The following is a 72,089-nucleotide window of genomic DNA, read 5'->3' on the forward strand; positions in this document are numbered from 1 at the left end:
AGGTCCTAAAGAATCAAACTTCTCACACTTTAATAGAGATCAAATCTTGTCATTCAACATTACCAATGTTTATTGTTATTATTGGTAATATCATTCCTCATGTGTTTACGTCTTCGTGACCATGTGTATGCCTTATCTTGTTACAATGGAAATCAAAACATAAGTTAGATGGTTGTCATCACTTTTGGTGGCTTAGAATATGTTTTGACTAAGATGGCATTGATATTTTTACTAAGTGATCTATTAACAAGTCCTTTTGTAACCCATAGGTTCGATGTTAATATTAAATGTTGTCTAATGCATAGTGATACTTTTTAATGCCATTTGGCATCTTAATCCTTATTGAAGTTGGTCTTCATGTGTGTTTTACAAAGTTACATGTAATTGTTACGTTAACATTTTTAACATTCATTTATTATCGAGAGCCAAGTGCTTTGGATGTTTGTTGCCTTTGCGAAAAGGTGGGAGATCAATGGCATAGTCTAGGACAAGAACTCGCTCTTTTTCCATTCAAGAGTTGAGGTTCTCCATTGATGCCCTCCTATCAAAAAACTTTCCTACAATTTTTAGACCCTTTGACATTGCGATTTGAATAACTTGCAGATCTTCCCCAACTATGAATGAAATATCATCTCCTTTCCAATTAATTGTGGTTCTTCATTTCCATTGATAACTCCCTTGCACATTGGATAAGCTATCACCATGAAGTGTAATAAGATCCTATTTACTATCAATAAACCATTAAGAAGGAACCCCATCAAGGTCGAACCTTACTTAAGGAAACATAAAAGGAACAATAAGGTAGGATGTGTTTGAGGATTGGGTAATCACGGGGTCTCTACACACTCAAAAGTATCCACGAGAATTTTCTCCCTTAGGCCATTCAATATCTTGTCCAACACTTTGACATAGATTCTAAAATTCCCTAGAGGATTTACAGATATATGTGATTGGTTAGTGTTAAGGCACATTATTGAGAAGTGTAGCAAGAAAAGCTCAATTTGACTTAGCCTTCGCCAAATTGAGAAAATTTGAAATTTCCACATCAGCAAATAACTTGGAGGCGGTTAACTGAGGTGACGTGTCTCTTATCATTCGGTAAGCATGGTAAATTCAAGTTAGTGGGCTTGGAGTTTAGTTTCCATGTGTTGATTGCCAATTTATAACAATCCAATTCAGGTATTTCCAGTTGTACTCAATTAAACTAGTTCTAATAGTTAATAGAACTAGTTGGAGATCAACTACGTTGTGGGACAATAGTCTAACTTGGAGATCATCCAATTGGCTGATCAACCAACCAAAAATAACTCATACATGCAAGGAATTCGAATTGCTCAGTTGTGGTGGAGATTCCAAGGCAGTGTAACATCAATTTTAAACTAGTGTTGAGTGTATAGGTGTTGCATGAAATCAATGATCAATCCTTGGGAATTGCACAATCAATTTGGAGGAAATTCCTAAAGAATAGGGGCCAATTTCCTCAGGATTTGCGCAAGGAAATAGGGGCATTGGTGAGAAAATATTTGGCTAAGTGTTGGACAAAGCTTGTTCATTGAGCAGGAGAACAATTATTCTTTTGTAGGTTGATATTAGAGTTGGAGCTAGCAATTGTAATAGTTTCTCAATTCATTGATTAATGAAAACAGGCTTGAGGGGCTTTTCCCAATTGGGTTCCCCTAGAAATCATTGTGTAATTTTGGTTTTGCTTATTGCATGTCTATGCATGTTGCTTTAAATTGTGAATTTCATTTTGCAGATCATTAGAGTAGAATTGTATCTCTTGATTTTAGATTAAATTTCTTCTGCACTTGAAATTTATATCAAATTTCTACATGGTATTAGAGTAGGATTCACATTAGAACAAGAATTTTGAATTTGTTCCTTAGGAGGTTCGAATTTGCAGCTTCAGTGTAGCAAGATTTCCTCAGAGTTGGGAAAATGGCCTTCAATGGAATGAGATTAGAATATGTCCTGGAAGGAAACTCAAATTTCATTTCCTGGAAGGATCGCATGGAGGAAGTGCTTGATGATAATGGATTGTTGGATTATGTCAAGACAGACATTCCAAAACCAGGATTAGTTGATGCCCATAACCTAGCCCAATGGAAGAAATATTTAGCCAAGGTGAGGAGAATAATCCTAGAGGAAGTGATAGACCACATCATCTCAAATATCCATGGCAAAGAGACTCCATTTTCTATGTTGAAGCACTGACTAAGCTATTCGAAAGTAACAGTGACCATAGAAAATCAACCCTGAAAGACAAATTTTGAAACATTAAGATGCATAATGATGATACTATTCTGTATTATCTCTTGAGATTTACACAAGTTTGGGATAACTTGGAGGGTTTGGTGTGAATGTTGCAGAAGATAACTTGGTGAGCCTAGCTCTTCTAGGCCTTACAAAATCTTGGCATAGCTACCAGGACTCAATGAATAAGAAGGATAAATCACTTAATTGGGAACACTTATGGCCTGATTTGGTACAAGAAGAAATCGGGTGAAATACCAGAGATAGAGTTTCATCCAAGGGAGAGGATGAAGAAAATTTCAATTGTTTGGGAAGGGAAGGAAGGGCAAATGGAAGAAATCTCAAACCAAACTAGATTCTAGTAAAGGGGGCAAGAAGAAAGACTCGTCCAAAATAAAATGCTTCAATTTTCATGAATTGGGGCATTATGCTACAAAGTGTCCACACAAAAATTCTAGCAAGAAGAAATCGGGAGGAGAAGTAGGTGAAACATTAGCTTCACAGTTCGAGTTAGAATTCACCCTAATCATATGCATGGCTAGCACTGTGATAAGGAGTGTGTGGTACTTGGACTCATGTTCCTTGTTCGACATGAAAATATGTAGAGAGTTTTACAGTGACCTAGAGGAGAAATATCTCTAGATGCATATTGATCTTGCGGACAACGAAAGGTACAGTGCTAACGGGATTAGTACAGTAACCTTTATGAGGGAGTCAGGATACCCTCTTTGCCTCAAAGATGTCATGTTTGTACTAGGCCTAAAGAAGAACCTCATCTCTATAGCAGTTTTGGAAGATCGTGGTTATGATGTAATATTCAGATTAGGGAAATCCTTTCTGAGACACATAGCCAGTGGGAAGGTAAAGAAGATCAGGGTTCGTGTGAAGAACCTGTACAAACTTGATGTGGAAGATTGCACTAAATTAAGTAGTAAGGTAGGTAAAGTGAAAATTTGAGATGTTGGTGAACTTTGGCACAGGAGACTTGGTCATTTGCACCATGGTGCCCTTAAAATTATGCATCAAATTTTAAATAACCTGGCCTCCCTAAAGGATCACTTAAGCAGCAGGATGTCTACAAGGGTTCTACCTTGGGGAAGTATGTAAAATCCACATGCCATGATCGAGAGAACAAATAAAATGTAGTCTTTGAGAGAGTCCACTCTGATGTTTTTGGACCCTTCTCAATAGTATCCACTACCATACATAAACACTATGTTATTTTTATTGACGATTTCTCAAGAAAGTGTTGGATATTCTTCATGCGAAATAAGGATGAGACATTCTCAAAAATTGCAAAATTCAAGGCACTAGTTGAGAAAGAGACCGATAAGAAGGTGGAGGTTCTCAGGAGCGACAATGGAGGTGAGTATGTTTCAAATGAATTCAAGGAATTTTGTGCCAAAGAAGGAATTTGAAGAGAAATGACAACTCCCCACAACCCACAACAGAATGGGGTAGTTGAGAGAAAGAAATAGAGAATTATGGGTGTTATGAGAGCTATGCTACATGACTAAGGCCTTCCACTCCATTTGTGGGCAGAGGCATGTAACAAAGTAGTCTACTTGCAGAATCATAGTCATCATCAGATTCTTGGTATGATTATACTGGATGAGGCCTTCTCGGGGATAAATTCGGATGTGTCTCATTTCAAAAAATTTGGAGCATTTTTTGACTGTTGTGTCTCCAAAGATTTTAGGAAGAAACTTGAGCCGATAGCAGAGTTGGAAGTTTTTTTCGGTTACATCGAAACTCCACACAATTACCGGGTGTACTTAATTTCCCTCAAAATGACAGTTGTGAGAATGGATGTAAATTTTGATGAGGATAAAGCAATGAGATGCTCTCTTGAGAGGGAGCTTCAATTCCCACCAGAAGAGGAGATTTTAGCTCCGATGGAGGAGCCTCAGGAAGTTGTGGAGCAACCACAAATGGAGGAGAGAGGAGGTAGAGTGGAGACATACACTCAAGCAGAACCATCTAAAGAAGGTAGAAAAAGAACTAGGGAAGTTGAAAGACCGGTGTAGGATGCGAGGGATAATGTGGGAGCACATTCAAATTTGTGCAGGAAAAGAAGGTCACGTGAGAGGTACATTGGCTACATGGCTCTAATGACTAATATTGTAGAGACTGAGCCATCCTATTTTGAGGAAGCAGTTGAGCAACCAGTTTGGGTTGATGCAATGGTGGAAGAATAAAAATCCATCATAAATAAATTTGTTTAGGAAGTTGTCCTAAGATCGACAAAAAAATCAATTGTGGGTTTGAAATGGATCTTCAAAGTTAAGCATGCAACAGACACAAGCATAAAGAATTATAAGGTCATATTTGTGGCCAAAGGTTTCTCTCAAGTTGAGGGAATTGACTATGAGGAAACCTTTTCTACCATAGTAAGGTATTCATCCATTAGATCAATTCTTGCACTGACTGCATAGATGAATGTAAAAACGTCATTTCTTATAGGTGTTGTTGAGGAGGAAATTTACATAGCGAAGCTACAAGGATTTGAGATATATGATCAAGAGTCACATGTGTGCATACTCAAGATATCATTGTATGGTCTCAAACAGGCGCCTCAGGCATGGTACACTCAAATCAACAATTATCTCATTGGATTGGGCTTCACCAAAAGTGAAGTACATGTGAACCTCTATCACATTGTGGTAGATGGTAAGTTACTTATTCTTGTTTTGTATGTTGATGATTTAATATTGACAGGTGATGAGAAGTTAAGTTGCTCTTGAAAAGAGGACCTTGTAAGGGAATTTGAGATGAAAGACATGGGCCTCATACATTACTTCCTCGGGTTGGAAGTATGGCAGGGTGATGGTGATTTGTTTGTGTCTCAAGGAAAGTATGCTACCGAGATACTTCAAATATCTCAAATGGAGAGTTGTAAGCCCAAGGAGACACCTCTAGCGACCAACTGGAGGAAGGTGAATGTCGTTTCATGTGAAGAGGTTGATGCTACCAATTTCCAGCAACTAGTGGGTTCACTAATGTATCTTGTGAACACACAGCTATATATGTGCTATGCAGTCAACTAACTTAACCAAGCTATGGTTAGGGTGATCAAATTGTATTGGAAGGAAACAAAGCATGATTACGGTACCTTAGAGGCACTACCCAGTATGGATTATGGTACATATGGATAGAAGGAGTGAAGTTGCATGGCTTCACAGATGCATATTAGGCAGGGAGTCTAACCGACTAGGAGAGTACATTAGGTGAAATTTTCATTGTTAGGTCTGTAACAATTTCCTGGTGCAACGAGAACTAGAGGTTTGTGGCGCTTAGCTCAATACAAGTTGAATACATGGCTACAATTCAAGCAACATGTGAGGTGATCTGGATGACAAATATACTTTTGGGGCTCTTTGGTTAGGAGATGGATACAATAGTGATATATTGTGATAATCATAGTTGTGTTAAACTCTCTGTGAATCCTGTATTTCACGACCGATCCAAGCATATAGATATATGGTATCATAATTTATGGCACTGTGTGCAGAGGAGGATAATGTTGCTACAATACATTTTGATTAAGGAACAAGATGTTGACATCTTGACAAAGACTTTGTTAAGAGGGAAGTTCGAATTCCACAAGTGCAGGATAGGGGTGGTTGATAATCCCTTTCTTACTAAGAGGGAGTGTTGAGAAGTGTAGCAATAAAGGCTCAATTTGACTTAGCCTTGGTCAAATTGAGAAAATTCGAAATTTCCACATCAACAGACAACTTGGAGGAAGTTAACTAAGGTGACATGGCTCTTGTCACTCAGTTAGCTCAGTAAATTCGAGTTAGTGGGCTTGGAGTTCAATTTTCATGTGTTGATTATTAATTTATAGTAATTTGGTTCATTTATTTCCATTTGTACTCAGTAAAAATAGTTCTAAATGTTAATAAAACTAGTTGGAGATCAATTATGCAATGGAACAATAGTCTAACTTAGAGATCATCCAGTTAATTGATCAATCAACCAAAAATAGATCATTCATGCAAGGAAAACGAATTTCTCAGTTGTGGTGGAGATTCCAAGGCAGTGTAAAATCAATTGTAAACTAGTGTTGAGTGTACATGTGTTGCATGCAATCAATGATCAATCCTTATGAATTGTGCAATCAATTTGGAGGAAATTCCTAAAGAATAGGGGTCAATTTCCTTAGGATTTGCGCAAGGAAATAGGGGCATTGGTGAGAAAATATTTGGCTAAGTGTTGGCTAGAGCTTGTTTATTGAGCGAGAGAACAATGATTCTTTTGGAGGTTGAACTCAAAGTTGAAGCTAGCAACTGTAATAATCTCTCAATTCATTGATTAATGCAAACAGACTTGAGGGGTTTTTCCCAGTTGGGTTCCCCTAGAAATCATTGTGTATTTGTGGTTTTTCTTATTGCATGTTGTTCTACATTGTGAATTTCATTCTGCAAATCAGTAGAGTAGAATTATATCTCTTGATTTTAGATTAAATTTCTTAAACAATTTCAATTTCTATAAAATTTCTACACACCTCACCATATGGTATTTATTATAAAAACTAATCAAGACACTCAGGCTTTCATCCTCATAGTACAACACAGGAATAAATTCTACATGAAAGTTCAAAAATATTATCTTTTAATAATGTAACTTTACAACAATCAACAAATTTCAAGGAGTAATTTATCTTCCCATCACACTCCAAATTTCCAAAACCTCACCACCTATCTCTAAAAACCCTCTTAAACCAATGCATATTCCGTTCTATTATTACAAAATCCCCATAATTATTACTCCCTATCATCCTAATTCATGAAATCATAACGTTATTATCCTGCCGCATGGCAGTTATAAGGATTCGTTAACGCGTTGAACTTTAAATAGATATCCTTTGACCAAAAATCAAATGCATATTTGTAATGTGAACTTTATATATATATATATATATATATATATATAATTACATTAAATTTAAATTTTATGAATTATGATATGTAAATTTTATAATATATATATATATATATATATATATTATTGCATTAAATTTAAATTTTCTGAATTATGATTGGTCAAGAGAGCTTAGGTCTTATTTGGTAATCATGTTCCGTTGCCGGATCATGTTGTTGCCGTTGTTGGAACCCGAATCTTCAATGCACCTCAGTGATTGCACACGACAAGCCTGTTTGGTTTTTCGCATGTGGCTATACTGTTTAGATGTCCTGTTTATTTGTCTGCTCCAAGCCATTACTCTGCACCAACCCCTCACATTATCATGCATTATGGTACGTTGTACATGAATAAATGGCATCCAGTACCTCCAAAATTGGCACTTTGACTAAATAAACAATTGCCGCCCGATCAACCGCAGCGAAATATAAACATTTCACTCACTTGTGCTTTTAAAATGAATTTTATTTTTTTGGGCGTAGAATTTGTAATTGTAATTTTCTATTCTTTGAATAATATTTTTAATGTAAAGTAGATTTAATTAGTTCAAAAATGCAAGAAATTTTTATAAATTTAATAATTTAAAATTATTTTATTTTTTAATTAAAATATATTTCTTATAAAATCTTAATATTGCGTTCTATATATTATGTTTTTAAATTTAAAAATGAGATTTTTTTATTATAAAGATGCAAAAGTTTTAAATTATAATTTTTCAAAATTCTGAAAAAAAAAAATTTAAGAAAAAAAAATATTGATAAAAAATTTTCAAAGCAATTTTAACTAATCTCCTATGAAATAGGACAAATTATAGTTTAAAACCATAGTTTTGGGTCGTTGGTGCAATATAGTCTAAATATTTCATGTATTTTCAATGACATTTTTCTGCCTGTAATAAAACAATTTAAAACATAGAATATTTGAGACATTATTCTGCGTTTAATAATACAATTTAAAACATAGAATATTTGAGATTTTATTAAAAATCAGATCATTGAATTATAATGAAATAATTAAAAAATTATTCATTATTACACAATTCAAATATTTTTAATTTTTTTTTAGAAGGTTGAATTTATTTATATAATAAAAAATACATTTTAAATGAGTAAAAATCACAATCTCACTTAAAATCATTAAATTTTTAAAATAAAACTTAAAATCATTAAATTTAATTAAATTAAAACAAAAAATACCAAAAAAATAATTTCAAACTTAATAAAATTCCTCCTATAAAATTCAATAAAAAAAAAAAGTATATTCCACTAACAATACTTTCACTACTCATCGAAGGTCGGCACATGGGAGTAAACTGGTTGAAGTTCACCAGTTTACCACCACTAACCTAGCTTGATTTTGATGGTGTGGCTCAAGTGGAGAGCTCTTTGCCAACAATTTCGTATCTTGCTTTTTTTCTTTAAATTTTTTACTAACATATTTTTGGGGTATCTTAGTTTTTTCCTGTCATGTTTTTACTAACATATTTTTGGCTCTAACTAGCTATATTATCGTTGCCTCTCCATTTGCACTATCTCGCCCATTGGCAAATTTAATTCCTGGCATTAAACAACTTCAACAATTTAGATACATATAAAGCATAGAATATTCGAATTAATTATATTATATTTTATTTTGTTTGTTAAATAAGGTTTCTATTCTATATTTTATTTTTATTTTTATTTTGAATGAACAAAAATATCTTTTTAATTTTTAATGAATAAGAAAATATTTCCACATTCTTGTTTATAAAAATTTTATAAATAAAAATATTTATTGTACTAATTAAATTGTTTTTTCCAAAAACAATTATATTCTTGATTCAAAAATTAAAATATTGCTAAAAACATTATTCTAACCATTATACTATGTATTATTAATTCATACATATAGAGAGTAAGAGAAAATTTTCAATATAAAGAATCTAAAACTTGTTTGCTTAATTGGTGTGTCTAAGTAATGACATATATGAATTTTATGAATTAAGAATGTTTATTTTCTTTGTTGGAATGACCCATAAGGCTTTGAATTTTATGGTTTGCATAGAAAAGGTAATCACCAATTGAGCTACCATATTTTGTAGTGCTTGTTCAAATATAGGAGTTGGTTCATATCTTTCAAAATTTAATATTTAAACTATGTGACACAAAACACTAGTTGTGTGGCCTTGTTAAATAACCTTTTTAATTCTATTTTGAATAATAAAAGCCCTGCAATAATTTGGCATCTTTTATATTTACTTTTTCAATAATAACTCTAAGGGTTCTTCATTAGTGTAAACAATTTTTTCATATTAATTTTAGAAAGCCCTTGAGTCTTAGGAGGACCTATTTGTTTAAGAAGTTATATTCAAATTTAGAAGCATTAATGATTATTCTTTAAAGTGATAGGAAAAATTCTATTTAGGAGCCCATTCAACACCATATTACAAGGTATTTGGATTTAATACTCACAAGACATTTGTATTTAATAGTTTGTATTTGAATTATATAGTCTAATTTAAATAACTTTAAATTCAATGGTATGAAATCAATTAAATCCCTATAATATTTCCGTGTCATATTAAGTGTAGTACACACTATACACCTCCTCACAAATAGCCTAGTTTGGAATCCAAAAGTTAACTAGTGTGAAACTAGAAGCCTTCTTCATTAAAAACAAAATTTAATGCATGTTGGAATACTTTACTTTCTATTATGAACAAAACTATTGAGTGACTTCTTGAAACATAGGAGTGAACTTGATGCATTATAACCCCAACAATATATAATAATATAAAGTAAGTGTGTATATATATATATGGATAAAATCCATCTTGTTCTATGAATTAAACTCAACCTCCATTAGCCCAGGCAACCTAGGCATTAACCCATCTTCATTCATTGCTTTCCAAGAAGGAAACCACTAGAGACACATCTTCTACCCTTACCAATCACTCAAACAAATTGGATTTGGTTATAGCTTCCATAATGACCTTTCTTCTTTATGAAAAGAGCATATATATGGCAACATGGCCTAGGTCCACACAATTTGCAGTAATATGAGTGCCCCTGAACTCTTGCACTATAATTCTCATCATCATCTCTATGGTCGCTTTGCTCGATGTGTATGTATGAGCCTCGATGTCAGAAATCCCCCTAGGAATCTACTTAGGTTGATGATGCGAGCACTGTCACCCCCGCCCCCCAGAAAAACCTCTTGGCAGACTCTTTGCTAAACAAAAATTCTCCTCTATATTTCACTTGGAAAATATTTTCCCACTTTTCATCCAAGTTCTATGTGAGGGTGGAATAGTTTGAGTCTGCCACTCCTACACTGTTTATCACAATATGGAGGGGCCAAATATGTGCTTATCCAAGTTAGATAACTAGGTAACCTAGGAGGACTAGGTGACATCGGCTCTATAGATAATTTCCTGAACACCATCACCTAAAGAATCCAAGTTATAGATTATGGAATCCACCTCCTCTGAGGTGGCTTGGTTGGAGGATTAATGTATAACCACTTTGGCTTCTTTCTCTTCCAAATGGAGGTAATATCCATACCAATCCCCCAGAGGAACTTGTTGCAATGGCCACTCTTCCTTCCAATTCCATTGTCATCCTTAGCTTCTACTCCTCTAGCATCATCTTGGGGGATACATATAAAATAATCGCACATTCACTTTAACAAAAAAATCACCAATAGGAAATATAACATATATAAAACCAAGTGATAATGTCCTAATATAGATAAGGGTGCAATACATCATTCATTACTATTGTGAATGTGCTCGGTGCATTGCATAGACAAAATGGCATGTCTAACCACACGTACAAACCTTGTCTAGTTTCGAAGGTGGTATTTAAGGTGTCTTCTTCTTTGACTTGCACCTAATGATACCTTAATTTTAAATCTAGCTTGTTGAAACATTTTTCTTTCTGCAACTAATCTAATAGATAATCAATCCTAGGAAGGAGGTACCTATTCTTAGTGTAATATTTGTTAACACTTAATAATATGCACATTCTCCAAGTCCCATCCTTCATTAGAAAAATTATGATGTTCAACCCACAAGGTGAGGTACTTGGTCAAATCACACCATATTTCAACAACTTCTCCTTCACTTCACTTACTTTCTAAATAGACTACCTATGGAGAATCAAGTTACAGTTAGATCTCATGCTTCATTTTCCTCTTGGGTGGTATCCCTTTAGGCTATTAGAACACTCCATTATATGCCTATAGGAAATACTCTAGTTGATATCTCTATTCATTAGTGCAACTCTCCAAGGATGCCTTTTCCCTTATTAACTCCTTACTAGACAATAAAACATATTTCTTGCAAGAAATATTCATTTTTTCATTTTGCTAACAGTTACCAGTAAAATCTTTGACTTTCCCTTATGCATGTTGGTGATGAAGGGTTTTTTGTACTTAATGAGGTTGTATTATCTAGCTCTCTATGTTAATATTGCATCCCTCATGTACATAAGAAATCTCAAACAAAAATCTACATACATTAAGTGGAACTACATGCAATTCTACTTCATCAATAAAACCAACATTGATATCAAATTCAAATTTACATTGTTTAGTTACATTTATCTATACCTGCTTGTTGACCCATCCCTATGAATACGGGTTTTGATGACCATGAACCTTTGATCCATGTTTGTTGACCATATCTATTGCTATGTTATTTGGTTGTGAACTTAAGTTGAATATAACGTCAATCTTTTCCTTCTTGACATGTATCTTTATGTGGAAGATTTTGGTCATATCCTTCTCTTCCCTTTGACAAAGGATACTAAGGTTCACCCACTTCTACACTAATGTGTGTATAATATTATCATCCATGTCAAAGTTATTTTCCATCCAGTTACTCAAATATGTGGCTATGATATTTTTCTTCTTTGTATCCTTCTTATGGTTCTTCAAGTTGAGCTCTAGATGTAATTTCTAACACTTCTCCTCTATGTTACCATTAATGTTGCAATCATTGTAGGGGTTGCTAGGATTTTTTCACTAGCGTGTTGTGGTTTTTGTCTTATTTTCCTTACCCCATTTCTAGTTCTTCTTCCCCTCCTTGGAAACTTCTCGATGATCATTCTATTTTGAAAGGCTTGACCACCCTTTCTTTTTTTCTTATGTTTTCCAAAAATTGTTCTTGCACACACACCTTTTCCACCATTCTAGGTTTGAATAACATCACTTTCTTTTGTAGATGGTTGTGTAAACTTGTTAGATACTTTATGACTACATATGGGTTCTGAAGAGAAATACCCATCATTTTTTCCATCTTCTTTAATTATGTGGTAATACTTATATACACTCTACTCCTATCTTTGATTGAAGTAATGTTACTATATCAATTGGTCCTCTACACACCTGATAGGGTATAATTGAGACTTTAAGAGAGTTTTAAAATATTCCCACCTAGTTACTAAAGGATACCCCTCTAGTGTAAGAATTTCCATGTGGCTTTCTTTTCAATTCAAGGCATGACCCTCTAATTTGAAATGAGTAAATGATTTTTTTGTTCCTCAGTTATGTGGTGTACACTAAAGTAAACCTCCCGTTGTTGTAATCAATGAGTTAATTTCAAAGCATCAATCTCATCTTGATATAGCTTGATGTCAACCTTTGCTTCCATCTTGAAAATGGAATGTGAATGGTTCATGATGCTTAAAATCGACTTCTCTTTTTTGAATTCTTCCTTGGAATCCTCCTCTAGTTCTTCTTGATCCCATGATTTTCACTTTGATCAAACCTTTGAGTTGGAATCTCCACCTTGACCGATTCCAAGCTTGTTTTCCAGAGTCACCATAAGGATGTTCATACACATATGATCTATATGTGACCTATGCTTCTAGCCTTGAGAATATCTCCTACTTGAGGGTTATTATAATATATTAATCGGCCATGGTTGGGGTTTTATGACTTCCTTCTCAAACTATTTCTTGGATCCCCTATGAATTTCGAGAAAAATCTGAAAGAATCCTACTTTAATACCAATATGATCTATAAACTACCATGGATATTATACTAGATAGTTCGTCACAATAGATCTATTTAAAGAAACCAAAATATATATTATGAAGGGTTATTTCCTTTTAGATTCCATATTTGTTTTTTTTTTTTGTTCATGCACACAATAGATAAAATGCGAAAATTAGAGAACAGTCAAACTCAATAAAAAACAAATCACAATGAACACTGTGAACTACTCTCAGAAACCCCAACTAGAAGGTGAGGTTGCTCTACTCTATTTTTTCTGGAAGGGAAATGAAGCAATTACAAAGGGGAAGTCACTCTCTACGTAGTTACTCGAGACATATGGTACACGGGTCACTACATAACACAAACCACCTTTGTTTTTGTTCTCTGTCTACCCACTCCCAGCTAATCCTCTCTAATATGGAACATAAATTCAAGCAAATAGAATGGAATCCATTTTCCTCTTGGTTTCCCAATTATAACATAGCGCAATAGCCAACTAGGGGTTAAGTTTGACTCCCTTAATTCTCAAATAAAGTTACAAACTTGTCCTTTCTAGAGTTATATTCCTAACCTTCACATGGCTAACCTACTTTCCATGAGTGCCACGGGTTGGCATGAAATCCTCTCATATTATGGTAGCAATCATGATAGATCAACTTTTGGGAGGCATAACTTTTGCATACAGACTCCAATTAACTTGATTATTGCATTGTTGAAAATGTTTTCAAGTGTAGAACAACACCACAAGGTATGACACTTAAGCAAAAAATATATAAAAATAAATAAATAAATTATTGCTAAAATGCACCATTTAAAGCCTTAAAATGGCCCTAGAAGGTTTTAGACACCAATTTTCCAAACTTGGTCTTCCTACTAAAACTATCTCAGTAAGTTGATTTCTTTAATTTTTCCACTCTAAAAGCATTGAGATGGATGAAAGATAATATAATGATCCAATCTACAACATGAGTAAAAACAAGCAATGAGTAGTTACATATTAATAGTAAATGATAATGGATTATTTCTCTCACCATAAAAAATGGGACGATAGGAGTAGATGAAGACTCACAAAATTGTTCTTCATTAGACTGAGGAACATAATCATAAAACACTTTGGGTATCATTTTTTAGTAGAGGTAAATATAAAATACTTGATATTGAGTTAGAGATGGATCATCCATGATATTGAAATGATTCTAGCTCACCATAAGGTGAATCATTAGGTTATGTGAAACTAGGCTTAAGTAGATTCCTCCCTAATTTTTTACCCCTACTAAGTTAACAAATACACTCCATAAGTATAGTCAAACAACCAAAATTAGTTTTACCTCTTATTTTCAAGCTAGGGCTCATATTAGTTCTAATCTATTCCCTAAAACATGAAGATATGAAAATGTGTATTTTATGTGCCCATAAGTATGTTCCTCGCATGACTATCATCCCTACTAAGTTAATATCCACATGCTTAACTATAGTCAACCACGTAAAAGATTCCTTTTTTTAAAGATGGTAAAACCTATCGTAAGTTAATGGTCAACTTGCAATGAGGACATTGATCACTAGCTTTTATCACTCATCACCATTATTCAAGGAAACCCAAGGTAGCTAAAAAGACCCATTAGTGATCCATAGGGCGTTAGGCTCTCATTTTTTGTCAACTACCATTGCGTCTTGTGTTGTTAACTTGTTTTCTTATGCTTAAGGAATATGAGCTGTTAGCCAATTAGAAGTAGTTTTAGGTCTTTCTCTATGATGAATAATAGTTACAACCTAGTTAATATTTGTAAGAAAACCAATATCCCCCTAGTGGTCATCACTAAGGATACCTTAAATGAGGTTATGTGGTTTCTAATCATATCTATCCTTAGTCCCATACATAAGACTACATACCGCATCTTGTCATGGAGGGCCCAAAATGAATGTAACCTCTTATTTGCAATTTTGCTTTTCCTTTATTTTAATTTTCCCTTCTGTCTTATTTACATGTTTTTTTTTCGAAAATTCCCTAAACCTATTACACTTGTCTATTTTAGAATAGGGCTTTAGAATTTTAATTTAATTATCAATAATTATTAGGTGGATTTTGGTCATTTAACCTTCACAAAATTTTCTAGAATATTCATAGTAGTATATGAATAAGAGGTTGAGATTTATCTCCAAAGTAGTTATGCTCTTTTTGTCCTTTTAATTAAATTGATTAATTAAAAATATTTATATGAACATATGAAGTGAGTTAGTTTTTTTGGGCATGTGGTATTGACAAGCCATGGTATTAGGCTAGGGTGTTGTAACAAAGCTTATTTACATATTAAGAATATCTTGTTAAAGTGGGTGTAAATTATCCATGGTTAAGAATCTTGTTCCAAGTTTTTCTATATATATATATATATATATATATATATAGCTTATATATTAATTTATAATTATTAATAATAATAATTTAAAATAAAATTATAATTTACTTAATTTTTATGATATTTTTTAATCTTAGCAACCTGAGATATATTATGATGTCATATTTTAATACTTATTATAGTTGCCTATCTGTATTTACTAGTCATTTAATATACATGGCCATGCTTATCGTAACTCATTTATCAACTAAACATTTAATTTATATGGCTATGCTGGTCATAACTCATTTGTCAACTACCAATAACAAAATCATCGCTTACCATTATTTGTAAATGCATACTATCACATTATCATGAATCCAAAAAACACCAAACGCACTAAATAACATAGTAATGGTTTATAAAGAGCTAGACCCTGGCCTAAATAATTTTCAAATGTTAACCTATCTCCTCACCTTTTTTATTTAAAAACAAAAAACAAACGCCCATAAAAATAAATTAAATCTTCAAAATTTGAAAAGAATTTAACAAATCAATCCACTAAATACTCATTCTCACAAATGGCCACTCAACTACCACAGAGTAGCCGCATGATGTCGAGAGACGCCTTATCCTTATTCTTATCCCCGAGCTAATTGCATATTAATTTTTTTTTGATTTGTCCCAAAACACATAACGATCTGTAGTTTATGTGGTCAAATGAACACTTCCAAATATGGGGCGTACGCGATGTATTTATTTCAAATTCTCTTCACGTGGATGGGGCCGGGCCCCTTACGTTAAAACGAAAAGGACACATGGCGCTCTCCGGACCATTCGGCCGGACACAGATTCGATTCATCCACGGGACTATTTCAAACACTTCCAACTTGACATATGAAGCCTTTCGATTCCTTCCGGCTCTCAGCCTTCCAACTCGCCATATGCAAATATGGTCAAACTGGTCTGCGGCAAATGTGCAGGTCTGCTGGCTGTCAGCGTGTTATTTCATTTACACGCTGTTATTGCTCAACCAGGTGAGTACTTCTATCTTTGTAAACAATCCACTCCAAAGCTCTTACGGCCGCGAATTGTTGAGTCTCTGAAATTCTGTTTATTTATTAGTGCTCATAGATCGTTTCATGTTTATGTATTACTTTTTTTCAAGATATCCCTTGATGCACCAGGATTTCTCACATCGATTGTGGAGGCCAAACAAATCATACCGCAGAAAACAACGTAACTTGGGTCACTGATGTTAATTACATAGACGTCGGTGAGACAGCATACATAGGGGATGTCTCCCAGCAAGCTTACGGTACTTTCATCCAATACCTACGCTACTTCCCGCAGCCTCTCAACAAATCTTGTTATCACTTGCCTGTGGCTCCCAATGTGCCTTACCTCTTAAGGTTATGGTTTGCCGTTGGAAATTACACAGGATTTCAAAAATCCTCAACCTTCGCTTTCTCTTTCTCTATTGAGACCTTCGGTATGTTGGCTGTGCATAACATACCAATCAGAAACCTGACAAATATAGATCCATTCTACTATGAGGAAGTCTGTGTTAGTTCTGGAACAGTGTTATATATTTGCTTGATCAGAACCTCGGAGAATAACGATCCCTTCATCTCTGCTATCGAAATGAGGACACTCCGCCGTGGCATGTATCGACAGGCTATGCCAGGAACAATGTTGCGTATGCAATCAAGATATGGGTTTAATGCTGCAAATTCATTGATCAGGTAATTGTTTAGAGTTCATATGTTTCACTCCATAAAATCTGAAACTCCTACACGAAGTAGAGTTTTTAAAGAGCAGCTAGCACAACCAAGTGAGGCTTTCTATATGAAACATAACTTTTGATGGACTACTGTTGTGTAGCTGTGATAACGTTTTTGACGGTACTCTGAATATCTTTGGATGGTGAATTAAGCAGGTATCCCCAAGACGAGTTCGACCGCCTGTGGTTCAGTCTTCGAACCGGAGAAGCTAGTAATGTATCGTCGCAACAATTCATTTCAACAAACAACACCCAAGACTTTCCTCCATCTGTAGTGATGCAAACGGCGTATGTACCCAGCATTCCATCAATAGATCTCCTTTTAAGTGGAGCAGAAGGGACCAAATCATTACTGCTCTTATATTTTGCAGAAGTAGAGCCACTGAATATAACTGAAACGAGATCTTTTTCCGTTTATATAAATAATCAATCAAGATCTGAAGCCGTTACTCTGGTGCGAAACTATTCGGCCATAGAGCTAGCATTCTCGAGCACCCCCGGCGATTTGGATGTGAAAATTGTGCGGACCACGAATTCGACCCTTGATCCTATAATCAACTCTGTGGAGTATTACTGGATGATTGATACGGGACCCCCAACCTATTTAGAAGATGGTAGGTAACCTTTACCTATAAGCCTAACTAACTGATGTCTGAAATTGCTGAACCAAGTAGTGTTTGAAAGTGATGAATATTAGGCCCACCAAGTAGTGTATGAAATTGATAATATTAGGCGTAACCAAGTAGTGTTTGCCCTGCAGTTAACGCTCTTGACGTGATCAAATCAAACTTCGACAGAAAAAGCTGGATTTCTGATCCTTGTTTTGTAATCGCGTGGGACGGAATAGGCTGTAATAAAAGCTCTTCCGTTATAAGAATTTCAGAAATGTAAGCTCAATGCTCATTTTTACGTTTTTCTATTTTTAGCTCAAACTGCAGGAACTTACAAATTAATCTCGTTTCCAGCAATTTGTCGAGAATGAATCTTACTGGATCCATACCTCAGAGTATTGGACGATTGACTGCATTAGTTAACGTGTAAGTAGAATTCTACAATGTAATGCTCACCAATCTTTGTATTTACGATGTAGTCCCCAAATAAATACACAAATGCTCATATACTTGAACAATTATTAAGAATTGTTGGTTAAAAGTACCCGTTCATAAGAATCCCACTTAGGATCGAAACATGATCGAAACATGGCTTGTCTTATACACTAAACCGATTTATCCGTTCATGTTGAAATTAGCAGGTCACTTGACAATAATCAACTGACGGGACCCTTGCCAAACTTTTCTAGTTTAACTATGCTGGAGCGACTGTAAGTGATTTCTTATGAACATTAACACTCACCTGAACCAATTGTTGGATATTTTTCAGTTGGAAAATACCAAAACCAACTAAATAACCAACACAGAGACAATGCTCTGTTTCCACTGTTCCAGGATCATTTGCAGAGAACCTCTTTCAAAAAAAATAACTCAGAACAGAGTATTACACAGCCATAAAATCATTTCAATTCATTAAAACAAAAACACTGATACACATTCATCCTCTTTCACTCAGAGGGATCTACCAAAAACTTGCATTCAGCAAAAACAAAAACTCTGTCTTTTCTCTCCACCTGAGAGTTCACTGTGCTGGGTTTACTGCTGTAAAACCCATTTTTACATTACTGCTGTAAAACTATTTTTACACATACTGCTGTAAAAATATTTTACACATATGCAGTAAATTACATTCACAATTTCAAGAATGCTTGAGCACTCTTTTCTTTTGCATTTCCATGCAAATCCAATACATAAAAAGATCTATGCACTGCTGTGCAATATCTTCCCCTGCTTCACATGCTGGTCTTCATTCTGAGCTCTCCCTGCTCTTTCGCTGCTGCACCTTTCATCTTTGCGGATAGCACTGCTGTGCATTCATCTCCTCTTTGCTTTACTACGCACTGCTGTGCACTATGCTGCCTCCATCATTTTTACAATGGCCAACACTTAAAACAATCCACACTCACCTCTGGTTTTTAATGGGCAACACATATATAAAAAATCGCACTTACATCGTGCGCAGCAACCATGCCCATAAAACTTCCTTTTGCTTGCAGGCACACACCACACATGAAGACTGCAGCACGCCCCTATCTAAAAACTCCACACCGTATACTTTTATGACAACGTATATATATAAAAATATATAAAACATATAAAAAACATAAATACGTATGTGCCCATACCCAAATTAAAGGGCCTCCAACAAAACACTACGACCAACCATTAATAACATTAACTCTTCCATTTTCGGCGGTCAACCAATAGTCTTCCACTCCACGGAACATTAATTCGCTACAGGCCCGTATGCAGCTTACGCGATCGATGGCGGAGGACGAAGAACCCCATCGGACGGCTGGAGTGGATATCGGAGGGCAGTTTGCAGCAGGACTTTAACCCCCGAGAAAATGACGTTGCGTTACGTCAGGTCAGAAACACGTGGCGGCTCCAAAGTTTCTCGGAGCTCCTTGCCGGTTTATTCCTTCGTCGGAAAGCTGGCCCGAGAGAATCCGGTGCCGAATTCCGGTCAATCCACCGCGCTGCTGAGGTTTTGGGTGCGCAGTCCTGATGCCGCCGTTGTCCATGCTGCGTCCACGAGCTTGGCTGCAGTTGGAATTAACATTCCAACACTCCCCTTTAATTTCAACTGCTGGGCATTCAAACATACCCTAGCACTTCCTCAGATCGAGGGATTCACCAACACTGCTGTTACAAAGATATCATCCTCACATAGAGGGGTTCACCAATCTTCCTCGCATAGAGGGATTCACCAACTGCTTCTGATGCAGTTCCACAAACAAGCAAAGTTGTCTTCCTCTTAATAGAGGGATTAACCTGAAACTGTGCTTAAGAGCACCTTCCTCATGACAGAGGGATTCACCATGTGACTATGCTGAAAAGCATCATCCTCTTGATAGAGGGATTTACCACACTATGCTGAAAAGCATCTTCCTCTTGACTGAGGGATTCACCATGTCACTGTGCTGAAAAACACCTTCCTCATTAACAGAGGGATTACAAACAGACACTGCTTTACATGCAGTTTCAAAATCAAACAATCATTGCACTGCTGTGTGTGCAAACTCATTACAATGTTCTTTTATGCTGCTGCACATTCTCTGCTGCACTGTTGTGCCATCTTCTTTACTGTGTCTACCCCACACTGTTGTGTCTACACTTGCACTGCTTGTGCACTTTTCAAAGACAAAATACTCTGTCTTTTCTGGAACAATTACACTGTCCCCACTTACAAATTTACACACATTGCTGTTGCATATATTGCATTTCAATTCAATGAACAACAAATTCATTACATTTACCTTTATTGCTGTAAGGAAAATTTCTTTTGCATGTGCTGCTGTTCAAAACTTCTTGCTGCTGCATTTTTCACATTTGCATTGATGTGTGCTTCTCCTTCTTCACGATGGGAAAACTTTTCTTCAAGCTGCTGCTGTCCATACACATTCTTATACATCCAATGTGCATTAAAAATCTGTTGTCCTTGTTTTTCTTTAAGCATTTCTTTGCATGCTGCATTGCATAAAAAAATACATTTTTTTTACTGCTGTGTGAAAGAATTTCCTTGCATTCTCAGCCACTGGGCATTTACGTTCTGCTGCGTTTTGCCTTCTTCTCATTTTCTTCTCACTGCTTTGCATTTTCATTCCCAATACAAAACATTTTTATCTGCTGTGTATTATACTCACTCTGCTGTGAGTATGTTCTCTCACGTTACATAGAAGGAAACTACCTTTCATTGCCAAGCAAAAATTCAAAACTGCTGTTCATTCTAATCCATGTGCTCCACAAAAAAATTTCCAAACTGCTGTCTTATGCTCTATCTTCCCACTGCTGTGAGTGTCTCCATACTTTGCATTTTTCTCTTATCTTGCTGCTGCTCTTTACATTTCAGCGCTGCCATCTTTTATTCTTTATGCATTTCTGTGCATATTGCATAAAAACAAAGCAAAAACATTGCTGATTTCATCACTGCTGCATATTACCTTTTAGAGGGATTATCAAAGATTTCATTTGCAACTGCTGCGCTGCAATACATCCTCCATCAACAAATGACTGTTAATACAGTTCAGCAAACAAAAATTACAAGCTCCCCTTTAATGTATGCTTGTCTTCTTTTGGCAAGTTTTCTCAAAACAAACTTAGATCAGCTGCGTTGCTTAAGGGGCTTTCACACTGTATTTCTTTTCTTCTCCATACTTGTGTAACATTCTTCTTTTGCATGGGTCTGGCTTGCATAGCAGCCCATCTTAAGTTACAGTCACGTGCCATATGCCCAATGTTATGACACTTGAAGCATTCTACATTTTTCATGAATGACATTTCATGATTTCTTCTAAAATTGTTTCTTGGAGGTTGTCGAAGACCACAACATTTATCTCCATGAAATACTCTACAGTCTTTTGCCATATGACCAAAGTTTGAGCAAGCATAACAATAACCATAAAATGAACTTTGGTACCTGGGAGATGGAGGTTTCCTTGATGTACTTCTGAAGCCTTGCTGCCTTGAGATCCTTTGATGATCACCATTGCCTCTTGTCTCTTTGCCATCAGCTACATTTCTTCTTGGAGCTGGTTTTCTACTTGGAGCAGGATCTCTTCTATTGCTGCCTTCATTTTTCTCCTTGCCTTTGCTGGAACTAGGAGCATCACCATCTCTTTCTGGCTTCTTCACATCTCCTCTGCTTAAAGCATCCTCATCCTTGTTTGAGGATTCAGCTACATACCCAAGTCCTGATTTATCAAATGGAGATCTATGATAGCTGAGCATGTCATCCAAAGCTTGAGAGCTCTTCATGATCTTGTTCATCCCTTCAACCTTCTTCCTGAGGAGGACAATCTCTTCTTCTAACTTTTCACATACATTATTTTTCTTTGCTAGTTGTCCCTCAGTTTCTTCCTTGCTATGAGTAGCTTCAGCTGCTACTACTTTGAAGAAGATAATGTCAGACTTCATCTTGGAGATTTCTTCATCTTTTGCTTGACTGCTCTTCATTTTCTTTTCAGCTCCTTGTGCCTGCTTCCTGGCTTCTTGTAGTTCAGACTTAAGGGAGGAGACCTCTACCTTGTACTGTCCAATCTCTTCTACAAGCTTGTTCACTCTCTTTTGCCTTTGTTCAAGTTGGCTTGTCAAAACATCTGCCTGCTTCTTTGCTTCATTCAGCTGATTTGTCATGAATATGACTTCTTCATGATGTTTCCTCTTGCGTTGATCAAGCTCCTTCTTGAGCTTGGCTAGCTCTTCATCCCTTTCTCTTACTTGAAGCTTGATGAGGTCAAGCTTTTCATTCTCTGCTTCTATGATGGGTTCTTCTTGACTCATTGTCATGGTCAGTGCTCCCTTTGCATGAAGGTCATGCAGTCTATCCCATATCTCCTTTGCTGATGAATATTTTCCTAGATTCTTCTTCACTGAATCAGGGAGACCATCCAAGATTAGTTTTGCTGCTTGTGCATCATACTCCATGGATTCTTTATCCATCTTGCTGTCATCAATCACTGACTCCCAGACTTCAATCCCCTCAGACATTAGGAAAGCCCTCATCATTATTTCCCATACATCAAAGTTTCCATCAAACTTTGGGGTTTGAAATAGAATGTATTCTAATGGATTGGCTTCTAGTTTAGTAGAGGAGGGAGACACATTTTTAACAGGCTTGGAGGCTTTCTTCTTTGACCTTGCCATTCTTATCTAGGCTTTAAATCCTTGACTGTGTTTTCTTTAAAACAACTGACTGTCTTCAATAATAACCAAAAAAAACTTGAGAAATACCTTAATCCTTTTCACTGAGGCTTCACACTGCTGGAGAGGTTTGACTGTTGCAACAACACCTTCCTTCAGCTTCCTTGACACTTTTAAAGAGCCTGAACCAGCTCTGTCACCATCAAGGAGCCTGGACTAGCTCTGATACCACTGTTGGATATTTTTCAGTTGGAAAATACCAAAACCAACTAAATAACCAACACAGAGACAATGCTCTGTTTCCACTGTTCCAGGATCATTTGCAGAGAACCTCTTTCAAAAAAAATAACTCAGAACAGAGTATTACACAGCCATAAAATCATTTCAATTCATTAAAACAAAAACACTGATACACATTCATCCTCTTTCACTCAGAGGGATCTACCAAAAACTTGCATTCAGCAAAAACAAAAACTCTGTCTTTTCTCTCCACCTGAGAGTTCACTGTGCTGGGTTTACTGCTGTAAAACCCATTTTTACATTACTGCTGTAAAACTATTTTTACACATACTGCTGTAAAAATATTTTACACATATGCAGTAAATTACATTCACAATTTCAAGAATGCTTGAGCACTCTTTTCTTTTGCATTTCCATGCAAATCCAATACATAAAAAGATCTATGCACTGCTGTGCAATATCTTCCCCTGCTTCACATGCTGGTCTTCATTCTGAGCTCTCCCTGCTCTTTCGCTGCTGCACCTTTCATCTTTGCGGATAGCACTGCTGTGCATTCATCTCCTCTTTGCTTTACTACGCACTGCTGTGCACTATGCTGCCTCCATCATTTTTACAATGGCCAACACTTAAAACAATCCACACTCACCTCTGGTTTTTAATGGGCAACACATATATAAAAAATCGCACTTACATCGTGCGCAGCAACCATGCCCATAAAACTTCCTTTTGCTTGCAGGCACACACCACACATGAAGACTGCAGCACGCCCCTATCTAAAAACTCCACACCGTATACTTTTATGACAACGTATATATATAAAAATATATAAAACATATAAAAAACATAAATACGTATGTGCCCATACCCAAATTAAAGGGCCTCCAACAAAACACTACGACCAACCATTAATAACATTAACTCTTCCATTTTCGGCGGTCAACCAATAGTCTTCCACTCCACGGAACATTAATTCGCTACAGGCCCGTATGCAGCTTACGCGATCGACGGCGGAGGACGAAGAACCCCATCGGACGGCTGGAGTGGATATCGGAGGGCAGTTTGCAGCAGGACTTTAACCCCCGAGAAAATGACGTTGCGTTACGTCAGGTCAGAAACACGTGGCGGCTCCAAAGTTTCTCGGAGCTCCTTGCCGGTTTATTCCTTCGTCGGAAAGCTGGCCCGAGAGAATCCGGTGCCGAATTCCGGTCAATCCACCGCGCTGCTGAGGTTTTGGGTGCGCAGTCCTGATGCCGCCGTTGTCCATGCTGCGTCCACGAGCTTGGCTGCAGTTGGAATTAACATTCCAACACCAATGATGTGATTTAAACGAACCGGATAGATCTCTATTACAAATAAGGTTGTACTGATTTTGTTGGCTTGTTGTGCAGACATCTGCAAAACAACAACTTGAGCGGCAGTCTTCCCGAGTGGCTATCTGAACTCAAAATCCTTAAAGAGTTGTGCGTCTCTGCTACTTCTTCTGCTAGCTTCTGAACAATAGTAAAAAGAATTAATTACTAATAACTTATAACAATATCCTTTTTATTATCCTTTTTATTATGGCTGATTCAGCACTAAAGTAAAAACACATTAATTCAGGATGAATCATATTAATTGGTTAAACTTCTAATTATGATATAATTAAGTCCGAAAAACAATTTCATAAACAAACTAATTACTAATATTCTATAACAATTCCTTTCTGATCATTGCTGCCACAGGTTTATAGAGAACAATAATTTTACTGGTGTAATTCCTGTGCGACTTCTCAAAAAGCCTTCACTGAAACTCAAGTAATTCAATATCTTATTTATTGTATTCGCACAAAATATGTGTACTTACATATTGATGTTGAGTAGTTTCAATACACACAAATTCACTAAAAATATCTTTATCTTTCTTTCTTACTGCAGCTACTCTGGGAACCATGACCTCTGCATCCATATGCAAAGGGGGAAATGCATCGTGTCTGATTCAAGAAAAGACAAAGTGAGTATTGTCCTCGGAACAGCCATAAGCGGAGCTGCAATAATGGTTTTACTGGTGATGGTGTGCATTGTTGTACATCGGAAGAAATTTAGGGAAAAGAAGTGTTTTAGCAAAGGTCAGGGAATAATTTAATTTTGGCTAGAATATTCAAATATGCAATATCCATTGAGTCTTCCCTATGAAACTACTTATAACTGCATTTATATTTAAACAATTGCAGACTACTTGATGACTATGGCATCAAATCCAACGGTGTCCAGCGCCTTTAGTTTGAAAGAGATGATCAAAGCCACACAAAAGTTTAGTCAGAAGATAGGGCAAGGGGGTTTCGGATCAGTGTTCTTTGGTAAACTGCCGGGAGGGAAAGAGATAGCGGTAAAAGTGCTCTCCCTCTTTTCCAAACAAGGAATTCACGAGTTCCAGAATGAGGTATTTCAGAGATTCTTAAAACTTAGGGACATGATTTAATTTCTACATTTTTCTAATCACATGGTTTACAATCATATGAAAATTGAAAATGATTCTTTTCACTTGAATAACAGGTTGATCTTCTTTCTAGAGTTCATCATAAGAACTTGGTACCCTTACTTGGCTACTGTAATGAATCTAAAGAACTTATGCTTATTTACGAACACATGTCCGGAGGGTCTCTAAGAGACCATCTATACGGTAAATAGCTGAGCTATATTGTTTGAGTCATTTGCACTTATATATCAATGGTTAAAAATCTCTAATTAATTTGAAATTTCTTTTCCAGGTCCTAAAGCCGGAATTTCCGAACTAAATTGGAAAACACGGCTCAAAATAGCATTAGATGCAGCGCAAGGTAGCTCTTTAAATAATTTTAATTAAAGTAAAATTGTGTGATGGAGATGCAGGTTCATTTTGATCTATAATTAATCTTTCAAAGCATAAATCGTGCTTAACTATATTTCTCATGTTATTCAATTGCTATTTCTATTTGAAGGATTGGAATACCTGCACTTAGGTTGCACCCCACAGATAATTCACAGGGATGTTAAGACAGCCAACATACTTTTAGACTCCAATTTGAAAGGGAAACTTGCAGATTTCGGTCTTTCAAGGATGGCAATTGATGAGGAAGCGACTCATGTTACCACTACGGTGAAAGGAACGTTGGGTTACCTCGATCCAGAGTAATGACTTACCTTGCCCTCTATATTAAATATGCTTCATACTGAAAAACCACATTAAATGTGATAGGCATACGTCAAACTATAGTGCAATTCCATTTTTGTTTGGAATGTTTTCACAGGTATTTTCGCACTCAAAAGTTGACAGAGAGGAGCGATGTATATAGTTTTGGAGTGGTCCTGTTAGAAATCCTTTGCGGCAGACCACCCATAAATCCAAATCTACCTGAGGAAGAAATAAATCTCATTCAATGGGTAAGGAATAGGATTATATTTAATCATTCAAAATATGCAATTATTAACGAATTAACAACAGGATTTTTTATTTTCAAGTGCACTTTCTGCCACAGATTCAAGAACATAATTTATGATTTTCAAGTGCATTTTCTACAAGAGACTCCCAATAATTATATTTGGGCCTTATTTACAGGTAAAACCGTATGTGGAGAATGAAAGTGCCGAGGCGATAGCAGAGGTCATAGACGGGAGGTTGGGTGGTAACTACGATATGAAATCAATCACTGGTATTGCCAAATTAGCACTTAGATGTGTGGAGGCTAAACCATCGTCCAGGCCGAGTGTGAGTGAAGTAGTAGCAGATATAAAAGAGGCCATCATACATGAGAATGAGAATAATGCTCTTCTTCCAAATCCTGAGGTGATTGGTATAGAATGTGGAGATTTGCAGTGCAGGCCGGGCTGTTCACAGGTGGATGCCATGGCATGGGGAGACAACAGCTCCAACCTCCCCAATGAAGGAAGATGATTGAAACGTGAAACATACATTAAGAATCTGCAGTGGAGAGAAGACGAAGTTAATCTTAGCTTTATTCGCATCTCCTTCCATAATAATTGTCCGTAAGATAATTTGCTTCTCTCTTGTCCATTTAACATTCGTGACACCAATTGGCTTGCATTTGGGATCTTACCTTGCATGAAACCCACAGGCATGCATTGTGGATCTTATTTTGTATGCCAGGAAGCTTTACACTCAAAGCAAAGCTGTCCAATAGTTTTCTTTTTCTTTTAAATTCAATTGCCATGTCAAAAATTAATACATCTTTTTTTCTTTTTCTTTTTTTTTCTGTGAAGGGTATATAATCTAGTATTTATTTATTGTTCAATAAAACGCTCACCCCTTTCATAAATGATCGAATGTTCAACTGAACTGATCTTGATACCACTAATTATAATTCAGTGTTCCATTAAATGAGGAAAGTCATCGTTGATTTATCTGCCTATCCACCGAAACCATGTTACAATGTAATTTATAAAAATCCTAAATTTCCATGAGATGTCTGGTTAGTTTACACGGTATTTCATAAAAACGTAAATTTACATAAATATCATAAATTTCCATGACATATCTCCTTAATTTACATCGTATTTCATAAAAACGTAAAATTTCCATTTAGAGGAGATACGTCTTTATTATGTAACTGGTCGCGCAGTGACATGGAGTATCCATGCCGTGCTATTAGTCACTGCCGTACATATTATTTTCGGCACGTTCAAATATTTGTTTTATCGACCTTTAATATTTAGATAAAAATGTTCATTGTTTTTTATTTTTTTAATCGATCTCTAATATTTAGATTAAAATTTACACTTTACATTCTGAAAACTAAATCACTAAATTTAGAAACTCGTATTTTTAATAGGATAAATATTATTTGAAAAAAGTTGAGATATATAAAATGTATGATTACATATATATGTGATTGCCTAATTTGGTGTAGCATGTATTGTATTGAGATAAAGTAGATTCAATGAATGACAAATGTGTCTAGTAGACAATGCTAACTTTATTGCAAAGTGGAAACTAAATAAGAAACCAAGTGTTGTAGATGTGTAGCGACAACAAATTTAGTAAGATGATGCCTTTCGTTTTTAGGGGATGCCAAGGATTTTATTCAAATAGTATAAATTTAATAGGATTTTCTCTAGATAGTATACATTTAATAGTGGATCGACCTGATCTTGGATTCATTATGCTCCACTACTACCACGCCCCATGCAATTTCGGGACTAGCACCTTTATTCCGAAGTCATGTCTTGCACCTAACCAAGTAGATTTTTAGACATTTCAGTTTAAACTAGATAGTTTTGATTATTTTGAAGTTGAATAAAGCCTCAGGCACTAAGGCCATAGTGAAAACCAACACACTTAATTTAGATTATCCAATCATGGTATAGGTGAGTTAAACTGAACCACTTTAACCTAATTTGCAAATTTAATTCACATCTACCACTAACCAGGAATTTCACATATTTCAATTTTAAAGAATAAAGAATTAGGATTGGAAAAGGATTTCCATTGGTTTGTCTTTCAATATATCATAATCCTTATGCATCAATGTTAATAGGTAGTCTGGGTTATAAGGGAGTGGTGCCTTAGTATTAGTAAGTTCGTTGGACTACTTTTCTTTCTTTTGTTAAAAAAATAATAAGTCTCATCAATAGCACTACATGGTATCCTTTTACATACGTTCTTGAAAAATGCATATTTTTAAGTGTTTGGAAGAGGTCCTTGGCTTTCCTAAAAATAAGGATTCTGAATGAAACCTTGATTCAAAAGGGTTTAATCCTACAACCTTGTTAAAATCCTTTGTTTTGGATAGAGGTCCTTGGGTTTAGGAAAACACAAGTTTTGAATGAAACCTTGGTTCAAAAGGTTCAACCCTATAACCTTGGTAATATCCTTTGTTTTGGGGGAGGGGGTGCAGGTCCTTGGTTTTAGGAATAGGCAGGGTTATGTATGAAACCTTGTTGCAGAAGATTAACCCTACTATCTTAGTAATATCCTCTTTTGCTATTTAGATATGCTCATGAATTTGTCCTACACTTCTGAGTTAGTGATGTGCTTGAATGCCTCGCTAATATGATCATAGAGTTCATCTGAGTGTCCAATTCAATGATGGGGAAGCCATTGGTTTCATGTGCCAGAACTTGTTGTTGAAATGCACATATGAAAATGGTTTCCAAAAGTACTCTTGTTAGTGTTTGAAGGTGCCAATAGGAAAATGCGGTCTTTCAACGCAAAATTTTCTAGGTGAGGATGAAAAACTACCTGAATTGGAGATCAACCTCAAGGTATAGTTAGGAAAGTGATTCATTTAAAGGGAACAGATGCAACACATAGAAATACCAAGACTAAAAGATCAAATGATTGATTGTTTTTTATTGTCAACCAATTTAGTAAATTTTGGGTTTTAATCCCATGTAAGAATACTGCCTAGGACAAAAAGAAGCATACACATTCTAATAGGATGTTTCAATTCATTTCAATTAGCTAGGTCTCCATATTTGATTCTTTAAGATTTGGACCACCCTTTGGGAATAGATGGAAACCGAGTTAGAGAGGCCTACAACATTATATTCACAGACAAATGCACAAACTAAAATTGAGAATAAGACACGGGTACAAACTCATATTAAAATATAATCGGAAAAGGCCAAAAACATAGGATATATACCTTCACTAAATTCAGCATTGTCATAATAAAGCAATTCATTATCCATAGGAAAATGCACAATCCAAAGTTGAGAATGGGACAATGGTACAAACTCTTATTAAAGTATAATAAAAAAAGCCCAAAAACATAGGATGCATACCTACATGATATTCAACATTGTTACAATAGAGCAATTCATTGCTCAACCAATCAGTCCTCTTCTAAAACAAATTTAGGTTTTCTAGCTAAAACTCCTTTTAACTTTTTTATGGAGAAATGTATTGACGCAACAAAAGAATAGATGATACTTTAAGCAAAACACCCAAATTGATCGAAAGAATACAACAAATCCATAAGAAGGTACAAGAACAACTCCAAAAAGATTAGACAAATTATAAATCAAGGCATCATTAGAATATAACTTGCCATAATTTAGTCAAAGGGATTAATTCAACTCATTGTTGCTAATAATGTTGGGCATTTAGTGACTTTTATGTCAGTGGGGGCCTGGTTTGAATCTTTTTGGTGAGGTGCACTAGTCTATACCAATAGGTTTACTACGAATGCTATCTAGTCATGTGGGGAAACATCCATTGGGTTTCCCCTGATGGTCGTCATTGGGAAAAATCACTAAAAATTTCTAGGATGAAGACCTTGTGCGGCTACATTTAAGCAGAGGGATTCCATGGAGAAGGGAAAAAATTGAAACGTTATCAGTTAGGCCCTTTCAAGATCTTACAGTAGATTAGAAGCATTCATTCAAGTTCTACCTCCCATCATAAATGAACATCATTTCCATACAAAATGATGAAAAATTGAAGTTTTTGAACCATCAATATCGGACGTGGGATAAAAATGAAGAATACTCCTAACAGTGGAAGAGATACCTAGTAGTATGCAAACTAAACCTGTACATGATACAATATTGCAAAGAAAGATTCGTAGTTATATGAAGTGGCCAAAGAGCACTTACAAATTGGTTTAGAAGTTAAAATTCCAAGCAAAGCCAAAGTGGCATTAAAGGAAAAACAACAAACAAAAGAAATACCATTCTCATTTTAAACCCAATAAGTTAGTGTGGAACCAAAAATGTATGGCTAGTATAAATTCCATATATTTTCTCAATGTAAAGTAAAACTGGTGGATTGGCCATGAGATGAACGAATAAAACACTCACGAAACAATAGATTAGAAATTTATAGTCTATTAAAATACATTATTAATCCTAAGTCATAAGTACTATAAGAATAACTAACCTACTCAAATATCCAACGAACTGGACAACAAAGAAAAACAAAGAGTTGTTAAAAGGAACATCGGAGTTTGCAAAGGAAAACAGGATAGAGAAGAAACAAGGGACACATGAGTCAGAAATATAAACATTGGGCATCTTCCAAAGAAATTAGGAAAATAATTCAGCCTTAGGGAGTTCACAGATTTATATCATGTAAGAACAATAAACAAAAGAAAAAGTAGCAAACTTATTATAAAGTCACTTGGCATTTCAAAGATTATTGCAGCATTGATATATTTTGAAGATTTTATTGACTAAGAGGAATTTCTCGGGTTAAAATTTTGTGTATAATCATTGGTGTGTATGCATTTGTTGTTGTTATTTTCTTGCCTGTAATTGGGCTTTTCTAATACAAGTTTATTATAGAGACAACATAGCTACATTTTTCTATCACCCAGAAGAAACAAAAAATTTAAATCAGTAACAAAGGCCAATTAAAATTCTCTTTGACACAATCAATTGTGTATAATTTAGTTTCAATAAATGAAAATTGTCTCATAACTCCAATCTATGGAAGATGTAAGGATGAAGTTCGATCATAATAAACATAAATAAAAGTAAAGTCTGAATAAAATAACTTGCTACTGACTAGTAGTATCTTTGGATAGTATGGCATCCAGAGAAAATAAGGTTCATACTGATCACAAAGGCGAAAAACATAGCTCCTTTATGAGGAGATAATACCCATGATTTGATTAAAACAAAACATAGTTTAGGTAGAAACTTAAGCCTAGAGTCCATAATATCAATAGCCTAGAGCAGCAGGTTAGGCTTAGATTACTACGAAGTCATCCCAAAGGTTTTTGAATGCCTTTCCTTTTATAGTCTTTTTCTTTTTCTTCATGTTTTGTTGTATGACTCCTATGCTCAGTTGCTGCAGCTAAATATGTTCCAGGGGCTCCGTGAGAAGGCATCCGAGGGTTGATCATAAGATATATCGAATTTGACTTATCCATATATTTAGAATAAATATTTAAATTCATAACAGGTATATGGATAGAAATCTTTTCCAAAATAAAAATAATAATAATTATGTAGAACCTTTCTGCTCTATTTTGACACGTTGAACTGCCTAACTTAATGACGATTTCTTAATGCATTTGATTCATCTGATCTCAGTTTTAAATGGAGATGGTAAACTACTCATAAGATAAACTATATCAATCAAGTGAGAAAGAATAGAAATAAATTGTATATCTCATTCAAACTACAACATTATATTGCATGCTGAAACTCATTATCTTCCTCTTAGCCTCAAGAGAAACTACTCTATAGAACAAGCGTAAGGTAATTAGAAAAAGATATCTCCCCACACACAAATGTAAACAGTGCATGCCCTAGCCATTACTAATGGTTGTCATTATTACAACAGCACTAGCTTTAGAGGTTGTCTTAGAGTGTATAGCATAAAACCCATTTTCTAGCGCCTCCTTCAGAAGAAATAATCACAACTCAAATAATAGAGCAAATCAATTAACACAACCGACTATAAAGGAAAAGTTTCTAAGGTATGGAACAACACCTCTGAAGGTTAGTACTTGGTAAACATGATTTTTACTGCATTAGAATTGAACAAAGATCAAGATAGAAACTCATTGGCGGTAGAACCCACTTCCTTAACTCTCCACAACATAATCTTGCATTGTCATTTTCCATACTAGAAAGCCAGAGAACCATCCAGGAACCTGTCAGGCACTATAAATTTGACTAATTCTTCTATGAACTTTGGCATTATTGAGGAGGCAATGTTTCTGAGCCCTAGTCCTTGCTTTGAGCCATGTGATTATCTAGGGCATCCGCAGTCATGAATCTACTGCCTTGGCCTTCATTATCTTCAGACATGCAATATATAATCACCAACTTTGTCCAGTAACCATTTATTGCATTCCATAATGTGACTTCCCTACAGAAAACTTCCAAACCTAATCTTTTAGGTTTTAATCAATTTGAGCATATTTAACACACATTTGGGAAGATATTCACCTATATGCATTCTTAACATCTCATATCCGCTTTTACAAATTTCACAGAGTAGATATATACGAATTCCCCACTTCACCCAAACCAGGTCCTGAAGAATACTTATATTACCATCTCCCCAAGAAACGTTATACCCAAAGTTCCTGCTTCTATGCTACCTGATTCCCCACTTCACCCAAACCAGGTCCTGAAGAATACTTATATTACCATCTCCCCAAGAAACGTTATACCCAAAGTTCCTGCTTCTATGCTACCTGATCCAATGCACACTATCTCCAATGCATAAGAGGTTTGGTTCTCTTTGACAATGAAATCTACCCAAATATTAATGTAAGGCTTCCATACCCAAACCAATACCAATAGCTTCCATGATCACAACTACTCTTGATTTAGAGGATGGGATGGAGTATATATACTAAACCATTTAAATAAGCACATCCCAACCAATAGAGCTAATCAAGTTGATACAACCCACTAAACTATAAGGTTCTGAGCCCCAAAAGAACACCTCTTAAAGTCAGCACATGGAAATCATCGGTGTTATGGGCATTATAATTAACCAAAGCTCCAGTTAGAAACGCGTGGCAGTACAAGCTTGACAAATATATTTTTTGAACTTTGGTCCTATTAATGAGGCAGTGCCACATTATGATGCATTCATCGCGAGTTTTGTGCCATGTAGTTTTTCAGGGCATCCGAAGCCATGACTCTGACACCTCCTAAACAGTAATTTTTACCCTTGAAAGATCTAATCAACATCTTTTTCCAATCAACTTAGCTTGAATTCCAAAATAGATTGGATCATATGGTTAAGATTCGGGAAGATATAGTTGGAAAATATATTTTCTTACATGATCATGTAAACAAGTAAGAATGGGGAGCAAATTGCAGCATAGGGCATACAAAGAATTTCAAATGCTTATGCTAGATAGACATAGCCTTTTACCAATTAAATTCAATGTCTTCTCCAAGAATATCACCAACTATTTAGCTCAGATCATGGAGAGGAATATAGAGGAACCACCTACGGCCAAAGGCATCAGGGGGAAGAGGATCAAACTTGACACCCAACATGGGACCATATTCTCGAAATAGTCTGCGCAATTGAGCTTTGACAACAGAAATAGGCTGGTGTTCGACAACATGTTGCGAATATATTGGTTCAATGACCATATGTAAACCTTATTTCTCTCTTCTCTTGCTCCTTGCTTCAATTTCAAATGAATTCAGACTCTTTGATGGCAGCCTCCTTGCTTCCATTTCATAAGAACTCCCATTCTACAACAACAATCTCTCTTGAGATAACAAACAAAAGGGTCTTCGATAACATCATGACTCCCTTTGAGTAGTTCACGATCAGTGAGCTCAGTAGCGAGGACAACAAATGGATAATCATGATTATTCACAAACCTGTGGTTCTCACCTTCTTAAGCTTTAAAACGATTCTAATTTTTTGCCTGTTTAGAATTACTTCCACCAACCTGTTTCAAGCCCCTGGCAATATATTGATCTTCGGTAGCCACTGCAAAGTGTTGAGGAGGATATGCATGCTCTACACTCATAGGAATAACCTGTCATCAGAATATTCTCATAGGAATATCCTCTACCGTTATGAACTCTACCACCGGACCTTACTCTGTGCTTAATAACCCTGCCAGCAGACCTTTTTTCGTCGTCAATATCTTCCCAGCCTCGTTCTTTTAGTCTTCCTCTCTCACTGTGTTCAACATCAATGTCTTGGACGTCCCAACTTTCTCCTTCATCCCAACAACCATATGCATAATCCCTAGAATTCTTATGTCTTTCATTTTTCTCTTCCTGTACCTTGCACCTGAGGCTCGTGTTAATTTCCTTAATGCCATCTACATTATCGACATGTAGTTTTGACTTACCTCTACCCTTAGTTCTCCTTTCAGCTTCGTCTATTCTCCTTTCTTCCCTGCCATTTGTAGGTTTGTTGTTATCATGGAATGCTTCTCCAAAGCTGCTCTTTCTTTTGGAAGAGAACTCCCCTGTTTCATTTCTTGCTTCATTTTCTCTGTCCCTTACATTACCAATCTTATCCCTACCCCTCATTATCCTCCTTTTCGTCTTTATTTGCATCTATGTCTTCATTATGGGGGTTTGGGGTAAACTGCAAGAAATCTGTTTCATCCCATCTCCTACTTTTACCTTCATAGTCTTCATTTTCATGTTTGATGCCTCTGCCTCCTTCACCTTTCTGTTTGGCACTTCCTTTCCTCTATGCATACCGTGCATCATCGAAACCTTGTCGAATGAGCCCTCTTTCCTGTGTGCTTTCAGGGTCATTTTCCCTGTAGAAATCGCCTTTCCCTTTGCTCTTGCTTTGAGATGTCTCGTAACTGGAGACTTTCACCATGGCTTCTGCTTTTGTTGCCTTGCCTGTGCCCTTTCTTGACTATTTTCTCTCATAATCAGAAAAAGAGTAGTTACCACCTTGTTGTCTGGATCTCTCATCCTCCTCCAAACGACTTGATGCTTTGCCTCCAACACTCTCTTCCTTGCCTTTCCTGCCACCAACTGCCATGGCATCCTAGTAACCGCTACTGGATTTCCGATCCATTTTATCTAGCTTGTGTATAATACTACCCCTATTCACATAGTCATCTGCTTATACTTGTTGTAGTAATTTATCCACAAAAAGAAATCGAAGATATTGCCAAAAATCGACCAGTTCACAATATTTTCCCTCTACCACCAGATTTTATCCGCGGGAGTACTTGTTCTAGTGGCATAGGAACAGGTATCTCAGGTCGGCGAGTTTGTGAAACTCCGGCCACAAGTTACCAATGAGGTCGTTTCCATTGAGGCCAGGTAGTGGACGGAAAGTAGGTACTAGGGATCAAACCTTTAAAATAGTTTTTGCGCAAAACGGGAGTCCCACGTGCTAAAAAGTAATTCACTGGAGGATGACAAAAATCCATGGATTTGATTGGGTGGGCCGAACAGTGTTTGCCAAACCCATAAAGAAAACACCTTCAGTGTAAAAATAACAATGTTACGATACCATCTCAGAGATATGTGACCCGAGTTTAATGAAATGACCACACATCCTTTTTTAAAATCATAAATGTTTGTTGATTGGTCATGATAAGGATATAACGAGAATAATATAAACCAATCATCTACCATAGCAATAGAAATTACATGGTATCATGATAAGGATATAACGAGAATAATATAAACCAATCATCTACCATAGCAATAGAAATTACATGGTATCATGATAAGGATATAACGAGAATAATATAAACCAATCATCTACTATAGCAATAGAAATTACCTGGTATCAATAGAAATTACATAGTAGTTTTTATGGGATTTTAGACTCTATAACAATAGAGCTTGGATAAATTCAAATTCCCTATACAGAAATTTTCAATATAAATCTTATTGAGATGAGAAACACAAGTTTTAACCATAAACCAAAAGCACTTAAAATTACAAAATTAGTGTTTGAAATCGATGTCATGGTAAAGAAAATTTATGAAACAAATCATGACAACATGATATTTAAATAGAGATGTGATAATTAAGTTCGTTCCAAAAGCATGGGTATTTGTTGTTGTTTGAATATATGCTAGTTAAGAAGTTTGACATAAAGCTTTGAGAATGATAGTTGTAATTAGTGTTTGAAATCGATGTCATGGTAAAGAAAATTTATGAAACAAATCATGAGAACATGATATTTACTTAAATTGAAGTGTAATAGAGATGTGATAATTAAGTTCACAATAAATAGTTCCAAATGCATGGGTATTTGTTGTTGTTTGAATATATGCTAGTTAAGAAGTTTGGCATAAAGCTTTGAGAATGATAGTTGTAATTAGTATTTGAAATCGATATCATGGTAAAGAAAATTTATGAAACAAATATGACAACATGATATTTAAATAGAGATGTGATAATTAAGTTCACAATTAATAGTTCCAAAAGCATGGGTATTTGTTGTTGTTTGAATATATGCTAGTTAAGAAGTTTGGCATAAAGCTTTGAGAATGATACTTGTAATGGGCAAATTCAAAAAATAGACAAAATGCTTGAATTCAACCTAATTTATCATGGTTTACTAAATAGTCCTGCAAAGCAATCCATAGCCCTAAATTTATCAAATTTTAGTGAATAAACATCCAAAACTATCCATATTAGATAAGTAATTGAAAGTTAAACATTGTACTAAATTATAATATGCTTTTAACTTAAATGTACTAATTTATATACGAATGTACTACCACACCTTTAAGAGATCGAACCTATATCATACATATGAGGGAAAATTATTAAAGAGATGGAACATATATCATACATATGAGGGAAAATTATTAAAATATTGTTTTTAACAAATGACATCTTGTTTATTCCAACCAATGTACAAACCTGGAGGACTAAAACCTTTCCTTCGACTAAAACCTTTCCCAATCGGTGACCGTAAACAGAAATCTTGATAAATCACGACAAAAATGGCCTTTATCTTTGCCATTTAGAAAGATTTGGTTTCTCATGTTCATTAATTTGATCATGAATAGTGCTTCCACTACAAGTGAGTATTAAATACTCACAAGTCACGAGCATAATGGGCATTAGAATATAATAAAATATGGAAACTACACAGGTTAGGAATTGAACACAAGTCTTTGAGCTAAAAAAAAATTAATGAGACATATGGCAAAGCCTTATAATACTAAATTTTTAAACAATTTAATTTATAAATGGTTGGTCAATCATTTAATTTATATTATTAATTTAAATGTTATAATATATTAATTATAAAATATTTTTTTAATTTTACATATTTTTAATTTTATTAGCCATATAATTTATTTTTATAATTTTAATTTTGTAAAAATTTACAATTTATGTTATGAAATATAAATTTAATAATATAATAAATTATTTCATACATATAAACACATGTTATTCATGTACAATAAACAAAAGCTAAATAATGACAACGTGCAAAAATACAAGTACAGTGACACTGCCACCCATAAATTCTGATTTTAGATAAATTTATGATTTAAATTAATAAAATATTTATCAAAATTTCTAAATATTTTTTTATAAATAATAATAATAATAATAATAATAAAATTTATATAATTTTTTCTCCATTAAAATTATTTAATATATATAGAGTTTATTTTTTATATATATTATGTTTTAATAATATATAGTTTATTTTTTTATATATTTTATGTTTTAAGACTATAATTTTTGAAAAAAGATAGGCACAGAGAAAAAGTCTTTTCAAATAAGCAAATGACCATCAAGAATTTTTAAAGTTGATTTTTTAACCTCGAAGGTTTGGATAATATTGATTTAAAAAACTAAGTTATAAAAGATTTTTCGGCGAAGATCACATAAAATATCATTTGTCGAAACGTTTCGAACCAACCAGTATGGTTCATCGTTAGGACAAGTTGATTTTCATGTGATCTTCGCCAAAAAAATCTTTTGTAAACTTGATATGGATCACAAAAGCCTCAACTCTACAAACTAAGTTATGTTAAGTATATACAAATTTAAGGGTGTTTTTAATTTATTTAGTGTTTCAAAAATAAAATCATGCGTTAAAAAACCGATTCTAGATAAACCAAAACTAAGCTTAGCTATGTTAAATATGTAATGGTGTATTTTTATTTATTTATTAATTTATTTAGTGTTTCAAAGATAAAATCACGCAGTTCTTAATGCTGGAAAGATAATAAGCGCTAGCGATGGGATAAATAAGTGGATCCAAAGAACGAATGCTTCTTTACTCCCTTTCTTTATGTGTAAGAACTTAATTTTATTTGGAAGAGGTGGATAAAGATTTTATTTAATTCATATTTATGGATTGTCACTAATAAATGAAATATTTATGGATTATCACTAATAAATCAATTATTAAACTCTTTTATGATTTTCTCGATGGAAGCGACATGTTCGAGAATTTATTTATGCTCATTATATATATACACACACGTGCGAGGTAAGTTACGAATTTATGATCAATGCTCTAACTTTTAATGTTTTACATTTTATTATTATTAGTTTAAAATTTAGGTTAATTAAATAAAGTTTTTTTTATAGAAATCATATAAGAGAAATTTTTGGCGAAGTAATAAGTGTAGTTCATCATCAAGATCACCAACAAGTGTGGTTCATCATCAGGGCTTGATGATGAAACACACTTGTTGGTTCGAAACACGTTAGCCAAAAATTTCTCTTATGTGATTTTTAATTCATTATGGATCACAGAAGCTTAAATACAGAAACTTAGCTTAATGTTTATAACAACATCTTTCGGTAAAAATTACATAAGAGATATTATCCTCGACGCGTTTCGAACCAGCTAGTGTAGTTCATCTTTGGGACAAGATGAGGAACCAGATCGAGGCATTGAAATAAATAGATGTAGAGCGCTGCTAACTAGCCGTTAGCCGGTAACAACTAATTTGACTAAGGACAAAAATTAGACAAGGCTTTGACCAATAAAATAAAGCTTTGTTCATTAGAGAAATTTTGAAAACAAGGCTTTGACCAATAAAATAAAGCTTTGTTCATTAGAGAAATTTTGAAATAAAAAATGGGCCGGTAACAACTAATTTGACTAAGGACAAAAATTAGACAAGGCTTTGACCAATAAAATAAAGCTTTGTTCATTAGAGAAATTTTGAAATAAAAAATGGATCAGAAAACACTTCCAAGTCATATACGAGTTTACAATGTGTTTCATGTTTCGCTTTTAAAGAAATATATATGATCCCAGACACATCATAAATTGGAAAGATGTGCAGGTAATGTCTATGTTGTAATTTTATGAACCCAAATTCAATGTAAACAGTAAGATGAACTAATAATCATTAGTTTATAGGTCAAATCGGACGGAGAGTTTCTGGTATAACCTCTATGTATTCTCGGCCATAGAAAAAAGATGTTACGAATGTGAAATATTATCCAGGTTAAAGTGTAATGGAGACACTTTAGCTTAGAGGAAGCCAGATGAGAAGATAGAAACTTTATGCAGGAGGCATATCCCGAGTTGTTCCAAGTTGTGAAAAAAGAAGAACACTTTCACTCAAGGGGGTCGAGATGTGACACCCCAAGTGTTGTAAATATTTACTTTTTAATTTTACTAAAATGGACCTAGTAATTCATATAATTAGAGTAAGGTTATTAAGTATTAAAGAAATTAGATTATTTCAAAAAATTAGTTTGTTAAAAGAACTGTGTTAACTCTTAGAATTTACGAATGATATCTTAATGAATCCTTAATTACGACACAGTGAAAGACAATTATCTTTTCTTTTCCTTGCCTAGATTATTAAACATCTCAGTGGAAAGGAGGATGCGATTTTGGAGAAATACTGAAGGCATCAGAGAAAAGAGAGGACCTGAACAGGAAACTAGGAAGGTGGGCAGGCCACTGCCTGTGGAGTAGATACAAACTTGGTTTGTGTGCCCTGATGCCATTGAATTTAATCTAAAAAATTACTGTCTAAGTGACTGTTTTGGAAGTGAAGAGCTCGAGGGAGAAATTGGACATAATTTCCAGTTCTCATTGGAAGGGTGGTTTGGTCACACCTGTAAATTCTTGGTCAACAACATAAAAGATAAGTATCCATGTAGTTGTACTTTATTTTCAGTGAAATAATGGTGTGGAGATTTATTTTAAATGTTTCTCTACAATAAAGAAAGGATTTTGTTTGAGTAAGTTCCGAACTTTTTTTTATCTCCATGGCATGTGAAATATATTATAGAAGGAATTTATGATCTGCATTTTTTGAAATAACAGTTAAGAAAATATATGTAAATAAGTTTCATTGTTGTTTTGAAGAAACCTTGGTGAAACTTAGTAAACCCTGGGTTATGGAAACGTTATAAAGATTGTAACTGCCAGAAAAGATAGAATCATCTTGTAAAGACGGTGATTAAATGTGATGTGAGAATGTAAGTTAGAGAATTAACACCGACCAAAATTCAACCAATAAGAATGGATAAACAATAAACCATGTAGATGTTTTTTTTCTAAGAAAGAAAATCAATAAATGCACATTTACAACATAATACAAAAGAAAATAGGTATAGGAGTAGTTTCTTTATTCGGAAAACCGAGACCATTCATAGAAAACCTTCCATATTTATTCCCTAGCCCAGTCAGATCACTAACAACCATAGAAATTATTCTGGAATTCATTGCTCTATAGACTAAGCCAAGGTGGGCGGTTCAAATAAGGGTTGTCAGGGGACACTCGTCACCCAAACGAGGAAAATTGATTTTCTTTCGAACCGAACCAAATGCATGCATATATTTTAAAGGTTGTAGAGACATTTAAAAAAAAAATGATAGTTATTAACACACATAAGCTCTTTTTAGAAGCTAAGGATTGGGTAAATTGCAGTTTCTATTAACAAATAAACAAAGCAAAAGAGTAAATGCCCCTGAAGAATACAAGGAACAATAATCGAATACATTGTCACCAGAGCTTATGTCTCAAGAAAAATATTAGCTAATCTCAAATGTTAACATCTCATTATAAGATAAATTCACTACATCATGGTTCATTCAAAAAATTTACATGAATATCAGAATTGAGAAGAAATAAGAGAAACCCTGGAAAGAGCTTAATCGCTCTCGGGTAAAATACAATAGTAAGAAAATTTTTATGTGAAACATGAAAATCTATTAACAATAACATATATTCATAGTTGTGGCCATTGCTAAATCACCATACAACGTAAGCATAACCCTTAGGGAAATCCTCGAAGAAGGAAAGGCACTAATGAGCACCTGTAAACCTGAGCAAGAGCTTGAATAAATCTAGACAACACATGAAGGTGACCTTTGCATAAAACACTTCAATTAGGATGAGGGATTTCAAGCCAACCTGGTTGTACTTAGAGTCACCATGAAAACCCCGAATTAGATATGCAACTTAATAAACTTCGGAAATAAACAAGATGGCTAAGAGGGTTCTCATAGTAATACCTTAGGTCGTCAAGATGTTGAACCAATAACCCATGAGCTACGACCACCAGAGGACAAAGGTCATTCACTATGAGTGTAATCAATGAAACCAGTGATTAAGGAAGAAAAAAAAGAATTGTTAACTTTAAACCAGATCAACTTGCCATGCCATGCACTCCAAAACTCTAGTTGCCTTACCAGTTGCGACTTGGGTAGGAACATAACTTGTATCAATCATAATGAAGTAGCCAAAAGAAACAGAGGATGAAACTGTGACTAACCATTATAGGCAGCCTATAAACACCATAACTCTTACCTGTAGTAGTGGAAGAAACCCTAGCTGAACGAGGGTTTAGCAGAGGGGGTTTTCCTAGCAGCAGGAGCGAAACACTAACTGGTTATCTGAGCTAGAAAACTGGGTATATACAGATACCAAACTAGAATCCCTTCGTGCCGTCAGATCATAAGTTTCGTTTATCAACAGTGGGGATGTGAAAATTCCAACACTGGTATCCTATTGTAGCAACTGGAAATTATTCTCCTAATTGTTAATTTAATTTAACAGTTTATTCACTATTTGCTACAGCAAATACTGAATAAATCACACTGCAATCTACATAAATAAAACTATGGAAGAATAAACGTTGGAAGAAATGCTAGCACACACACATAAAATTACACAGTTATTTTTGGACAAAAGTCCTCGGAAAAAGCCGACTCGGGAAAATCACTGTCGTAGCTAAGGGTTTTAATATTAAGCAGCAGTGAAATAATCTGAGTACAAGTGGATGTCAAAACTAGCAATCCTATAGAGAAATAATGGCAAGAAAAATTTAGTGAGGAAATTTCCTCACTCCATAGGAAAACTCGGGCTCTAACCTTAGCTCTAGGTGAGCCGTCCAAACTAGCTATACCCAACTGCTGCATCACACTAGTGCAGTCCCTTATGCACTCAGTTTGAACCAACTTCTCCTCAAGCCTTCTGATCTGTTTTTGTCTAGGAAAATGTCTCTCCTGGCCTCCAGAACCTCTTTCCAACTTCTGGCACTGAAACTCATCTTTCCCCAACAGAATCGAAACTACCTCTAAAGGCTATTGTGTTGCCCCAATGCCAACCTCATTATGGCTTTTCTGCTTCTCTACAAATTCATTCACCGGAGCTGGAAACCTTCCTTCAGCTTCACTATCTCTGCCCCTCTCTCATTACTTCGATCTCACTAGATCTCTCACTAGAAACTGCCTGTTGCCACTCTAGAAATCAATATGCTCATGAAATCGAATAGTCCAAGCGTCTTCTCCAAGTGCCCATTAACTTCTTCTTATAATCCTCTGTTGGGACTCCAACGAACAATATTAAATCTTAATTGATGGTTAGGATTGTCTTGAAGTCGATCTGTGTGAATTTCTATATCATTCATGCCTTGACTTAATTAATTTTGATTAATTAATCATATTCCCTAAGTTTAGACCTAGGAAATATTTAAAAATCTAGTTAAAAATCTAATTAAGTCATTTCTAGGTGGAATCTCCAGAAATTATTTCTGGGTTTTGGATATATCATCTATTCTAGCCTCTCCACAAAATTTCAAGGCTAGAACACATATGATGCTACAAAAAATAACACTCCCTCTTAACGAGGAATGTGTTCTAGTGCTACTGCACCTCTTGTTTTTGAATTATCTCCTATCACGCCGCTGATGTTTGGCCATACTGCCCACCAACCACTGCACAATGCTAATTTACATTGCATATGTGTTGTTGTTGACCCATATGAACTACTTCTGCACTCCAACTCCCTCTCATTTGTTGTTGCCACAACTACAACAACTACAACTGAGAAGCATCCTAAATATTGAATCAACTATGATCAGTATGATGAATCTATCAACTGAGTCTCTGACTGCTGCTAGTATCTTCATTGTCACTGAAGAATCTGCGTTGTTGTTGACTCTAAACGGTGCCATCTACACTGCTACCAACTTTGCATTGCGCTCCCAAGCATCTGACTGCTACTAGTCTCTGCAACTCTCATTCCTGCATCTGACTGCATCAATTGTCACTGATCCATCCTGCTACTAAAAATGGTGGGCCCCCGTAGTAAGGTATTGATCCATGAAGTGGACTCCTCAAGGATCCTTCCCAACTGTAGCACTCTAGGGCTACAACACAAAGTCACTCCACCTCACTCATGGAGGTATATCTGTAAACATGGAAAATTCTTCCTCCAACCTAGTGGAAAACCTATCGATCTCTACTAAAGCAATGTGATGGCCCTGCTTCTCCTCCTTCCTTTTTCTTGATAGGACACTGGGCACTGTAGTGACCGAGATCACCACATCTGAAGCACTTGACCTTCGACATGTCCTTCTTCCTCCTCTGCTCCCCCTGTCCCTGATTGGGACCCTTCAATGCGAGGGCCATATTCTCCTCCTCCTTCACCTGCTTCAATTCGTTGTTGCTGCCACTGATGGAGCTCTTCAATAGAGCTCATCTCAACTCCTCCTGCTGCAAATCGGCCCACATCATGTCCCACCTTGGCAATGTATCTCTGCCCAAGAAACTTTGGACGAATACCTGCCACTCCTCAGAGACACTCATTAGTGTCAATCTCAAAAGGTGGGTTGAGGCACTACCCCAACAGCTAACAACTGATCTAGAACCTCCTGAATCCTAGTGAGGAAGGGATTTATGCTTTCCCCTTTTTGCATCTTGATAAGCCTCAACTTCTCCTCTAAGTACATCTTTCGCTACTTGGAAATATCCTGGTATAGCGTGGATAGAGTATCCCACATCTCTTTGGCAGTATCTTTGCCAAATATATGAGAAACAACATGATCCTTGTCACCATCTAGGATCAACCTCTTTAAGCCCATGCCATCTCCTTTTTGTACTCCTTTACCTAATATGGATCCTAGGGAACTTCTACCACTACATCTATATACATCTTCAGGCCAAACTCATCAAGAAGAAAGGACATCCTTGCCTTCCAGATGACATAGTTGGAAGCTCCATCCAACCTGTCCTGATCACAAAGCCCAATAGTGGCCATCTCAACAAATGTAGAAAATCTCCTCTTTTCCTTCTTACTCATGTATTGCTCAGTTATTCGCACTCCATTATGGAGTGAGAAAATCTGCTCGCAACGACTACTGATTTACAAGGAAAATATTGAACTTCTTGAGACTAGAAGTTCCTTGAGGAAAAATTTCCCTCACTGTGTGCTCTTCTTCCTTCCACTCGACATTGGCTCTGCTCTTGCAAAATGTTGCAAAACCATTGTGTCCAGCTAGAGATCTGTCATGAAAATATGGAGCTTCTCCCTCTGCCTCTGGAATCACTCGATCTGGAGAGGTCAAATTTATCTTCCCCTCACTTAGAAAAATCGAATCTCCTCAAGTAACTCGGACTCTTGGTAAAGTGATTGCGCTACCCCTGGGAATTTTGATCTGCTACTCAGACTGAATAGCAAAATTCCTTCTCTCTTCGCCTTTAAGGTATTTTGTTGATCAACTACGCTCTGATACCATGTGAAAATTCCAACCCCAGAATCTTATTACAACGATTGGAAATTATTCTCCTAATTGTTAATTTAATTTAGCAATTTATTTATTGTTTTCTACAACAAATATTGAATAAATCACATTGCAACCTACACAAATAAAATTGCGGAAGAATAAACGTTGGAAGAAATGCTAGCACACACACATAAAATAACATTGTTATCTTTGGACAAAAAATTCCGGAAAAACTCGACTTGGGAAAACCCATGTAGCAGTTGAGGGTTTTAATATTAAGCAGCAGTGAAATAATCTAAGTACAATTCGATGTTGAAACTGGAAATCCTACAGAGAAACACTGGCAAGAAAACTATAGTGAGGAAAGTTTCCCACTCCACAAGAAAATTTGGGCTCTGAACTCATTTCTAGGTGAGCCATCCAAACTGGCTCAGTGCAGCTACTACATCACACTAGCGTAGTCCCTTCTCCACTCAGTTCAAATCAGCTTCTCCTCAAGCCGTCTAGTCTGCTGGTATCTGGGAAAATGTCTCTCCTAGCCTCTAGAACATTTGTCCAGCTTATGGCAATGAAACTCGTATTTCCCAGCATAATAAAAAAAGCATCCTCAGGCTACTGCACTGCCCCAACGTGAGCCTCACTATGGCTCTTTTTCCTCTCTACAAATGCACTCACCGAATATGGAAACCTTCCTCTAGCTTCATTGTCTCTGCCCCTCTCTCACTGCTTCGATCTCACTAGCTCTCTCTCTCGAAACTGACCGCTGATACTTTGGAAATCGATATGCTCATGAAGTCGAACTGCTCAAGTGTCTTCTCTAAGTGCTCATCGACTTCTTCTTTAATCCTCTGTTGCGACTCCAACAACCAAGATTAAATCTTAATCAATGAATATGATAATCTTGAAGTGAATCCATGTGAGTTTCTAGGTCATTCACGCCTTGACTTAATTAATTCTGATTAATTAACCATATTCCCTAAGTTTAGACTAATGAAATATTTAAAAAACTAGTTAATAATCTAATTAAGTCATTTCTAGGCGAAATTTCTAGAAATGATTTCCGGGTTTTGGAGATCTCATGTATTCTTGCTTCTCCACACAATTTCAAGGCCAAAACACATCCGATGCTACAAAAACTAACAGGGGAGAGGGTTCAGGTGTTCTTTAGCATAAGTGCTAGAAGGATTGAGAACATGGGAAAGCCTGCACGACGTTAATGGCCCAGCTAACACCCATCCATCCATTGATAAACCATGCTTAATTAAAGCAAGTTAACCATGCCAAGCTAAATATCAAGATAAAAATAATACTAAGCAAACCTACCGCTTAAACATAAGTATTGACAAATATATTTAACAAAAGCCCGAATGTTGTATAAATAATATGAGACGTTTGTCATTATATATATATAATTTCCTTGTTATTGTTGAATAAAACAATAATTAAGTTTAATTATTAAGTTTAATTGCTCGACTTAAAGAATTGTTGTTGTTGTTGTTCAAAACTATGGTTGTTTTGTGCATGTGACATATGTGTAATTCATTCAATTTTTAATATAAAATTAATATATGGAATAATAATAATAATAAAACAATTTGAATTATAATTAAAATATTTCAATAGCTAGGATTAAGTAGCATTAATATGTATTTAAAAATATATTAATAGCATAAAAATATTTTAACATAAACAATGTGGTTCTGAAAAAAAAAATTATTTCAATGTCCATGTTAAATAATATTTCAATGTCAACAATTTATATATTATATATGGTTTTAAAATATTATAAAAATTTATATAAAACAATTGAAAAAAATAAATTTTTATGGTTGGAACATCCCAAGTAGAATCACTATTTTACATTTTGGTCTCTTTTAGGTATATGTTTAAGTTAGTGTTGTTTAAAAGAAAAGATTTGTTTTCTTGGAATTGCAAGTTTAAGTTGTGTAGTTTACACAATCCAAATGTCCAAGATAATTTTCAAGGCTTTGAATTCGTTTATACATCCAAAATTGTAAAATTTAAATAACCAAAAATTATACATGATATGTGTATTCAATACAGATTCATTTTAACCATAAAATTTTGAAAATAATCAATTTTTTTATAATATAAATTAATTTTCAAATTACATTTTTTTACTTTAAAATTTAAAATTTATTTTTTTAATATTTAAATATAATTTTTTAATAATTATTAAATACATAGTTAAAATAAATATGCACTAGTACTTATTTAAACCAATCACATTAGAATTGTGTTTAGAGCTGATTAATTAAATAATCACATTGGAATTGTGTTTAGAGTTGATTAAATAATCACTTTGAAAGGCTCCTTTGCCTCCCCTACAACATGACTCACGAATTCGTGGTACTTTCACCCATACTCGACCTCTTCTCCATGATCAGCAACTTATCACATTCGATGTATAGTGAAATTTTCCGAGGAATTTCGTGCATTCAGAATTATATAGGACGCAGGAGAGTTGAAACATCAAAGTAGAGTGAAACCACTCTCAAGTAAGCTATGCACGTGACTAAACTTTTGTGTTATTATATGTGGGCAAAACTCCTAATAAAAATATCTATGAAAATGAGTTTCAAAAACAAAAGGCTTTGATCATATATCTTTTTGTCACTCAAGTAATGTTAGCATTATTTAGCAACATTAAATGTTATATATATATATATATATATATATATATATATATATATATAAAATACACCATATTGTTGCTTTTTTTTGCATTGACAAGTGGTTATCAATCCTTCTCCAGTTGTAAAGTCACCTTAGTCTCAATTCATGCACAAAAGACACACCAACTTCCTTCATGCGGTGCACTCTAGCAACCATCTCTCTTTCTCTTACAACTCCAGCTATCCTTCCTGTGAATCGAACAAAGCCCAACTCAATCTATCCTGCTTGTGAATCGAACTGAGCCCATGAACTAGAGCCATTGTTCTGAGTTGTACATCAATGGGAGTTCCAAATTCTAGTACATCCGAGGTTGTTTCGAGTTTTACAACTTATGAAGCACTTGTTTATGAACCACTTGAGGAGGCACTTGGTACATCCTAGGTTGTTCTGATTTTTATACCTTATGAAGCACTCGTTTACGAACCAATTGAGGAGGCACTAGGAGAAATCTAGGTAAAGAACACAACAACAAGGGCAAATGTAGGTGCCATTCCTTCTTCTTTGAGTATAACAATCAATCAAAGAGATAGTTACCGAAATCATAACAGAACGAAGTGAAATACCGGCTACGATATAGAAAATATAGCATTACTGACCTTGCTTGCTTTAATTCAAAACCGAGCTTGTTTGTCTTGTATGTAATAGAGGTAGTCTATTACTGTGATGATATACCTGGCTCAAGAATGTCTACCTAGTGGATTTATAGACCCCACAAAATCCACAACCCACTTATCAAAGGCCTTTAAATCTATCACCGAGCACAAGGTTATCTCGTCATGCCTCGAAGAACGTTCAGTCCCCTGGCACAAGCTTTAGCATCATCAGGATATGATTCATTAATTTGAACAACCCATTCGCTAGGATGCGCAATCAGACCCAAAATTACATATATAATAGCGCTTCAAAATTATGAATATAATGGGGGTTGAACGTGAAGTACTCATGCTAGACCCAAGAAAACCCCACTCCTAACTAGCAGGTCGATGTTATTCACTGAGCGGGATATTGAGGCGAGGGAGGTTACCTAGAGATGCAATCCAACATTCATTGAGGGCAATATTTACCCTTTCATCTGTGAGATCTGGCAGGGACCGACGTAACATACATAGTTATACCTACGTTCTCTATCATATAAATTATAGATTCCTAACTAAAGCTTTACCGTCACCCACCACCATCCTTAGATTTCCCGACACAAACCCATAACCTCCAAGGAGGAAACATATGTTACTAACTATTACAATAAATATATGAAACATCTAGGTAAACTTCAAAAGGTTTCAAGTTCACTTACAACATATTTCAAAAAATGCCTTTGTCTTGGGTTTTTGCATCTTGAAACAGGTTGGGCCTGATAGATTCACAGAAGCAGGGATCATAATGGTTAGACTTGAACTATTCATCCAACCTACACGTAAGAGGAGCAAAAAGACCAGGAGGAGAAAAAAGAAATAGTTGTCGATTTGACACATTTGTTGCATATGATTGGACTGGTTGGCTTTTTTGGGTAGGCATTTTTCACATTCGTATGAACTTTAGAAGCCTCCAACATTCTTCTATGCCACAACAACCCACAATCTGTCTCTTTTGTTGAAAATAGCAATAAGAAATGCTAAATATAGAAGTGCTAAAAATAGAATTGCTATAAATAGCATTTCGGGATACATTCTAATTCTAGTTAGTCCCTGAACTAAAATTGAGAATTAAAATTCGAATTTGATATCGTAGTAGTTGTTTGAAAAATAATTAATTAATTCATCTTGAGTTAATTAGTTGGAGAAAATCAAACATGAAGTCTATGTGAAGACATGCAACAGTTTTCCCTTTGATTGAGGAAGTTATCCCTTCATTAAGGGGATCATGATGAGTTGTAATTAGTTAGCTTAGTTAACTGAGTTAAGTCCAATTAGATTAGTTCCAACAGTTTGTGGAACTGATGGTGAGTTCAGTTAGTCAATGCATGCATGCATGCATGTAACTACTGCACTTCAGATAACCGAATATTCTCTCATAAATAACTCATGCATGTCAGTTCAGTCAGAGACCCAGTTGAGATCAGATGATGGGACAGTGTACTATCAGTTGCAGGAATATTCCATTGAGGATATCTCTTGTATGCAGAAGGAATTCATTCCTTGGAGACTGTGCAGTTACTTCTAAGCTTGGTGAGTTGTGTGAGAGGTTAATTCGCACAGGTGGCAGCCAGAGAACCCATGAGAAAATGCGCAAGGAAATAGGAGGCTTGGAGGACTGGAGGAAGGCATATGTTGTGTCTATTCAGTCTATGAGGAGCATTGAGGGATTGTGCTGAGAGTTGGATAGCTTGTGAGCTAAATATTTGTGTAATATGGAGATATTTCCACTTGTATGATAATACAGATAGCGGGGTTTTTAGCTGAGGCCTTCCCCAGAGTATTCTTCAGTGTTCATGTGTGATTGATTTCTCATTCTGTGTTATATGTGTTCTATTTGATCTTGCTCAAAATCGATTAAGCTTCCGCAAGTTTGTTTGTAGAAGTAGATCAATTATTTTGCTTTAGTATATTGCATTATCTGGGGATCTACAGTGGGAAATTCTACATCTTTTAAACCCTTGCATAAACTGTCGGTGCAACCTTCCATTTTTGGCCCCTATAGGTGTTGTTCTAGTTTCGAATTCTCGTGATAAAGGTGAAAAGTATGATTATCATGATCTAGAGGAAGCATGGTGATTGAGTCTCACTAACAACATATCAACCAATGTTATGATATATGTCAACTAAAAAGACTTCCAGAGGCACTTGAGCATTTGCAATCAAACTATTACTACACTGCCACCATCCCTACGAGACAATTTTCACCACTCAATTTTTGGGTAAGTTGTAATTTTAGCTCAAAACTTTGTTCATTTTCCCATCTTACTATTGAAAGGTATGTCCGTTCCTTCACCCAATAAGGTCAGTGGTTACTCCATGATCCCATTGTTACCCATTCTGTTCCAACAGTCTCGTAGCGAGCTCTGTAGCGGGCTCATTGTTGCATTGTTGTACTTGGCCTCCACACATAGACTATAAACCAGGGAGCTAACAAGTGGCAGGTTAGAAGGTGCAGCTAGCGGCATGCAAAGCCAAGTTCCTATCTCATATGTTTTACTTATTAATTTGTTTTATAATATTTACTTTTTATTTTTAATTATTGTTTTCATATTTAATTTTAAGAAAAGCATGTTCCCCATCGACTTTCAACAAGTTTTTAAAAATTTTTAGTTTAAAGATTTTGTTTTAAAGTTATTAAATAAATAAGATTAATTTATTAAAATTATAATCAAAAATTAAAAATTTAAAAATTTAAAAATTAAAATTAAAATTAGGTTTCATTATTTATCTTTCCTGCCGACCTGTGCTTTGCCTCTATTATTCCTCCCTCATGAGTATTTATTTCCTCCATCTGGCTCTTCTTTTATCATCTTTCTCTTCATCTTTCTCTTTTCCCTGATGATGGATCCCATTTGGGATTCGAAACGTTGGTGTAAAAACTCCATTACTGTGGGTTCTCCGATCAAAAATTCAAATAACACAAACCACAGATCTCTGAAATCCAATATTCCTATATTATTTCATAATCAAACTTTGAAAAAACATGAGAATGACCTCCCAACAATACCAACAAAAAAACCATCAAAACAAGCCTTCATTAATATAGTAAGAAGACGAGTACAAACTTTGGTATGGACAACATTAGGTATAATTTCTAGGTTTGATTCAGGTGATTCAATAAATGGTATAAACCCCAAGGTATAAGCCATCCTAGACCACAATAATCAAATCATGGAAAACCACCTTGTATGCAGTACATTCACAAAGTTGTTGAATGCCCTCCTTACTGCCAGCCTGGGAAAGTTCAAACATGGCTTCAGGTGTTGCGGGCCCTATCTCTTTTCGAGAATCACCAATATCATATCTAAAAATTCAAGCCATATAAGTTGGAATAGCCAGATAAAGCAAGCCATACAAAGCCAACAACATTCCTTCTAGTTAGAGAACCAACAACCTTAGCCCTTGATGTAGCAGTTTATCCAGCACCAACAGTCATTTTGGCACCAGGATTTTCATAAGCAACATGGATAGTGGTAGAAGTTCGCTTTTTGTATCGAGTTCCACATGATGCAAATCCAGTTGTTAGAGAGTCCGCAGTAAAAATATATGTCTACATTTAAAATGGAATATTTACTCCAACCTCTCTCTAAATAATATCTCGATGAAATTGCTCTTGCCTATGCCCTTACTTTTGCTGGTGCCTCTATTGCTACGTATGACACTAATACTAAATTGACTTTGTCCCAGGTGCATCTATATCTATCTCTCCTCTCTTATTAAAGAGGCATAAGTGTGGACCCTTTTTTTCTTGAGGGAAGAAGCCTTAACTGTTGTCCATGATAAATAGATCTGTTGTTGCTTATGCCTGGACCCACATGTGGAATTTGTAAATTTCTGGTTCTTGTTGCATATCCATTACCAGTCCTCTTACAATTATACTTTTAATTTCTGCAGTTATGTAATTGGGCAAGCAACACTTAGATATGAGTTCTTTTCTTTATGTTAGCAAACAATTTACATTGAGTCATGTGGGTTTGATTTATTGTATAATTATTTCCAGAGATTTTTGTCAGCAATCTTTCTTCTTATGTCAGTGGTATGCGAAAGAAAATTTCAACACACAGGAAAATGCTTAGACTCTTGATGGTTTTATTATCGGTAACATGATCACATTCATTCATCAATAAGAGGGGATGACTTCTTGTGAACTACACATGTTAATTTCATTCATATGTTCCCACTAAAGCTTCAACTTCTTGAAAAAGAAATCAACAAAAAAAATTTAATAGCTTTTGTTTCCAAACAAGTGTGTATATTTTTAGGTTGCCATATTGATAGTTTATGAGCAATGTCATTTCCTTTAAGCTTCTCTGAGATGTTGACGAGCTGAGATTTTGCTTTCACTATTAGAAAATAAAGAGAGATCAAAGATCAATTACACACTCATATTTTTATTGATCACAAAGGTTATATATATGTGTGTGTCTGTGTGTGTGTGTACATACATACATACATACATACATAAATACATACATACATATACATACATACATATATATATATATATATATATATATATATATATATATATATATATATATATATCTATATATATATATATATAGGATACAAATTACTGACTTCGACAAATCTAGATCCTAAGAAAGTGGATCTATGACTGGGACATGACACAACAACAACTCATACACATGGGAAACAACCACATCTAGAATAACACCTTGGAATACTCACTAACAACTTGTAATACACATGGAACACATGATATGGAAGCATTACTTCCAACACCCTCCCTTAAACATACATACATACATACATACATACATACATACATACATACATACATACATACATACATATATATATATATATATATATAGGATACAAATTACTGACTTCGACAAATCTAGATCCTAAGAAAGTGGATCTATGACTGGGACATGACACAACAACAAATCATACACATGGGAAACAACCACATCTATAATAACATCTTGGAATACTCACTAACAACTTGTAATACACATGGAACACGTGATATGGAAGTATTACTTCCAACACCCTCCCTTAATGCTTACATGGAAAACACATATTACAACAAGAAGGATAATTTATGTCTGATTTGTCTTCATCAACACTCACATCCACTCTGGAATCTCGCAAACACCTCTCTTTCACCACCACATCTTCGAGCTGTCACTTGACCTCCATTTAAAACGTAACCGCCTCTAACCATCATTGATGAACATTGCAAGATCAACAATATTAACACCTTGGTTCGTTGGGGCTTCTGCGATAAGAGTCATCAAGTAATGAACTATCTTATGGACCAACCACCATCTGTCAGATATTTCTCTTTCGGCTATCCGTTAATTTCTAGGATGGGGATCTAGATATTGAATGTGTTCAAAAGTTGATAAAACAAGTTTACCTTACTAACACACAAGAATTGATGTTTCGGACACTGGGCCTTCCATTTTAAGAACCACCAACCCTTTTTATAACTAGAATTGAAACATTTCACAACTACAAACTCAATAATCATCAAACTATTAGTTGTCATTCATGCATAGACAAGTCACCACGTCCCTCCTTAACACAAGTCAAAATTTGTTCATTTGGTTCAATCTTTGTCTTGGATATTTCTCGTCTTCATAAAGAAACATTTGTTAGAGTGGTCAATTCCAACAAACTTACACTCACATATTGAGATGACTAGGCTCAATATGTTTAAAATTCAAACTCCAAAATTTGTGATGGGAACAAGATTGCAACATAAACATTTGACGCAGATATCTCTTTCCCGCAGAAGCGAAAAATTGATATTTGTATCTAATTTTAACACTTTTCACATATATCATTGGCCACTTGAAACTCCTCCACCTCAAATATCAGATCTATATCTCAAATCTAGATCCGTGCAGTAGCATGTACAGTTCTTGGGCATGATTTTGAAGATTTATAGTATGATAGTGAACACAACTTTGACAAAACCATCCAGGCATGAATTTAACCTTTGCAGGTTCCGAGCAGATAAGCACAAACAAAACTTTACAGATAGCAAGATAACAGATGGATCTGATGATGCTTGAAGAAGCTGCAAACAAACAAACAAATCTATACACAATATCATAAAAAAATTCACACACTAAAAATAAAATCCCACACATCTATACTAATATGTATAGAAATAATAATACTCAGGATCCCTCACATGTTCCCAGCCCTCTGTTAAGGGTGTCAAGCCAGTACCAGCTCTGATACCACATTAGAAAATAAAGAGAAATTACACACAACATAAAACACACTCATATTTTTATTGATCACAAAGGTTATATATATATAAAATGCAAATTAATGACTTCGACAAATCTAGATCCTAAGAAAGTGGATCTATGACTGGTACATGACACAACAACAACTCATACACATGGGAAACAACCACATCTAGAATAACACCTCGGAATACTCACTGACAACTTGTAATACACATGGAACACATGACATGGAAGCATTACTTCTAACATTCACTCCCAAAGCAACCTGCAAGATATGTCATTAAGATTAATTAAGATGAATTGTGTGATCTAGGGAATTCACATAACTTGTCTTACAAATTGCATCTACTTATCATTTTTCTATCTCTTCCACTCTCTAGGTAGTCCCTCTAGTTCCTCTATAGCTTGCCCAGTGTTCTAATATTCAAACAAGTTCTTTTCCATACATTCATGAACTACATGCATTAATTCTTGCAAAATTTGTCTGAAGACAAGAGTTACAGACTTATGTTCAGGGTTTTATTTCTGAATGGGATTATTTCCAAAGGGAGAATACTTACAACTATATTCAGACACAGGGGAAAATATAGTCAAATGGATTTCAGGGATAAACCCTCCCAAACAAGCTACTCTCATCTGGTACAAGGTAATCATTATCTTTCATTTATCTCCAGACATAAAACTCTTCTTTCATTTGGCCCTCTCTACCTTAAATAATGGAGTTCAAATGCCTTCAATCACACACACAAGGGTTTTATATCGGTCAAAGTTTGAACTTGTGTTGAGGCTATTCTAGCATAGATGGATCCATCTATTTACGGTGGTAGCTAGAGCTTTGTTGATTGTTTTATTGATGGGATCATGCAGACTGAGTTTAATGCACTTGAAGAAACCAGTTCAGTAACTTTTGAATTAAGCACCATGAGAAAAGGGAAAGCATGGGTAAACGGAAATCATATTGGAGGCTATTTTGTATCGTTGTAGTTATTAATTACCAAAGTCCATAGAAATATTCATTACTAGGCCAAGCCTCTTTATAGATTTCATAGGGATATACCTCTTGGAGTATGAGGTAAAATGGCTTCAGGTGTGCTGATAATAGCACATTAGGTTAAGTGTTCCTTGAGACGGCTCTTGCCATGCAATGAACTCAACTTCCATTGTAGATAAGATATATGTTTAAGTTCTTTACTTCTAAGTTAATCTTCTAATAAGTGGTTTTGAATGAGTAAGATAAGGTATGCTCACGTAATTATTTTTTTTATGCAGACATACCTTGGGAAGGAGACATGTTCCATCTCGGTTTCGCATGTGCTGATAATATCAACTCTTTCGCAGTCGGGGTAGCCTGCAAATATTGAATTGACACTGTTGATAGAAAAATTGTCCAATAAATATGTAAAAATATAACATCAATCCTCTCCATGAAATAATTTTAACATTAACACAGAAGCAAAGCCCAAACCCAACGGGGCAAAAACATAATGTGGATGGAAAAATTCCCAAAGTTTCACATTCTACTCTCCTTCAAATATTTCTTTGTTCAGAAAAATTTTGAACATCGTTGAGGGTGGTTATGTGCATCATGACCTTTGTATTTAATCAACTTAGCTTTCATAATCAACTTTATATTTCTAAGATCCAATAATAATTTCTGGTTTCTTTCCACGCAGATGTGTAGCCTACTCCTGGGTTACTTTGTCTTCTCGATCAAATGTCAAACTATTTTAATAAGAATATAAATTTACTCACGCAAGATTAATATGCAAATGTATTATATTAAAATTTTCATTAATAAATTTAATATGCACATGTATTCTATTAAAAATTTCATGTAAATTTATACTATACTGATATGTAAATGTATTATATTAATTTTTTCACATAAATTTATGTATACCGATATGCTTTAATTATTCAACAAGGAGTTACTTTGAAGTTAACTTACTATCATCAACCAACAAGAACACCACCAATTTACCATCTTATAGATTCATCAATCTTTTAGGACTTCCCATGAATGCCAAATATTTTATGATAAACTTTGATATGACCGACTATAGGCTTGATTAACATACATTAAATATGCACTTATTTAAAATTAATGCAAAGAATATTAAGCCTACAAAATACAAAATTAATCACCCTTGATATGACTGGCTACACGCTTGATTTCTTGTTGGCTTGATTAGCATAGATTAAATCTAAGATAAACTATATGGAGTTGTACTCAAAACTATATGTTGAGATAAACTTGAAAAGAGAATTCATGACTCTGAAAGCGCAATGATCAATGTTGTTTTGATATGAAAATAGGGATAACTTATATTTTGTGACAGTGTACATGACCTTGATGTATGAATATTAAGCAACATCTCTTGTAAGTCAAACTTGTTGAAACTCAAGTTTAACTTAAGAGTTTTTTCTGCTCGGCAAGAGTCAAACTTTTGACAAAAGAGAAATAATTCTTTGACAGAAGAGACAAAATTCCCTCATTGCAGCACTCATGTTGTTGGCAGGGACTTGTTTCTCCCACAACCCACCTTGTTTATAAAAGGAATAAATAGAAGTTGCAGGGTCTATTAAAAGGGTGAATGTTTATGAAAGTTGAGCAATTTTTTTTAATTGGTTTTTCTTCTTGGTTTTTTTTTAAAGAGGAAAATTATGTTTAAGTGGAAAAGCATTTGAGTGGCCTATTTGAGTGATAAAAGTGAATCCGTTTAGGATTCGTGAATTTGTTTTTTTTTTAATCAAGAGAAGGAGAATCCATTTACAATTCTTGAGCCACCACTGCCACAACCATTCTTGTTAAAGCCAGAAGTTGATAGAAGAGAAGTAGAGAAAGAGCACACAAATTCCCCTGAATCTTACTATGCACATTTGCAAGTGGATGAAGATTTTTTGAATCCAACAATAGAGCTTGTGGATGACAGTAAACCTGTCATTGGAGAAGTCAATGCTATGGAGAATCCAACAATTAATATTTTTGATGTAAACTTTGATGAATAATTTTTGGCTAATGATAAATGGTTGCAGATGATGCAACAAAAACATCATATCAATGTGATACTATTCGGTAAGAGAAGCCCACTTGGGTCTGAAAACCAAGTGGGAGACACCCTGTTTGTAGTAGCACAGGTTAGTAAATAATTTGAAGAGACAAAGATTGAGGCAAAGAAGGAAGCCCATGCAGAGAAATCTCTCATTGCAGAGAAGAAAGAATATGATCCTACAAATGTTTTTATCTTAATTTTGATTTTGAGTGTGCAGATGTAAACAACAACGAGGAAGAAGGAACAAATTATGAAGAGTAATTAATGTTCCTTGAAGCATGGCTTGCAACACAATGTCTTGCTAAAGTCTGCATCAAAGTTGCAGAAATGAATGTTGAAGAAAACATGGATGATGAAAACATTCATGATATTATCAAGTATCGGAGCTTTGAAGAGATAAAATTTTATTCTCATCTTATGTTGCAGTAAATTGATGTTCAAAAAACTAATGATGAAGATCACCCTAAAATAGATGACATGTGGCAACAGTCCACATACAAACAATTTTTTTTATGAAGTCGAACACATGCTTAGACAAACTGGAAAAATGGAAAAAATACACCAGCAAATCAAGAATTTGAAATTTGAAGCATACAACAAAAATAAAAAGTTAAAGAAATTTAGAGGATACATGATTTGGAAGAAAAAAAAATTGGTTGATGTCTTTTTTTTTTTTTAAATTGTAAGCCTAGTTGAGACATAAACCAACATGCATCTAAGTTTAAATTTTATGTGGTCGTAATTAAGGGAGAGCATTGGAGAATCTAATTCCAACCACCTGCTAGGTGTCACAATTGTCCATCCAAGTGTCACAGTCTGTTTTAGTTTAGTCCAATTATGTTGAGTTCAGTTCAGTCTCACTACAGTGATTTGTTACAAATGTCTCCAATGTGATCTTATTTAACTATTTGGGAATATTGAGAAGAGAAACTCAGCTCTAAGTATTTCATTGTTTAACAATGATGGGACGTGTCGCCTCCGAATGTTGTACATGACCAGTGAGCATGCTTTGCCCATGAATTTTATTTATGAAACTTTATGTTCATATATCACTCGGAATCTTGTCCTTTTGATGACTATGCAAGTTCCAAAGTCATATGGAATTTGCAACAAAAGTGTACATGTGGTAGAGAAGAGGCAATGGGTGACTTTATCAGTGGCTAGGTATATGTTTTATGGTGTTAAAAAGTGGGTTGTTCAAGATATTTTAGCTTAATTTGATTGGAGATCTGGATTTTACAAAGTTAATCATTGATTTTGTTGATGAATTTTTAAAAAATTAATGAAAGGAATTTTTTTTATTCTCATAGATTATGTTTAAGTAATGTGTTTTTCTTTTTATCAATTTTTTTTAAATTAGTTACACAAAATTAGACTTGTGGTGATATGTCACATAGGAAACTAGACTTGTGGTGGTATGCTAATGAGAATACTATGATTTCACTATGATCTTCATGTTTATCTTTGATGACACAAACCAACAAAATTTTCATTTGCTAGTGTAGGGTGATGGAATGAAGATATTGTGATCCGAAGTTAAACAGGAACGCAACAAATTACAGATATAACCATAAATACAGAGATGCAGCAGAAATAACACTTCATTTCATTAATATTAAATACTGAAATATTCTTACAAACAGAATGGAAATAAGACTAGCTCAGGTGATGGTGGCTTATCTATGAGAAGAGATGTGGTGGCTACATGCCTCTGAACTGTGTTACATTGAGGCTCAAAGGCCTATTTATTATTGAGAAACAATGGTAAACCCTAAAAATACAAAAACCTAACCCTCAGAGATGAAGCGCCAAAACTATGGGCCCCACTTGGGTAAATTGGTACATCAACTTCCCGGGGTCATAACTTTGCATACGATCTTCGTTTGACGTGAACAATGCCTCGGTAGAAAGATATATCCGAGGACTACAACTCTCAAGTGGAAAACATGGTCAATGACATATGTTGGCTTCGGTTTTCCCAAAAAACGTCGTTTTAGAGCCTCAAAACGGCTTCGGAAGTCCAAGACCCAAAAAACTGCCAAAAATAGTAAATTGTGCTACAATTAAGGAAACTGAAAAACTGAAATAGCTAGTGGTGGGGGTCCAAGTGGAATAGGCGGGTGCCCACCAACATTCACCTGGTTCAGGCCTCCCCTCTCAGGAAGAAATGGTCTCCATTGCGTTGAGTGCCTCCATGAGATGGGGAAACTTCTTCTGAACGTGGTCCCTAGTGAGCCACTTGCCTTGGTGCAGGAGTTGGCCAACTTTGACAACTCGATATAGTTGGATCTTCTGCTAACGAGTGTTCTTGATCTGTGTGTCCATAATCCAATAAGTTGTGGCATGTTCCATGTATGTTGGGTTTAACTCTCTTGGTGTGAGTTGTTCTGCAATGTCTGATGTGTCCAATAATGGTGGGAAGTATGGTTGAAGATGGTCCACATTGAACACTGGGTGCAAACCAAGTAATGGGGGAATGCTGAGCTCAAAAGAATTGTCTCCCACAACCTTGGTAATGGTGTAAGGACCATATCATAGTGGTATGAGCTTCCAATGGGCTCTGGTAAGGCGTTATTTTTGCAAATGCAACCAAACTTTGTCGCCCACCTGAAACTTGTGTGGCACCCGATGTTGATCATGTCGCTGCTTGTACTTGGAATTTGACTTCTTCAAGATGTCGTGAACTTGTTGGAAGATGTGTTGGATGTGTTCAATAAATCTGGTCACTTTATCAGCCTCAGACGATACATATGTGGATTCTGTCTGTGTAGTCGCATGACGCATGACAACATCAATCAGACACAATGGCTGAAATCCTAGACCCACTTGAAAGGGACTACGACCAGTCGAGCTATGGAGAGATTTGTTATAACTGTGTTGCACATAGCAAAGACTCTCATCCAAGGTTTGTGGATCCTTGGAGTTGTACATGTGGAGAATGTGCACTATCATCCTATTGACGACCTTCGTCTGGCCATCGGTTTGGGGATGGAAGGAAGTCGACTTGGTGAGCTTGGTGTCCAATAGTGTCCAGAGGCTTGCCCAGAATGTGCTCAGGAACCTGTTATCTCGATCTGATATAATGGTTTGCAGGATCCAAAAATGTACCCATACTCGTTCAAAGAAGAGTTTGGAAATTTACTCTATTGTGATACTCTTGTTCCAGGCTGCCAATATATGCATCTTAGAAAAAATTTCCACGATCGCAAATACACAATCATTACCATGCTTCGTAGAAGGGAGACTAGACATATAGTCCATGGAGATGGATTCCCACGGCTGGCTAGGAGTAGGTAGAGGAGTGTACAGGCCTTGCTTCTTGATGGTTGGCTTGGCGATGGTGCAGGCAATGTAGGATCTAATATATTTCCCAACATCTAGTTGAAGTTTGGGCCAATAAAAGTAATTTTGTAGTACAACCACAGTTTTCTCCACACCAAAGTGTCCTGCGACCTGACTGTAGTGCGCCTCCCAAATCAGCTTGGCACGCTCGCTTGAAGGAACACAAAGGTGGTATAGGTAGCATAATAATGCGTCTTGGAGGTGGAAATCAGGAACTTTCTTTCCATCTATTAGCATCTGGTATGTGGAGGTGAACTCTGGATCATTTTTGTATAGTTACAGCCATCTAGAGGTCTCTCAGCCACAAGAGTCAAGAACAGTAGCTAGTGTTGCAACTAGGGGTCGGCTGAGGTAGTCTGCAACATTATTAGTGCTGCCCTTTTTGTATTTAATGTTCAACTGGAATTGTTGCAGATATGTAGACTACTTCCGATGGTGATTGTTCTGCAACTTCCCTTCTGTTTGTATAAACTAAAGAGGTCGATGATCGGTGTGGATGACCGTCTCCTTCCCTAGAATGTAATGATTCCATTGCAGCAAGCCTGCACAATGGAATACATCTCTTTATCATAGGTGGGGTGCTTCTGAATTGTATTAGAAAGTGTCTCATTATGAAAGGCCACTAGATGCCCATGTTGGGTGAGGACTACACCAATAACATAGTCTGAGGTGTCTGTCTCGATTTCAAATGGTTGTTGCAGGCCTGGAAGTGTGAGTACCAGTGCAGAGCAAAGTCGGTGCTTCAAATCAACGAACGCCTTCTGTTGGGAATCGGACCAAGAATTTTTTTTATTTCGCCCCACTCTTACTAATATAACTCAAAGGCCAAGTGATATGGGAGAATCCCAACATGAACCTTTGATAAAAAATTGCAAGGCCCAAAAAGCTGCGAAGCTCTGTTAGAGTGGTCGGGGCTGTCCAATCCTGAATGACTTGGATCTTAGTCGGATCCACATGCACGCCATTCTCATCTATGATGTAACCCAAATATTGGACCTGGCTCATGCCAAAGGTTCATTTCTCCAAGTTGGCACACAGTTTGTGCTACTGAAAGGTTTGCAGGTTCTGTCGAATGTGTTGCAAGTGTTCTTCCCAACTCTTGTTGAATATGAGGATGTTTTCTAGATAAACAACCATGAATGAGTTAGTGAAGGGCCACAAGATGTCATCCATTAGCCTCATAAAAGTAGCAGGGGCATTTTTCAACCCGCAGGGCATAACTAACCATTCAAAAAGGCCTTCCTTGGATTTGAAGGCGGTCTTCCATACATCGGTGGGCTCTATTGGAACCTGGTGATAGCCTGACTTCAGATCGATCTTGTTGAAATACTTGGCCCTATTGAGTTGGCCCAGAAGGTCATTAATCTGTGGGATTGGATACTCGTTCCTGACAATGATTTTGTTTAGTGCCTGATAATCAATGCAGAGCCTCCAGGTCCCATCCTTCTTCTATACAAGTACAATTGGGCTCCCATAAGGTGAGGAACTTGGTCGGATGTGTCCTTTTGTAGCAACTCTTGGATTTTCCGCTTGATCTCTTCATTTTCCAGAATGGAGTAGTGATATATCGTCTCGTTGGGTAGAGGTGCTCTGGGAGTCATATCAATCGAATGCTTGACCTGACAGTGCAAGGGTACCCATATGGGTGAGGAGAAGATGTCCTTATATTCTTCCATGACCATATCCACCCGCTTCTGCTATGTGGAGGAACTCTTCCCAGGGGCAATGGATGTGGCTACAATATTCCCCTTACTATGAGAGCGATTCAAAAAGAAAACAAATTTCCCAGTCTGGGAGATGATCTTGCTACATTGCTTAGTAGAGATAAAAGAGATGGTTGTAGGCAAGGTTACCTCCGGTATCCTGTATAACTTACTACCCAACGAAATAATAATAGAGCATGGTCTAGGCTCATATACAACATGTCACTTTCACAAGTATGGTTGTCCTAATAATACATTACAAACTTCAAGAGGAGCAACATCACATAGTACCTCATCCGTGAAGGGCTTGATGCTGTAGGGAAGGCGACAATGCTGGCTGACGCAGAGATCTTTCCCTTGGTGGAGGCACCCAATGTTGTACGAATACGGGTGTGTTGTTGTTATTAGGCCCAACTGCTTCATGACCTCTGCTGAAATGAGGTTAGTTTGGCTCCCGCTTTCGACAATGAACTGCAGCGGAGAACCCTTCACCCACATCTATGAGTGAAATAGGCATTCCCCCTGTTCTGGATCCTCAATCTCAATATTATAGATCTTGGTGGTGGCCACAGTGGCACTGGGCTCCACGTCAATGATCTTATTTCCTTTGTCATTCCCCTTATCAGGTTCTAACTCAGAGTTTGAACATGCATCTGACTCGGAAGCCTTCAACTTGGCCACCAGTGACTGCTTGGTCCGACACTCACTTGTGTTGTGAGTGGATCTCTTATGGAACTCATAACACTTTCGAGTGTCCTTATTTATCTTTGTAGTGTTGTTCTTTGCTTACGACTTCGACAGGTTATCCTGAGTCATCTCGCATTGGCTTTTCACTTTGCTCTATGGTTTGGGCTGCCTTTCCCTTACTTCAGATTCGTAGATACAAAGTCTCACTTTTTATGTTTAAACTTCTACTCAATCTTGACAACGTATTGGTATGTTGTTCCAAGCGAGGAGATTTCCAGGAACTCCATCTCATCCTAGATGTACCTGTGTAGGCAGTCGCGGTATTTGAGTACCAAATATTTCTTAGAATCCTTTGTACCCAACTTCGTGTGAAGGACATGAAAAACATTGATAAACTTTGGCACATCTTGGTCCCTTCCCCACTGTAGCGTGGTCCACTTTATGTATTTATCCTCGTAGCTCTTGACAAGGCATTATTGCGCATTGATGGCATCCTAAAACGAATTCTAAGTGTGTGAAACCGAAAATAGTGAGGGTGTACTTTCGTCCTTCTTCTCACAGTAGGTTTCCCACCAATCCTTGACATGGGGGGCAACTTTGAGAAGTACGAAAGTAATATTTTCCAGCTAGAAAAATCATGAACCGAAAAATATCCTTCTAGTAGATTTAACCATTTATATGCATCGCCCACATCTATCTGACCCTTAAATATGGGGATGTCAAAGTTAAATTGTACCTTAAAGGGTGTGGTGCTTCCAGTGTAGATGTTGGAAGTAGATGCGTTGTCATTGGGTTGCGGCTAAAGGATCAGGGAAAAGTTGTCCATCATCACATTCCTATGTCGCTCGAGAGATTCTTCGAGTAAGCTTTTGAAAGAATCTCATGTCCCCTCATCTTTCTTATCTTCTGCCATGGGAGGCCATCAGGATTTGTGAGGCTAGTCTTTCAAAGGTTCGACCAGTTCGAGCCCTAACTCCTTATATCCTGACCTTGTTGGGGACATGCAAAGAAAAACAGAGAAAGAGAAGACCACTTTAATACCACTAATCCGAACTTAAACAAGAATGCAACAAATTACAGATATAACCATAAATATAGAGATGCAGCAGAAATAGCACTTCATTTCATTAATATCAAATACTGAAATATGCTTACAAACAAAATGGAAATAAGACTAGCTCGGGCGATGGTAGCTTATCTCTAAGAAGAGATGTGGCGGCTACCTACCTCTGAACTGTGTTACAATGATGCTCGAAGGCCTATTTATTATTGAGAAACAATGGAAAACCGTGATAAACCAAAAGCCTAACCCTAGGAGATGAAGCACCAAAACTATGGGCCACGTTTGGGTAAATTGGTACATCAACTTCCCGGGGTCGTAAATTTGAAATATGATCTCTGTTTGATGCACAAAATGCCTCGTTAGAAAGATCTATCCGAGGACTACAAATTTCGAGTAACCATCATAATTTGTAAAATCCACATCAGCGCTAGTTTGCCCAAAAAACATTGTTTAGGGCCTCAAAACGGCTCTAGAAGTTCACGATCCGAAAAACTGCCAAAAATAGTAAATTGTGCTACAATTAAGGAAACTGAAAAACTGAAAGAGACAGTGGTGGGGGTCCAAGTGGATTAGGCGGGTGGCCACCAACATCCACCTAGATCATATTGATTCCTACAACCCCTAATATGGCCACGTTCTAAGACCTAGCCATAGACTTTAGCTTGGATTGATGAATCCTAATGGTCCTAGTGGTGAGTTGTTTCCTAGGCTTCAAGTTGGTGGATTTCTTCTTGAAATTTAAGGGGGTTAGCACACAGATAAATTTCTGCAATTGACTAGGATTGGGATAGGGCTCTCGGTTTCATCAAGGATCCACAACCCATATACCCATGCCTCGGGCACATTCTTTGCCTCAACATATTGCCTACTTAGGACTAGAGCCCAATAGTTAGGAATTATGAAGTGGGGTGCAGAAAAGTGGATGGACTAGAGAGAGGTTGAAACAAAGTAGGATGAAGAGAAAACAATAGAGATTGTGCAAACCAGAAGAGAAATTACAATAAAAAAAAGGAAGCAATGAGAAGGAGCTCTAGGTGTAACAGAGAGCCAGAGGGATGAGAACAATGAAATAGTGTACTAAGTTTGCATCTAATGACCTTTATGTGAAATGGTGTGCTATGCTTTGTCATTATTGGGGGACATTTTTAATAGAGTTTGTGATTATTTTTATTAGTATTGTATTGATATCATTTGTTTTTTTTCTTATCTTTTAATATACAATACTATAAATTTAAAAGTTTATTAAAATGTTCATGTGTTATTTTATTTAAAAAATAGTTATAAATTTAGGAATTTATGAAAATTATACAATCTAGCACATTAAAATTATCACTTACACCATTATAATAAGATAGAGAATTGTTTTCCATGTCAACCATTCTATGAAATATTTTTTCCATCATGACTATTCATATAAACATAACAACCACTCATATAAATAATATACCATTATAATAAGATAGAGAGGTTCTTTCCATATCAATGGTTTTATGAAATATTTTTTCCTTATAACAATTTATATAAAGATAACAACCATTCATGCAAATACAAAAATAGCTTAAATAATTTATTTTTTCCATTATGACTATTATCCCATTCACTCTTGTATGATCATTAAAGTGAAAATATATTTTATCTAATTGTGGTTAGGTTTATAGAGTCCATGGTGAGAATTTAGGGCTAGGAAAACATTTATTTTCTAAGTGATATGTATACAACAATGTACCACCTATATCCCCTTAACATTCCACCATGTTAGAATCACCATAAATGAGCCAAGGGGCATATAGGAGGTTGTCAGTCATCTAATGCAAAAACTATTCACAACCTTCTACATCATTAGAAAAAGATTTTGACTAAACCTAGTAGTGGGTCATCAAGATTAAGAAGTATCTTGAGGCAAATTGGATCACTATATAATTTGTCATCCATCTTGATGTTTTAAGGGTGGAAAATTTGAAGGAATCAACTTATAGGAGTAACTTTATAAGTGGAACCTAGTTTGAAGAATTGGGACATGAAACCTTTTTGTTTACATCATTTTCATTCTAGAAAAAAGATAGTAGACTAGCCTCACCTTCCAAGATTTTCTCTCATAAGGGTTTCCTAAAGCATACCTTATGTCCGTTGTGGTTGGTGCGTGATTGTATTTCATTATCCTCTACTTTTTGCATTTTATTAATTGCATGCATAAGCATAAAATAATAATTAATAATTCTAGAATATAAAGGAATTAATCCTAAATAGTATAGATTTCAGTTTAGTACTTTAATAGATCTGTTGTGACAAATTATCTTCTTTCGAGGAAATATCTAGGCAGTTCCACTTGAAGAGATCACTTCCCGTCGTCTTATTAGTAGAGCATAACCCTAAGGGCATTGTGGAGAATTGACCATGTGACCTCCCATTATCAAGGTGCTTTAGAAATAAGATATTGACCAATTGAGCTAACCTTCGAGGCCCCTTTTTTTGTATCACAGAGGAAACCAACAACCCACCTAACACGTAACTATTAGTAAACCTCTTGGGGTCTACGACCTATCCTCCTCTTTGTAAACTAGGTCACAACCAAGAGGATTTGAACCCTGGATCTCTCAGTTTTCTCAGGAATCACATTACTTTGATCTCCAATTGAGTTCCCCCCCCCCCCTCCCCCGAGACTTTGTGATGAAGTATCTAGCAAAATATCCACAAAAATTTACAAATCAAATCCACATAAACTTTTGATTTTGTCTAATAGTCCAACCAAGAATATCACCAAAAGCTTTAAGATAAATAAGAATAACAATCCCTATTTTGCAATATGTGTGTTGCGAAGATAAGAACTTAAGACATGGACAAAAAATTGGTTGGAAGTACACTGCATAAAGTCCATGATTTTGACTTATTATAAGTGGAGTATACTTGTTCCACCCATAGAAGTAAAAAAATGTCAATCAACTTATTTTTGTGTCAATTATTAGGACCATGAAAATTATAAAAGGTCATTATCATTAGTAAACTACAATTTCTTACACCTTCTTCTCATTGTCTTTAATGCCTCCTAAAATGTTGAAGGAAGCATGCAATGAAATAATGGGTTGGTGCAAGATAATGCTACCCAATTTTGACATGTTAGTTGCAATTGAAATATGGAAAAACAGATCTAATCACCAAAAATAATTGTTAAATGTACTTACACAAGCTTTGAAGAAATGTTGTAAAATGATGAAATGTAGATATATCAAATTGTCTTTCTGAATATGTAACTTTTATTTATGGAAAATTGGTGTAACTTAAAAATGGGTTCTTTTATAAGATTGGTATGGTATTTTTTCTCTAAAACATAATGCATATATTCATGTTAGGCCTTAGGTTTGGTATGTAAATGATGGAATTTTTTGAAACAAATGTGTATGATTGGAGATAATGGATGGATCTTGTGCATCATTATTTTTCTATAAGTTTTAAGGTTGATTTTTTTTTTTTAAATTAATAAATGAAATTATTCCTTAAATTAGTGAGGTTGACCATTAGGATCTATTATGAGGGTGTTAACATATTCATATTTTATTTTATTTTATTTTAATTTCACTATGTAGTTATTCAACTATTCTAATGTGGGTTATTTTCCAATTTCAAAATAGATCAATTAATAAAAAGTGAAAGTGAAAATAAAAGACCTATGTTTTTATAAATTTGATATACGTCCAAAAAAACTAAATAAAAAATAAAAACAAATTTTAAAAAATATATATCTAGAATATGCACATAGATATATATAAATTTATTCAATTACATTAGTACTGAAAGCATAGAGCATATATAGGATCATGGCTGAAAAATTAGGAAGTTGAAAAAATAGGTGTGTTTTTTGACCCAGCAAGCTTAGATTACTCTAAGTTATCCCTATCGTCACAATATCCTATCAACCTAGCCTTGGTGAAATTCACTCTTCCCTTTCCAATCATGTATCACTGTATTTCAATAAATTAACTTGACTAAAGGCAAAGCAAAACGCTATACAAGTGATGGAAATATCAAGTCATGCATGCCAATGTTCTATATAAGTTCAATTGCATTGAGTGAAAATATTGAAAGCCCTAATTAATCGATCGATGTACCAATGAATCAAGCACTATATGAATTGAACCAATGAGTTAGGTCCGCTATCGAAAATCCAAACTATGCCACTACCAATGAACTAAAACCTCTATTAAAAATATTAGCCTTTGTCAACAATTTGAGGCCTCTATCCACGAATTGAGTTCCCCTTCGATCCAATAGTTGCACATAGCTTCAATGATATCTCTTCTTATGGAAAATAAATAAGATACAAGGTATTTTTGGCAGTATATAGATGTTGTGAGATAGCTAAGATCACCTTTTGGATAGGGAGATAATATTTGCAAGGATATATAGTTTGGAGATATGCTCTATACATCACATGCTACCAGGAGTGATGAGCCTACTCTCTACGATATTGAACTCTCTTTAGAAATGAATAACATGCACTCTACAGGCTCAAACTACGATGCAATTATATTCACTTACAGTTTGACAAAATGTTTGAACATCAATCGCCCAATTTTGAGCTCTGCCATGGATTGAGTTCTAATTTAGCCCAATGGCTTAACATCAACATGAAACACTAATCTCTATGTCCATATTTCCTATTGACATGGCCATGTACTATGCCTCCTATAATTAGATTCCATGTGTAACACTCCCTCCAACCCCTTGGATTATTCTTGGGCAGTGGAAGGTGTTACTTTGATTTAACCCTACCTCCATAGTCCCATCATAGAAATGGGGTGACAAAGTTCCTCAAATTCAAACTTCATTGAATCTAAATACTAATTCCACCATCCCATCTAGCTCATTGAGAGCTTTCTAGTGATATAAATTTTGTCTCAATCCAACTTACGAGTCAAAATTTATGGCCATTTAAATCTTTGCCCTTTTTTAATCCTTCCATGTCAGCAAGGTTACCATGTTCCACTCACTGGGTAGCCCATGTGGCTTACCTCATAATCACAGTAGTACCATGAGATATCCATGTCTTCCTGATCCCTTACATTTCATCTCGCCCTTCCTTTCTTGTTACATTGTTGTGGCATAGAATCCCTGAGGTCTCCAAACACCAAGGTCTAAGACGTGAATGTTGCTATCATTCACTAGAGAGATCTCCATATATCGACCCATCATTCTTAACCCATTTATTCTCATGAAAAACCATGGCATAGCCTCCCCGAAGTTTGGGATGAAGAAATTGGTATCAATTGTTGAAAAGGATTCATGCCACTCTTGACTTGTCAATCTCAACCCTTTTTTGTCTAGTGCAATTCTCTTCCTCTAGAGGTCCAAGATGAAATCATCTTAAGGTGATTTAACTTTCACATCATGTTGTTGTAAGCCTAAGTTGACATCATGTTGATGTCATAATTTCCACATGGCCTTCTCCGAGGGTGTCATGTGTCATTCATTTTTAGGCCACTTAGCCCTTCAATATGGTCAAATGTGACTACCACATGTCTTGTTGCCTATGTGCTATATGTCTCATCATCCACATCACCATGCCACCTCATCCTTAGGCATGAGTACCACTAGGGGTCCCAGCCCTTGTGGAAAATGAGGCTTTATTATTATTATTATTATTATTTTATGTTATAACAATTTTAACCATCTCCATACAACAATGATGGTTCTCCTTAGAAACCAATGGTTTAGATTGAAATGCAGATGTCACAAGAGGGGGGTTCCATTCCTCCTCCTAGTTCCATGTGCCCCATCCAATGGCGACCTATGTGCCCGCTGATCCAATGGTTGAATTTAAAATGTGGACCCCCCCGCTAATGTACCCAGGGCATTCTACGATGATGGTTCTAATCCCACTCCTTGATGTCTCACACACACACACACAAATATATATATATATATATATATATATATATATATATATATATATATATATATATATATATATATATATATATATATATATATATATATATATATATATATTAATATATATTATCTATATATCTGTGTCACCAAAAAATGATCACCTAGCCATTTCTAACTAGGAGGATCGAAATACACCATGTAGGATCAATTTTACCATAGTAAAATCACTTTCATTGTCGAAAATAATTTAGTAAACCACTTTTATTAGATTATTTTCTGATTTAAATAAAATAACCCACGAGAATAATTAGGTAAATCATTATTTATTTAATTTTCTCTAGGAATAATTATTAAATCATTGTTTAAATAATTATTCCTTGTCACATTTGACTAAATCCCCTAGGAATAATTAAATAAATCATTATTTATTTATTATTCCTTATTTCCATTATTGGAATAATTGTTAAATCACTATTTAATAATTATTTCAATTTCACGCCATTCTTAATCCTCGTGAAATAATTAATAAATCATTTTATTTGTTAATTATTTCTAAATAAAGATATTTAACCATTTTAAATATATTTTCCCTCTCCAATAAATATAATAAAGTATTCCAAACAGTTAGATCTTGATTTGGTCAATATTATTTTATTATTCTCCATTTTCAAGATTAACTCAATACTTTGTTATAAATAGGAGGGTTTTCCATTCATTCTTCACCATGATCATTATCATCGTCACCATTATCGTCCCTTTTCTTTTGAGCTCCCATTTGAGTTCTCCACATTTTGTCTGGGTTTTTCACATATTGAGAGAGAAGATCGTTTATTGAAGCATCAAGGACATCAAAGGACCCATCCCACAGAGGGGGATTTGCAGACCCTTTTTGTAGATCTCCTTCACTAGGTGTTTTCAATAAAGAATTTATTCAATTAAAGTATTTCCATTTGGGTTATTGCATTGGATATCTTTACTGTTGTTTTCTATTCTAGATTGTCTATATTTTTGTTGCAGGTTTTTCCATTTTTATTACAGATCTGAATCATAAGCAACCATCAAATTTTTGTTAGGGTCACTTGTCACCTAGTGACTTAAGTGAAGTGTTTTTGGTACACCTTCCAAGAAATTTCACACTAACAATATATATATATATATATATATA

General features: G+C 35.5%; 1 protein-coding gene across 2 annotated transcripts; it reads left to right on the forward strand.

Moving 5' to 3' along the window:
• The first annotated feature begins 16,501 nt into the window (after positions 1–16,501).
• LOC149188305 (putative LRR receptor-like serine/threonine-protein kinase At1g67720) lies at positions 16,502–27,466 on the forward strand. Of its 2 annotated transcripts, none has more exons than XM_089412986.1 (14): positions 16,502–17,233; positions 17,428–17,885; positions 18,032–18,158; positions 18,237–18,308; positions 18,524–18,592; positions 24,653–24,724; positions 24,986–25,057; positions 25,178–25,368; positions 25,474–25,682; positions 25,796–25,922; positions 26,011–26,079; positions 26,323–26,410; positions 26,530–26,662; positions 26,838–27,466. In XM_089412986.1, the coding sequence occupies exons 1-14, from the start codon at positions 16,983–16,985 to the stop codon at positions 27,171–27,173; spliced, it is 2,274 nt and encodes a 757-aa protein (XP_089269112.1). In that variant the 5' UTR covers positions 16,502–16,982; the 3' UTR covers positions 27,174–27,466. The 2 variants fall into 2 exon arrangements, with proteins under 2 accessions (XP_089269112.1, XP_089269111.1); XM_089412985.1 differs by having other exon boundaries at positions 16,516–17,233; positions 26,221–26,410; positions 26,838–27,465.
• The last annotated feature ends 44,623 nt before the right edge of the window (positions 27,467–72,089 follow it).

This window comes from Pinus tabuliformis, chromosome 3_1, assembly GCF_031772625.1.
Source record: "Pinus tabuliformis cultivar Carrire ecotype Pingquan chromosome 3_1, CPIR1, whole genome shotgun sequence".
NCBI lineage: Eukaryota > Viridiplantae > Streptophyta > Pinopsida > Pinales > Pinaceae > Pinus > Pinus tabuliformis.

Bases quoted from the DNA above. Each gene is read 5' to 3' on its own strand.
- LOC149188305 (XM_089412985.1), top strand. From the start codon at position 16,983: ATGTTGGCTGTGCATAACATACCAATCAGAAACCTGACAAATATAGAT. The intron at 25,058-25,177 runs GTAATTCAATAT...TTCTTACTGCAG, and splicing joins AAGCCTTCACTGAAACTCAA to CTACTCTGGGAACCATGACC. The intron at 26,411-26,529 runs GTAATGACTTAC...ATGTTTTCACAG, and splicing joins TTGGGTTACCTCGATCCAGA to GTATTTTCGCACTCAAAAGT.